General features: G+C 29.4%; 1 protein-coding gene across 1 annotated transcript; it reads right to left on the minus strand.

Moving 5' to 3' along the window:
- Nucleotides 1-41,076: 41,076 nt before the first annotated feature.
- LOC124361498 (serine protease snake-like) lies at nt 41,077-59,446 on the minus strand. Its single transcript, XM_046815554.1, has 8 exons — nt 59,294-59,446; nt 55,482-55,664; nt 53,716-53,804; nt 52,384-52,542; nt 46,509-46,618; nt 45,720-45,985; nt 43,466-43,623; nt 41,077-42,552 (listed from the first exon to the last, which is right to left on the minus strand). The coding sequence occupies exons 1-8, from the start codon at nt 59,385-59,387 to the stop codon at nt 42,376-42,378; spliced, it is 1,236 nt and encodes a 411-aa protein (XP_046671510.1). The 5' UTR covers nt 59,388-59,446; the 3' UTR covers nt 41,077-42,375.
- Between the last annotated feature and the right edge of the window lie 12,643 nt (nt 59,447-72,089).

Below are 72,089 nucleotides of genomic sequence, written 5' to 3' on the forward strand. Positions count from 1 at the left end.
TGATTACACAGAAGAGCTGAAAATTCAAGATTTCTATTCACTTTTGACAGACGAGAGCATATCTGAGAAAGATTATCAACACTACTTGAGGTTTGGAACAAATTAAAAGAGAAAAATCTTGGAAATTACTGTGATTTGTACAATATCCAAGATGTTTTATTGCTCGCTGATATATTCGAAAACTTCAGAAACATTTGTCTAAATTGTTACAAACTTGATCCAGCACATTATCTAACAGCTCCAAGTCTCGCATGGGACGCTATGTTAAAATTAACGAAAATAGAATTACAATTGATTGGTGATTATAATATGTATTTAATGATTGAAAAAGGTATTCGTGGAGGTATTTCTCAATGTAATAAACGATATGTTAAAGCAAATAACAAATATTTGAAAGATTTCGATAAGACAAAGTCCGAAAACTATTTACTTTATGTCGATGCAAACAACCTTTATGGTTATGGTCTTATGCAAAAACTGCCGTTTAGTGATATCAAGTGGATGAATCCTAAAACATATACAAAAGAAGAGTGGCAAGAAACAATTTTAGAACTCACTGGCGACGAAGATTATGGCTATATTCTCGAAGTTGATCTAGGATATCCAACAAATTTACATGAACATCACAAGGATTTACCTCTTGCTCCCGAACATTATAAAAACAAACATTGCACAACTTTACTGGATAAAACTGAATACGTTGTTCATTCAAGAAATTTGAAATTTTACCCCGAACAAGGTATGATTTTGAAACATGTGAATAGAGTTATTGCATTTGATCAGAAGCCTTTTATGAAAAAGTACATTGATTTTAACACAAACATGAGAACCAAAGCTACAAGTGACTTTGAGAAAGATTTTTACAAGCTGATGAATAACTCAGTTTTTGGAAAATCTATGGAAAATGTGCGAAATAGATGTGATATCAAACTAGGAAATGAAGAATTTTCAATGAAACAAGCTAAGAAAACAAATTTCAAATGCTTTAATATCTTTGACGATAACTGTATAGCGAGTCACATGTTCAAACAAATGGTTAAATTTAACAAACCGATCTACATAGGATTTTCAGTTCTTGACCTATCAAAATTGTTAATGTACGAGTTTTATTACGATAAATTAAAGAAGTTTGACCCAGATTTGAATCTGTGTTACATGGATACAGACAGTTATTTCCTAGAATTGAAACGAGATCCTTTTAAAATTATTAAAGAAAATATAGATGACTTTGATACAAGTGATTATCCAAAAGATCACGAATGTTTCACTACTAAAAATAAGAAGGTAATAGGGAAATTCAAAGATGAGTTAAATAGCGAAGTTTTAGAAGAATTTTGTGGATTGAGATCGAAAATGTACTCGTACAAATATTTAGACAAAAATCCAGTAAGATGTAAAGGAATTAAGAGAAGCGTTGTAAATAAAACAATATATATCGAAAACTTGAAGAAATGTTTGTTCGAAGATAAAGAAGAATTTAGGGAGATGACTTGCATTAGAAGTTATAAACATGAGTTGTACACAGTTACCATAAACAAGTTAGCACTGAACGCTAAAGATGATAAGAGAATTGTCCTAGAAAATAAGATCGATACAGTACCGTATGGATATAAAGGCGAAATTAAAACAGATATTTTAGAAGAGTTAAACAAAGTTGGTAACTTTGATATATAAATGGAAGACGATTTAATTCACTGTCACAAGTGTAAAAAGAAAACGAAAAATATAGATTGTAAGATTGTTCAAACTCAAAACGGATTGTATAGAATTGCAGCAAAATGTTCAAAATGTAAGACAAATAAGAGTAAATTTATAAAGAATCCTTATGAAAAACAAGTAAAGAAAGAATCTAAGAATAAGGAAGAAATCGAGATTGAAGCTAGAGAAATTCATGCACCAGTACGAAAAAAGTTTAAAAAGAGAAAAATTATAACCTTAGGAATTGACGATTTATGGGCAGCAGATTTAGTTATAATGTCTAACTATTCAGATCAAAATGATGGATTTAAGTATATGTTAAATGTTATTGATACTTTCTCAAAATATGCTTGGTCAAGAGCTATCAAAAGAAAAAACGGCAAGGATGTTTCAAAAGCTTTCGAAGATATAGTAAAAGATACCATAAGGATCAATCACAAACCTCCTAACCTACTTCATACAGATAAGGGTTTAGAGTTTAAAAATAAAGAATGTAACGATGTTTTGAGAAAATACAACATTAAGATTTATCATACTGAAAACGAAGAGAAATCAAGTATTGTAGAGAGATATAACAGAACTCAAAATGAGAGAATGAAAGTAATTTTTGAGATTAATAAAAACTTTAAATGGATCGATATTCTTCAAAAAATCGTAAACAATTATAACGATACAGTTCACAGCACAATAAAAATGAAACCGAAAGACGTAGATAAAGATGCAGAAAAGGAGTTATTAGAGACCGTTTTCAAGTATATTCCACCAGAAATTCACACAAAAACTAAATTTAAAGTCAATGATCATATAAGAATTGTTAGTAAAAAACTAACATTTTCAAACAAATATAAGAACAATTGGTCAAGAGAAATCTTTGTGATTTATCAAATTAATAACACAGATCCTGTAACTTATAGTATAAAAGATTTAAATGATGAAGAAATAACCGGAAAGTTTTATGAATATGAATTGAGAAAGTCAAAGCTGTAATTTTTTCTATATAAATGGAGGCTCAAAAAAGAAAGTGTACAATTTGTCAAGAATATAAATATTTTGAAGAATGTAATAAAAATAAGACTAAAAAAGGAGGAATAGGGTCTATGTGTAAAGATTGTCGTAGTAAATATGAGAGAGAACTATACGATAAATTAGAAAAATTAACGTTAGAAGAGAAAAAATGTTGCGTTTGTAAAGAAATTAAGGATATTTCCAAATTTTACGATTGGCATTATAGTAAAGATAAAAAACATACACATTGTAAAGATTGTGCTAGAAGAATTATTCAAAAACGTCAAAAGAAACCGACTCTTTGCGAGTGTGGACGAATCATTCAATGGTTACCTTATCTTCAAAAACATTTACAGACAAAATATCATAATTCGAGAGTTTAACATTTTCATCGTGTAATAATTTTTTCAATATAAATGGAGTCTCAAAAGAAATGTACAAAGTGTCAAGAATTTTTTAAGGAAGAGAATAGAAAATACCGTTATTGTAAGGTTCATGATAAAATGAACAAATTAACTTTAGAAGAGAAAAAGTGTTACTTTTGTAAAGAAATTAAAAATATTTCTGAATTTAATAACTGGCAGTATAGTAAAGATAGAAAAGATGCTTTTTGCAAAGATTGTGCTAAAAAAATTTTCAGCGAAAGTTATAAAAACGAAATGCCTTGTGAATATGAAAAAACAATTCTACAATGGTTACCTAGTTATGCTAACATTTACAAATAAAATATAATAAATCGAGAGTTTTTAGTAAAATTTAGAAACATTTTCATCGTGTAATTTTGATATTCTATAAATCAGTCGAGATTCTGCCATATTTGTAGTAAAATGATTTCCGTTGTATAAAATATTCAAAGACTCTTTCATTTGGTTGTAGAGATTTATACTATTTGGATCTCCATGTCTTAATAAAATTTCCATTTCTGGGTAATCAATTTCAAGTTCTTTCAATCTTTTCGGTATTTCTCTCTTTTGAGCTCTGATAACGTAATAAGGATATTCCCACATGTTATTCTTCTTAATTAATAACATGGTGTTTTTTCTTATCAAAATTTTTACAAACAAGGTCTGGTTTCATTAAGTCAATTTTTACACTTTGTTTTGCGATTATTTCAGTTTTTATTTCATCTTTAATTTGCAAGTGTTTAACTTCGTCCTCTAAATATTTAATCTTGTTTTCAAGTTTGTACACACCAAATTTACGAATACTTGGCAAAACTTCTTCTCAAACCCAATCTTGAAACATTTCTGCTATCTTCGTTTTTGATTTCAGTATTAAAGAATATATGCCCGGTTCGTTAATGAAAATAGTGTTTTTTTGAAAGTTTGAAGGTAAGAACGATTCGTTCCCCCCTTCTGAATCTATGTTATCGTAGCTTTTTTATATTTGTCTTTAACGTGATCTCTAATCGCTTTCATCGTATTTTTTAATTCCAATATTTCTGCAATATCTTTTGCTTTAAACCAAAATTCATTATTTTCGTCAACAAATGTTAAAATTTCTTTATTATTGAATTTGAGTAGATTCACAACTGACTCCATTTAGATAGAAAAGAAATTTAACTAGTAATTTTTATTTCGAGAATAAAGGCCAGATTCATTAACGAAAATAGTATGTTTTTGAATATTTTCTCGGTGTCTATGGGATAGACTCCTGTAATTTATACATTCAAAAGTTGTTTTATCGTCATTATCGACATTATTTATGATAGCTTGCCTCGTGTTTTCATATTCTAAAATTTCTGCAACATCTTTTGCTTTGAACCAAATTTCGTTATTTTCGTCAACAATCGTAAAAATTTCTGGATTATTGAATTTGAGTTGATTATTGAGTAGGTCTACAACTGACTCAATTTAACTAGTAATTTTTATTTTGAATATAAAGCCCAGATTCATTAATGAAAACAGTGTTCTTTTTTAAAGTTTGAAGGCGGGGGCGAATCACCCCTACCTTCAGAATGTATGTTTTCGAAGCTTTTTTATATTTTGGGGTCCATTTTATTCCTTTTTCAATCTTAAATATATTGTTGTTTTACTCTCATTATTTAATAAATTTCCCTCAGAGTCTTGTATAGTTAGAGAGATTTTTTGAATTCTGTTATTATTTTTTCTAATTGGAATATAATAGATTTCATTCGGTTTTTCACTGATTTTTGATCCATAAGCAACATTTGGGAAAAAGTGTACAAAATTTCAGATTCTTTGTGTAAATGTTCGGTATGATTTTCAAAACTAGGTTCAACGAGATTGCAGTGCACTTCAATTACATCGAACGGTCTAAATTTTGGCGTTTTATTTCCTAAATATACCTGATTTGGCTCAATAGTTTCTTGAACAAACCCTAATAAATCTACAATAATTGCTGAAAACATTATTCTTACTAGTGATTTTATTTGAATTTTATTAGAGAGATAATTTTTTTGCATTTCAAACTTGTTTTCGTCAAATTTTAAAGATTTATCTGATTGTTTGAATGTTTTCAGATAATTTTTAAGGGAATTTTTTATTTGATCGAAGGTATAATATCCTTTGTTTAAACCATAATATTTTGTTATGTTCTTCTCACTAAATCCTATACAATAAGGAGAACTTTCACTAATATTTATTACAAAATTGTCAGAATAAAAACCGCTTAAACCGATAAAATAATTTGATTCTTCCTCTAAATGAATAGGATGTTCCAAGTTTAAAACTAATTTAGAGCTTTCTGAAGTCAACTTGAACAGCTTCATTTTCGCTATTTAAATGGAGGAATTTTTAAAGCAAAAAGATCAGATAAAACTTCAAACGTTTGATGAAAATAAGAAAGATCAACCAATCAGATTGTTAATTGTTGGTTCAAGTGGATGTGGAAAAACAACTTTATTATTGAATTTTATCTACAATAGGTTGATTCCTTATTCCAATTTGTATGTTTTTTTAGTAAATCTTTAGAACAAGACGCCTATAAAAAATTACAAGAAAGATTAGAAAATATTGAGAAAAACTTAAACAAAAAAATATCACATTTTTATAATGCTTCCGAGGACATAGTTCACTTAAGCGAATGTAAACCAAATTCTTTAATCGTTTTCGATGATTGTATTTTAGAAAATCAAGACGTTATTAAAGAATATTTCGTAATGTCTCGTCACAAAAACATATCTTGTATCTATCTTTCTCAATGCTTTTCAAAGGTTGATAAACAAGTTATAAGAAATAATTTGAATATGTTGTGTGTTTTTAAACAAGATGATCATTATTCCAGAAAGATTTATAACAATTATGTGGGATCTGATATAAGTTTTAACCACTTTATTGAGTTGTGTGATAAAATTTGGAAAGAAGACTACGGTTTTTTAACTATTAATCTAACTTTGAAACCTAAAAATGGAAAATATTTGAATAAATTTTCTAACATAAATGCTGCTCAGTGGTCTGACAAATCTACTTGATAAAATATTTGTTACAACTGTTTTTATATCTTTAATTTTTATTTACATTATGAAAATAACAGAAAAACGGTAAATCTGTTCACGTTCCACGTTCACGTTCATGTTTTACGTTCGTGTTTACGTTTCACGTTCATGTTTCACGTTCGTGTTTACGTTTCACGTTCGTGTTTCACGTTCATGTTTTACGTTTCGTGTTCACGTTTTTACGTTCCACGTTCACGTTTTACGTTCCACGTTCACGTTTCAAAATTTTTCTAATTAAATGGTGAACGTAACTTCTGAAGAAGCGAAAAAACTTGATCAAATCGAAAAGAAATTAATCAAAGAATTTAAAGAACAGATTCGAATTGATGAAAAAGAACAAGAATTTATTCAAAAAATCAATCAACCTGTAACTTCTGCAATAAAAAACGTTGAGGGCAAAATTGAAAATGTTTTAAGTGATAATCAAAATTTGATGAATTTGGTTCCAGTTGTACGACAATTTGCCGATATTTCAATTCCAGAATCTGAAGTGGAAGATTTTGAATTGCCAAAATTACCATCTTCAACACCATTTAGACCTCGAATCATTGAAGACTCTACCATAGTTGAACCAATAAGTCCTGGAACAACGGATATAATAATTGGTGAAATTGGTAAAAAATTTCTTCCTGGAGCAAAGGATGATAAATTTGGTTTGTATTAGGACAGAAAAAAGAGAAGTTTTATGATTGGAAATTTACCCGTTAATTTTGAACATAATGATATCATTATAATTGAAAAAACATATGAAGGAACTCAAGGCTTATGGAGATTATTAACAGACTATGACGCTCCAAAAGATAATTTATATTCTGAAGAAGATTTGAAAAAGTATACAGAAATTTTATGGGAATCTGACTCAATTTACTAAAATAATGATCCATCTACTAAGAAGCCTAAGTCAAGTAGAGGTAAAAAATATATGAAATTAATTAAACCAATTTGGGAAAAACGAATCGAAGGATCAGGTGTAAGAAAATACAGTGATAATAAGATTGAATACAGATATATCGACGATTTGACAAAACTCGATGGAATTATTAATTATATTTATGCTCAAGAAAAGGCTGGAAATAACAATTTTTTGAACGAAAAGAAAGCGATTAAAGATTTTATTTCAAACAAACTTGATGAAATGATTGAAAAACCTGATGGAATTAAATATTTAAAACGAATTATGCCGGCAATAAGTTCATCTATGATTGAGGGTAGCGGACTTTTGAATGATTTTATCAACAATTTACCTTTTGAATTACACGTACCAACTTATCAGTATCTGGGGCCTAGCACAAAACTCGAAAAAAGACTAAAAAGAGGAGATCCTGGTATAAATAAATTAGATCAAGCTGCTATGGAACACGATATTTTTTATGCAAAACATAGAAACACAAATTCCAGACATATAGCAGATAAAGTTTTGCAAGGTAAGGCAATGGATTGATTTTTATCAAAAGATGCTAGTTTAGGTGAAAGATTTGTTGCGCTTCCAACAGCGGGAGCAATGTTTTTGAAGAGAAAACTAGGAATGGGAATCGAAGAGAACTTGAAATTTTAACTATATAAATGGAGGTGAACGTAAACTTCAGCAAAAATCAGAAAGAAAAAATAAAATCCGCTTTTAAGAAAAAAATACCCGTTAGTATTCAATTTAAAATAGATCAACTAAAAAATAGCGAAGATAAGATATAAACTCGAAAAACATAAGAAAAACAATAAAGGAACCAGAATAGAATTTTCTTATAATCAGTTGAAAGAACTTAAAAATGGTGGACTTTTGAAAGATTTATTAGATTTTGGAGAAAATATTCCAGTTGTTAAAAATGTTGTTCCTTATGTTCGTAAAGCTGCTCTAATCGTTAAAAAAGACGTGATTCCTATTGTTCGAAACATTTTAAATTGGTTAGATAAAGAGTTGGAAGATGTTACAGGATCTGGATTAGATGAAAAAACTTTGAATTACGTGAAATCAAACATTAAAAAAATTTGAAATCAAACTTTTAACATTCGGGGATTTGAAAGAAATCTGCAAAAATATTAAACATTTTAGAGGAATCTTCATGAGAGATACATTACCTGAAAAAATTAAGAAATTTGAGTGGAATTGTGAATTTAGACTCGATTATGGGAAGTGGAACGCATTGGGTTTGTTATTATAAAAATGATAAGAATGCATGTTATTTTGATTCGTATGGAAGAATTGAGGACAAACCACCTATAGAATTGATTAAATATTTGAAAAAATCAAGCGTCTACTACAATGATTCTCAGATTCAAGATTACAAAGATCCCCCAATTTGTGGTCATTTATGTGTTTTTGTTTTGAATGAGTTGACTGATGGTAAAGATTTTAAAGAAGTTGTTAACAAATTATTACTTAATAAATATGAATTCACAAAATATTTTTGATGTATTTGGAACACAAATTATTCAAAATGTAGATAATAGTTTCAATTTTGATAGTTTGAGAAATGAGTTTGATAACAAGTTAGAAAATTTATTACAAAACCTTCCAGATTCAGATATGTTTGCTGTCGAGATTGAAGATTTTAAAGCAGAATATGATAACAAACTTGCAAATTTCATAATTTCAAGTGAAGTTGCTGATAAAATAAAAACATTGGAAAAAGAAGTTGATGATGGTGTAAAAAAATTATTTACCAATTTAATGTCTCATATCGAAAAAGCTGATAAAATTACTGAAGCGATCAAAGTTGAAAAGAATTATGTTAGTTTGGCTAATAAAAAAAGAATTGTCGGTGTTCGACCTGGTATTGACAAACATGATGTTGTTGTTAAAGAACAAATTTTAAAACCTCTAAAATTATCAGAAAACGTCGATATTGTTGATTTACATGATCCGAATGTTAAAAATGCCTTAGATTTTAAAGGAAAAAGAATTAGCGGTGTTAGTAAAGGAATTAATCCATTTGATGTTGTTGTAATGATTCAATTAGAAGATCCTATTAAAATGTTTAATGAACTAAAACAAAATTATGAGAATCATAAACAGCATGTTAAAGACTTTACAAGAGAAGTCTATGAAAAACTTGATGAAAGAAGTAAAAGATCAGTAGACGATGTTGGTGAAATTAATGAAAAACTTACTAAATTTAAAGAGTCTTTTGATAAGTTTAGTTTAGATGCTACGAAAACTTTTGAGAATATTGGTCATAAATTTGTTGAATACAATGATTCTTATGCTGCAAAATTTCAAAAATTAGAAGAAAAAATTAATAACTTCGAGGAAGATCTTACTGAAATAGGTATTCGCGTAGGGTTTTATACCTGATAAAATTTCCTTATATAAATGGCGCTCATATACTGCGTGAGATGTAAAGAAAAAACTGCAACAAATGATATAACATACTATGCAAACATCAATGGAGTTAAAAGAATTTCTGGAAAATGTGCTGAATGTAACGCTAAAAAGAGCCAATTTATAAAAACTTGAAATTTTTTCTTAATAAATAGAGATGGCGGGACATTAAAGTGCTTTCGATCTTTTTATAATGCAACACGAAAGAGATTTGAAAAAAGAACATTGGGATGATATTTCTCAAAAATATGAATTATCCGAAGATATGATGAGATTATAAGTAAACAAATTGAATTGGTATAACATTGCTAAATATCAAACTTTATCATCAGAGTTCATTCAAGAAAATATACATTATCAATTAAAAGATCATATGTCTGTTCTTTGTCTCTATCAACACTTGAGTATAAAGTTTTTGGATGAAAATAAAGATACAGTTGATTGGAACAATATTATAGATAGCGGTTACTATCCTGTGCAAATTTTATTGAAATATGTGACCGAGATCGCAAAATTTAAGGAAGAGAATCCTGAATATGACGAAGTAGATCATTAAAAATGACTCTAATCTTTTTAATTATTTTACTAAAATTTATATCTTTTCTTATAAAAACGTACATTAGATCAATGAAAAAATGATATCTTTCTTATACATGATGTTTAAAATTTCTAAATTTTCTCTTATTAAATGGCGGACTAAAGAAAATATTGAAAGGGCGGAGTTTAAAAATGTCTATCCAATTAGTAAACAACACTTTATATTTCTTCCAGTTTTATATTTCTGTAACTTTAACAAAACAAGATGGTCAAGCATATCTTGGAACTGATAATGTTAGATTAATCGATAATTTTATACCGTTTTTATTTTCTAAGATTGAAGTAAGAAAACACAATAAATTGATAGAAGAAGTCGAAAACTGTGGCCAATTAAGCACAATTAAAGGAACTATTTCGTATTCAAAAAGTGATGTTATTTCTCAAACTTCTAATGGCTTTGAATCAGATTTTAAATTTGGTGTTTTTGAAGCAGCTGGAAATTTATCTCATTTTGGATTAGGATTTTTGGAAAATGTTACTATTCCGATCTATAAAGGAGGATTTTATCTAAGTTTTATAAGAGCAGAAGACGATGATGTGATTCTGAAGACTGCAACTGGAAATGTTATGCCTGTTGATGGAAAGATAACAATTACAGATTTTTTTATTAGAGTTCCAATGATTGATTATAAAACCACGAGTAAAATTAGGTTGATTGATGAAATTACAAAAAGTCAAATCATTATGTTTAATTTTCTAGATTGGCAATGTATTGAACAAAAAGGTATTTCCGGAACAACTTATTCGTTCGATATCACAAATATTTATAGAAATATCTTCAATCCCAAGTTCGTTATCATTGGTTTTGAAACAGGTAGACAGAATAATCAAGAAAAAAAATCCTTCAAAGTTTGATAGTTTGGATGTAAAAAATATCAGAGTAAAATTGAACGGTTCTTATTATCCAGATGAATTACAAAATTTAAACATTTCAGGAGGTCTTTTCAGAATCATGTATCAGATGTATCAAGATTTTAAGAAAGTTTACTGTAATAATAAGGAAATGTATTACAATCCTAAAGAATTTTTAGCGAATAGACCTATTTATGTCATTGATACAACAAAGAGTTTGACAAATATTTCTGGTTCAAAGAACGATATAATTATCAATATGGATTTTCAAAATGCTATTACTAACTCGACATGTTATGTGGTTGTGGTTTCTGAGAAATTTTTAGCCTATGATGTGATTAAGAACGATATTAGAGAAATTCAGTAAAATTTTTGAAAAAATCGTCTTATTGTCTATATTATTCATTGGATAATTCTACAACTTTACAGAATTGTTAAAGACATTGATATAAGTATTCATTTTTAATTTCAAAAGAATATCTTAAAAAATGGGGATGATATTAACAAAAAACTATTCCAAGGTCATCTTAAGGGTTGGACCGGAAGTTATGATTTTAAAAAATACTTTAATATTTACTGATCCTATATACCAAATTTCAGCAAAAAAGCTCCAATAGTTCTCGAGATATAAGAGTTTTAAGAGAAGGGATGATTGGGGTAGATTTTGAAAATTTTGTTATTTTCATGAAATTTTATGTTGAACTCGCTTGTTTTTGAAGTTTCAGATTTTTCTGATTATTTTTTTATGAATATTAAGAAATAGGGGATGATTTCACCCTTATGGATAAGTTAAGTCGAAAGAGTTAAGTATTTACTATATGTGTACCAAATTTCATTAAAATCGGTTGAGTGGTTTTTGAAATATAAAATTATTAATAAATTTGTAAACTAGCACTCCTAATTGAACAACTTATATAGCAGAGATATAGCTTATAACTTTCGAGACTCTCCGTAGCTCAGTTGGTAAGACGCTTGCCTTCAAAGCCTGAGGTTCTGGGTTCAAATCCCAGAGCTTCAGGCGCGCTTTTTATTGAGGAAGACATGGTTGTCGTTCAGTGGTTGGGGACAAGTCTTTACACGAGTGGCCATAGTGTAATGACTATAGAACAAGCCGAGTAATGACAACTGTGGTTGGCGCGCCATTTGCTTCCTCACCTTTCCACTTCATTCCTTAATTCCTTCTCTTCCTTAATTCGTTCATTACATTCATCATTCACATCGTTCATTAATACAACATTACACTTACAAAACACCCGACACAAATTCCCTAATTGTATCTCTCCATCAACTTCTACACAGTAGTTACCAAAGAAAATTGAGACTTGGGAACAAAAAAATTCCAGAGTCTAAGACCCGAATTACAGCTCCTAGCCATTAACTTGGTTGGACAGTAGCAGTGCAGGGCCAAGTCTCTAAACAATAGACACCGTAGAAGTTGAATGTGATGTGATTCCCCATAGCGCAAACACGCACACTAACAACACTACACCAAAGACACAATCATTCATTTTGTCTTTTACAATAATTGATGATGTTCATATTATTCTCTTTCATTCCTTCTAAAACTTCAAAAATATACTCTTTCGCTGATGAAAAATCTCGATTTCTTCCGGAATAATCTTTGTAATCATAGACAAAATATCCTAAATAGTTGTACAATAGAATGAAATTATTTCTATTTATCTCTGTTGTAGAAATGTAAACACAAACATTTGCGCTGAAAAATTTATATCTCGGCAGAGTTAGTTCCATAATCTCCATTTATAACAAAACATCTTTTTTGTTTAATGGAAGAGTATAATGCCAACTGTTACAAGTGTTATAATAGAGGAGAAATTATTGATAAAAGATATTTAGTTTGTAGAGATTGTAATTTAATTTTGTACGAAAGACCTAAACCTAAGAAATTTCTAAATAAACTAACACATTTGAATAACCTGCTTAAAAAATTGCAATATGGAGGTAAAAAACAAACAAAGTTTGTTACAGAATTTAGAAAACAGAATAAAAATTTTTACTTATCTCTCATAACCCTTGAAAAAATTATTTTCCTTTTCAAAGAATACATTAGGTTTGTAGGTATCGATACACACGTTTATTATGAGAAGATTTTACCTATAATCTTTCACTATTTGGATATTGAATTTGATTATGATTTTAAGCCAGAAATCCTCGATGATTTTATAGTACACTTGGAAAAGTTAAATAATGAATCTCGTGAAAAGAATGTGGTTTTACTCACATTCTCCCCGACTTCTCGAGTGATTGTTAGCAAATTCCATCATTTCCATTTATAAGTTTTAATTTATAGTTTATTCGTAGCAGATTTGACAACATTTCCAATAGATTGATTCTAAGGAGATTTTACATTAAAACTGCTCAAGAAAGTAGAAGCAAACAGCTATAGATTCGGTAATTTTTCATTCGTGAGTTACTGTTTGATTTTACAGATTCGTTTATTGTCCTTTAAACAGTATTTTCCCTTGATTTACTGTTGGCTCCGAAAGTGAGCTAGAACCGCCATGTTCATATCTACTTATATATATATATATATATATATATATATATATATATATATATATACGTTAAATTGTATAAATGGCAATAGCCTTATTTAATTTCAATAAACATTGAATCACAAAAAGTACTTGCTCCGCCGGGAGCATATATATAAGAATTTTGGTAATGGTATTTCCTTTATGGCTGGCTGTAAAATGTGACTCTAAAAATTAATACACCTAATCTTATGTCTCAAAGGTTTGATGCAGTGTGGATGAACATACACACTTTAGAAGTCAGATGAAGATAAAAGACTCAAGTGCAAGGTTCTCATCAAATACAAAGTTGTATTAAATATTCCATCACCGGTAGGAAAAGCTTTTTAAGTGGAAACTGATACACTGAACTCTAGTCCATATTGTAGGATTTTATTTTATATGGATTACTACTTTATATATTGACACACAAATGTGATATGAGATTTTTTTTTACAATGTGTTATGCTAAAACGTTGTTTTTGTTAACTGTTGTAGATGGCAATACGAAGGAATATTGGATGGTATTCATTTTACTTATTTATTTATATTTTATAATGTGGGGAAAATGTTAAAACATTTGGAAATTCTTCCGTTGGTATTATTACAAATTTCCATTTGCCAATATTGGAATAAAACTATATTTCATTCTATTCCGAATTAGTTTCTTATATTTACATATTTTTTTGTGATTTTTTAAAAATACCCATCATCATAATATGCACTAATTGGTATGCACAATTGTGGGGTAACCGAAAATATAGAGAAAACTTATATTAAATCCGTTATATGTCTAAATTTCTTTACTCATTATTACTTAAGCTATATACATCTATAGCTAATTTAATCTTCATTCTTATCAATTTTTAAACAGAGAAGCACATATATACATACTATCAGTAACTATTGAGGAACGAGATCCTAATGGCAGTAAATCATTTACTGATTGATCACAGAATTGTTCTGGTTAGGCCTAAACCTGATAAATTACTGACCGCTTGATATCGCACGAGTCTTATGCTGTGGTGTCTTAAGTTTTGGTTATAAATTGTTTTTAAAACGGTCTTATATTTTTAAATATACCTATTTTTTAATGCTTCTGTTTGATTTAAACAAATTTGAATTATATTTTTAATTACCCACAACCAGATTCGATGGGTGACATGCACCATCATAGAAATCATTGACGTTTACATATAAATATTTCTTTATTCAAATCAATTTAGAAAAATTGTAAATATGTATATATTTCGAAACATTTCCTAACTGTCAAATATAACTTTAAAGAAAACTATTTAAAAGTAACCAACGCTAAGTGTTGGATTAAATTATAACTAATTTGTGCCTATAAATATGTAACACTTCTTGTAAAATTTCAATACAGCAATGTAATAAATTTTTCCAGCCCCTCATAGGATTTGCTAGCTTTCAGCCAATTATAACTACAACAATAGTATGCCTAGTGTAGTAAAATAAATTGAAAGTAATAGGTATGCGTCACTATCATCTTCTTCAATTATGTTAAAGGAAAGCAGCAATTTACCTGTAAAAAAATAATTTTCAATCTGGTATATTTGCTAAATTTTAAATCGAATAACATTATCAAAAGAACTGCTTGAGCAGAGGAGTATCAGGACTATCGATATGAGTTTTCAGCTAGAACCTGAAAACCTTAGAGTTTTCAGCTAGAAACTTTAAGGTTGTATTTACTATATAATATGATGCCTCGTACATCAATACTCTAGTTTTGTCGTTTTACAATCTGCCTAATTTTTCGATAAGTTTCCTATCATTTGAAATTCAAATTGAATTCAAACGATAGGTATGAATCTTAAATTGCTGGCCAATCAGGCATGCACATTTTTTTATCTACTATGTCATTATCAGGTGGGTGAATAAATTTGGATGCCATAATATATAAAAAAATGTTCTTGTATTGAAGATTGATAAAGCTCAATGCTTAATCTTGTGAATAATTTGAACCAAATTGTATTCTTTTTTAAATGGTAATTTTATGATTTCTTTAATTGGTGCTTAGTTTTGGATATTATGTACCTCGTTTAAGGTTAAAATATAAGCATAGCCTTACATACTATATTAGATGCACATACTATGTATTTTTATTTTTATGTTTTAGTAAAGTAATAAACAAGTTACAAATTAATAACCTAACTGTTCAATGATAAACTCTAAAAAGTTAACCCTCATGGATGATATTGGCTTTAAATTTATCCTTAAAGATGCTTTTGAAAGAACCCTGATGTCAAGGGAGGTGGGTTAAGAGAGAAGGGCCATTTACTTCACGTGACTGATTTCATTTTCTGAAACTTTACCTCTCAATAAACTTTTTAGAGGACGTTTTATGAGAGCTCTTGCGTTAATTACAACAAGCCTGCTTACGATTACCTGATTTATAAGACCTTATGTACAAATGGATTTAATGTAAACTTGTTTTGATAAAAAACTAATTAAAAATGCTACTAAATACGTAGTATGATGAAATTAAAAAAAGAATCTTTTTAACCCAACTAAGCCATACTTCTATTGAAACATTAAGTACTCATTTACCATCAGAACTTGGATAACTGTATTAAAATAAATGTTTGTGCTTGTTATTTGTTGTTTGATTCGGATGTAAATAATTAGATTAAAAATTATTTGTAGCAGCGACAGAGGTTCTACATCATGAAACGGCTTAAGTTCGTATAGATGCTCTTATATTAATACCAATAACGTTTTACACATCTAAACCCTGACTTAGAGGAAAACGGTTAATAGTTCTGTATCGAAATCAAAATTAATATTAAAATAGTAAATTACGCACATCTCACTATAAGATATATTGTACGTAATAAATATACTAAGTTAATCTTAATACTAATAATAATAAAACTATGAGTTTTGAAGTTTATAAAACTCAAGCAAATATCTTTATGGTAATTTTGGACTATACTGGTGTATGCCAAAACTTAACAGTATGCTATAATATAAAATGAAATTATATACTAAGTTATATTTTTTATTACAAAAAAATCTTAATAAAGAATATTTGAAGTTTAAATATGTAATAATAGTTAGGACTCAGATACGTAGTGTTTTAACCAGATATTTGGTAAGTTTTAATGGGGTTTAGAGTAAAATTACAAATCTTTGTAACTTTTAATTGTATAATGCTTGAAAAAATAGTTAGTGGTTTTATGATTGAAACTTAATGTGCCAAATGTTAACCGGTCAAAGATTTACAACATATTATGGGCAAAAACTTGATCTTACGTGAATCTTACATTTCTTCTTAAATGTTAACGAAAATTCTTAGTAAACTGTCGAATGGATTGATCAAAAAATTAACGGTATCAAACTATGTATTGACCAGGTTTAGTGAAGTTGTGGACAAAACATTATTGTTAAAACATTTTTAATATGTTTAATATTTTGTACTATATAGACAATTTTTATGATCTCCAATTGCGCTAATATTATATTAGCTATGTAATATTTCGTTCGCACAAATAATTGAAACTTAATTTTCTAAAAAAATATGTGGACGTACTATGAAGAGGAATAATCAAAAGAATAAACTGTGCCGAAACATGTCACGTCATCAAAATCTAAAAAAATTAAATGAATGCCAGGATGCTATGTTATTTGACGAGTTAAACGTTTATTAAAACATTATTAACCTTTAAAATGAGGTATATAAAATTATAAAATGCCTTATATATAAGTATATTATACGTACATGCCTTCACATAATAGTTTATATTTATAGTATAATATATTTTTACGATGAAACTAGACACGTTAAGTTATTGGGGTACTACAAAGTTGCTAATAAAACATATTAAACCTATTGGAGTTATGCTATAATTGATTACTATAATATAATATAAGTGCGGAAAATATAAAGACTATTGGTATCTTATAAATAGTGATACCGCAACATAATACCCAGAAAGTAGAAGATCACATTATGAGTAAATTAACTCAAGTATAATGTAAAATATTATAATACATTGCAAGCTTAATTTAAACAAATGTATATCATATACAAAACAACTGAGTGTGTAACACATGGCTTTGATCAAATAACTGTAGTATGATAAGAGTCACCTACCCCAGCTACTCTGCCTTACTGTAAAGTACATATTTCTACTTCTGCACATCACGAAACATTCTGTTAATATCAGATCTTTAAAATAATATTAACTGTACCATTTAATGCTTTAAATGACTAATAACCGTCTCAATTGACTTTTTATTATGCATGCTTAATGTATTATTTCACAAATATTGAGTAGTAAATTTATGAGTATTAAACCAAACACTCACATAATAATATTTTGTATACATAGTACTTATTTAGTACTGCAGGTTTTACCTAATATCCAAGTAAATAAGTAACTAAAACATAAAATATAGGAAATATTTGTCAAAAAATTTATTTATCTTATCGATATATCCATAATATAAGAATACTATACTATACTATACATTTCTAAATATACCCATTGTGTCCCCTAGGCTTCCTTAATCTTTACAATAGATGTCTTCATAGATTAGTTTCTTCGATTTTTGTTTTATTATTTATTAAAATGAAAGTAGTATAGTTTAGTTATTAATAACGGTAACCCTAAGTTCTTAATATAATAACAATATTTAAAAAAAATTAAGTAATTTTTTAGAAACTATGTTTTTTACGTTATTTGTTTAGTTATAAAATTATATATTATAATGATAAAAAGCACAGTTTAAATATATCACCTGCTATTTTACGAATAAAATGAGATGCATAACTATTGTGTATATGTAATAATAGCGTTCGAAACAGGGCGGTAGTGTAGGAATGTTCAACGATCCAGTCATCTTGGCAGCTGATGCAGCCGCTGCACTGTGTAATTCTCAGAATAAGCCGTATAGACTGTCGGGCTAATAATAACCGATCATGTCTGACATGCTTGACATATTATGAGTTATGCTACATTGTTGCTACAATTGCTACATATTGTTATAAAGCTGTTAACTTAATTTGGTTTTATTAAAACTAGTGAATATTTAAACAAGTGTTTTGTATGTACCTGCAAGATTATAACTAAGAAAGGATAGTTCCTAATTATTTAGTAACTAAAACATTTTAATTTACTTGAAACAATCGTTTAAATTTGATAATATAGACGACAATGTATCTATTCTAAATGGCTGTAACAGTTTCCAGGAAAGGGGTGGATGTACTTGTTCTTGATGTACCTTGTACTTTGTTGCAAGCACAACTATTTAAAAATTACGCTTGTATAAGGAGGGAGCAACTACCATTATTGTCAGTAAAGAAGCATCAGCTAGTTTGACATTTTGTTAATTCCAGCTCAATAAATCAAAGAAGCGATGGAGATGCTAGGATATACCAACTTCTAGGTCACTTGAAACTGTCTAAACCACGCTTTAATAATATAAATTGTATGTTATGAACATACGCAGTGTACATATCTATAACTATTACCGTACGCTACTTCAATGGTGCACCTTCATTATGTTGATTTATGTTATGTGACGTATAACACTACTTGTTCAGTCACTGGCAGCATATGAGAATAAATTGTAAGCTATTATACAAATTTATGTAAATTATGAACTACTTTTGATTTATAATTGCCATGTGTTATTTAGTTGAACATGTTTGACCGAAACCTATAAAATGTATATACTCTATAGTCTACAGGCTAAATGAACTAGTCTGTTTTGGTGTAAGTATCTATTACTTAGGAAAGAGTCATGAAATAATCTTTTTTTACTGATATGGATAGAAAAAATTGTCTATGAAATTCGAATGAAACCAAACCTAATAAATGTAACTCAGTACCATTACTAATTTCTTTTCAAGGAAATATGTTTCTTAAAATATTTGGTAGAACAATGGTAGCATTTTATTACCAATTAGAAGATTAGTTATTTATAATAATCGTTTATGTGGATATGTATTATACGAAATCGTTTTGATATTAGTTCTATGTTATAAATAATGAAAATGTAATCTTTACAATATGGATGAAATATCCAATATACGAGTAAATAAACATTACATTGTTTTACAGATTAGAAAATATGGTTTGATATTTTACCATTACCTTCCAAGAAAAAGTTACCAGAAAAACGTGAATGGCCATTTAAACAAATATAACCAGTAGCTAGAAATATAGAAATGTTATTTGCCGAACGTTTGCGGGACTGCATGTACTTTACGGGCTTCAGCCGCTTCACTTTGACAGTAAACGTGGCCCCAAAAACCTCCGGGATAAAGATTGCAAGAGGACCAGCTCATGAATTCTGTTGCTCTATTAGTATTAAACAAGATATTGCGTAACATTTATATGATTTTATATATATATATATATAAAACATTAACATTATAACATTATATATATATATATATATATATATATATATATACACACACATATATATATATAAACATTATATATATATATATATATATATATATATATATATATATATATATCAGAGCTGGCATTAAAATAATTAATCCGTCCCATAAAATTATATAATTCACTAAAAATAGAACTAACACTAACACTATTGTTTGTGTGTATATAATAATTTACTCCACTCTATAAGGTTTTTTATTACTCACTATATTAGTCTTTTAATTAACTAAGATTATATTCTTCAACACATAAAAACATATATTCAAAGAAATTAAAATTCACCAGCGAAGATTTTGATTCGATAATTTTTATTTAGTGAATTTAAATATAAGTAATATAGATATTGCGTAAGTTATTACTTTATATATGAGACAATAATGTTTTTTTAAAATGAATATTATATTTTTGGATTACTATATTGTTTGAAAAAACGGTGAATTAAACTAAGTAGTATAAATTTGATAATTCCGTATTGTATCCCACATTACTTAACAAGTGGACAGCATTTACTCCAAAGAGATTTAATTAGGCCTCTCATCTGCGGACAATATGGACTTCAGTTAGCAAAGACTGTGATAAAAACCTGAAAGACCAGATGTATTATCTGGAAGCTCTGTCTGTTGTTTAACGTGCAGAGTCTTTCATCTGGCTTTGTCAATACACACAAATACAAATATAATTTAAGAGGTTGCTGTCTTGTCCACATAGTTCCGATACTTCCTAATTCTGTTATTCAAAGCAATAAAGGTTAAACAGTGACCCTCAGTTTCAATAGTTGAGGTTTAATTACAAAATCATTTTTTAATTAACGTCTTGTATAAATATGTGATATAGAACCGTTACCAATACTTCCATGAAACTTGTTTAAAAGCTTAAATTCCCGCTAAAGTGTTACATTAAACGTATTTCTGTGATCGTTAAAAGATATAAAATACAATTATTTAACACTAATTTAGTCTTGTTGTCTTAGAAATTGTCACTAAAGAAAATCTTTACAGTCTCAATTGATCCAATACCGTATTCTTTCCTACAAATGTGATCTGTGCTTGCTGTTAAATGTTTACTAGGGATTCAATTTGTATAGGATTAAAATAAACCAATCAGGTCAACCGATTTTTTGCAAAATAAAGTCGTCTTTCCCATTGGCACTTAAAAAAGTCTACTGTAACACAACGTTCTTCAGTTTAGGTAACAAAAATTAAAAGACGTAAGATTTAACCTACGGTAATCATCACCATGAGACGCAATATCCAAATGCACTGCAAGCTAAAAATAAAAACAATTTTAAAATAAAAAACTATTGTCCATCATTATCACAGCCCCTGAGCCTATACCAATTATATTATACGAGTAATTTACAATTGTGGAAACATATATTTAATTTTTTAAATTTTTTTCACTTAATATTGGTTGTAACTAATACGATTTAACGGCAACGGTGATTACAGTTTCTTACTTAAATAACTATCTAAACCATGCAACAACTTTTGATAAAAGGTCTCTTATCCATAATTAAACTAAGACGTTTGAGATAGGAAATAGAAGGCAGTATGCCCCTAGTGAAGTTACCTATAGCATATGTAATTACTTGGAATCTATAACGAGAGTATTATTGTGGATAACAAACAGTTGTTCTTTCACTAAACCTAATGTCGTTTAGTGCTCAATTTTCCATTAATTTCAAAACGAACAGAACAATATTAGTTTTGAAGAGGCCATGTATCAGTGGTCTACATGGTATCTCTTCGTGAGTTATTAGGAGAAGAAACTTTACATTTTTTATATTATCTATGTTCCACCCAAGAGCATAATTTACCTTCACTTTCGAATTAGTGGTATGTTTTTTCAAGATCCGTAACAAATAACATTAATAGTCTATACTTTACAATGCTGTATACGAGTCACTTGTTTTCTTGATCTACATTATACTGTGTAACATTTTACGTTTATTGTGTAGGAGCTGTTAAACATACAGTAGAAACAACATGGTATGGTCTGTTTAAAATATACTGTTACTGAGATTTATATGAATTTTTAGCTCAATGGCATGATAGTTTCATATTTTTCTTTTGTGTTTTAAAAACGTTTAAAAATATAAGTTATCATTTAAAAGTAGTTATAAAATCTAATTACCTTTTTACGGAACTGTTTCATTTTAACAAAAACATTCCGCTGGCGCGTTCGTTGGCAAACCTGATACCATTGGATATTCTTGGAAAAAATTTTATACACGGAGATAAAAACGCAGTGCTGAAAGTGTAGGATATGTGTGAAGCAGGTAAGTGGTCTTACTGAAAGTATTTTGTACATTAAAAGCTAGTTAGAAACTTATTCTTTATGTTTATATTTATATTACTGAAAAATTCAGGTATGTAATATATATTTTTAGTTGTGACAAACTAAGAAGTGTTAAAAATTCCCAAAAACAATTTCAGAGCACAGTGAATGAATAAAGGAACATTTAAATACTTCACCTCATTGATTACCACGTTTAATCTTTCCTGCATATCTTATAGTTTCCCTTTAATTTAAATAACATTTGAATCCCACTGTTTAACTCAGCTAGTGACAACGATAACCACAAAAAAAAAAAAACAAAACATATTCAAGATGTACATCTAATAATTATTTGAGCTAATTTTGTTGGCTACCTTGGTATGCCATTTCGGTCCATAAGAACAGTAAATTAATCTGTTATATATGAAGCGACATAAAACATAAAACGTACTGTATTGTTTCTTACACATTTTGTCAAAAATTTTTAGATTTTTCAAACGTGTAAATTTCCTAACAATAGATTATTAAAATTTAAGTTGTAACAAAAGCTATATATTTCTTCCAACAAAGCAGGAAGGACTATTGTTTGAGATTAAAACAATGTGCGTATGAGCTACACTCAACTGCTCTTAAATCGATTCCGTCATCTGAACAGGAAGAGTTGGGGATGTGTTCCTTTCAACCCAAGAGGGGTTGGGCGACCGGGCTATAGAACGGCTATTGTAGTAGAAGTGCATTACATTGAAGTCTAGGACAATACATTGCAGGGTGCACAGGGACAATACACAGAGTTCAGGGACGACAACATTGACAAAAGTCTCGTGTACCACGTCACGAGTCGTTAGTGCATTCAACGCCATAAATATTCCAGGCTGGCCCAGAAATTTCATTAACAATAATATGTTAGTATTTTTTCTTTGTTTTAGCTTGCCTTGGTTGCATAAAGTTATTATTATATACTTATTTTATAAGATTTCTTCGGATTAGCATCTTACATTTAACATATATGTATTTATAGCCATTTTAGTTATATTAATAAAATGTGGTAAAAGCTATAAATCTACTGAAGTGCAGCTTACAGTGTTGTATAAAGTACATTGTCACCTTTTATACAAAATATATGAAACATATATATTTTCTAATTTCAGACTCTGTATGCTTGTGTAATACTGCTTTGGTCACAAATATGCATCATTATAACCTGAGAAGTAATCAACGGAAATCTTTTTTAAAAACGTTGATCAGTAATAACTAAAAAAAATTTGTATATACAGGATATTATGCTATTATAATAATAGTATTATTTAAGTGATAAAAATTATTATGGATAAACAAATTTACATTGCTAGGAAAAGTATATTTACGTAAATTACAAATTATTTTCATACCGTGTTGCAAAAAATACAAAAAGCGTTTACTTTATTGGTACTTTAACTAAACGGTTAGACGGTTGTGTTTTTTGATAATTAATATTGCGAAATTAAATTACGATAAATGACATCACGCAGCCTTTGAAACGTATCAATAAGCAAGGGATGAACGGAGGTAATGAAAGAAAAGCCTGATTGAACCATTCTCAAAAGTTGATGAATGGTACGTGGCATTACAAAGAATCTGCAAAGTAAAAGTTGAGCTCTTTCTTAAGTCATGTGTTATAATGTCGCAGTATGGCATCTTTTTCATTAGAGGGTCGAGATTTATATTAACTTTATACATGAGTTAATAAGTTTCAATAATATACAATAAATTCATGATATGGAAGAAAACTATGAAGCAAAATATAATTTTATGAAACTTGGTTTGAACATCTACTAAATCTCATTTGTTTAATGGTTAACTGGGAAAGACTTTTTATATACGTTGTAGTATTACCAAAGTCTCATATTTCTTTCTACTTGTAACTAAGAGTGAATCTTCCATTTAGGTATTATTTCATGTAAGCTTATTTACAAGCATATTAAGTTAAAGACATCAAAAACCTATATAAAACAATTTTTATTGTCTCATATAACTCACATACTTTTATATTTTTTGCAATTAAAACAGGAAATTTTTTGCTATGTTTTGGACAAATGTCATATTTATATAATGTGTGAATTCCATTAAATGTATAGTTATGTTTGTTTTATAGTATATCTGTACACTCGTTACAATTGGTTCAGATATGTTACAAATGTATATTGTAAACTTTCAATGAATTTATCTGCTGTATTTTTCATATTTTCTTCTTAAAAATGGTGAAATAATGAGGAATACTTAATTTTACCCAAATAAATTACACAATTGTTTTACTTTAAGAAAGAGCAATCCTTTACATATAAAGGACTATAAATATGTTTTCTGTAATCGTATATATTGGGGGTTTTCAATTTTACTATTGAGTTATGCTGATCTAAATGTTTTTGTGTATATTTGTATATTAACGTAAATTTCTACAAAATATTATTTTTCTTAGCCACTTGAACTGTTTTACTAATTATACCTTTCCATCCAAAAGTAAATTAACCAGAAATTAAAAACCGCCGGCATGGAACTAAATAAAAGTAATGGGCTCATATAAATATATGCATTTCTCCTTTCTTTATGATATACGGCCTCAGGTTTATATAAATATTAACATTTGGTTTTAATGGTAGCCTCTCAGGAGAGATTAAACTTTGTAGACTGAGTAACTACCAAGTCTAAAGGTACTTTTGTTCTTTGTCAACTTGTGAACTTGTTAGCGTTGACAATAGCCTTGTTCAGTTTCTTTCACTGCAGCTAGTTTCGTTTCAAATATGCTCTAATATATGACGTATTTTGGTTATTGTTTTCCTATAAAAGAAACACCAGAAAATATTAGGAGATTCTATTCAAAACAGGATTTATGAAAAGGTAAAATAAATGTAAAATCCTGAAAGGTGAAATGAAAATAAATGGAGGTTGTTAAAAAAGATATTCTAGTAACACTTTCATATTTTTTATTATGTTATCCATATTTTAGATAACAGGTAAATATGTACCGGATATGTATGCTTTATAATCGCATTTCAGCTCTCACTACTAACATTGTACTTTCTCACCTAATTTTGATCGATTTAATTTTTTTTACAATAGTTCGGTTTATTTAGATTTATTCTATTGGTTGAAAGAAGATACTAAGTAAGTTTGGACTTCACAGTTAGTCTTGCTACAAATCCCATATAAACAACAGTATTAATAAAATTTTACGATATTATAATATTAAACGGCATAATTTTTCATTGCGTATGCCTTATAAAGTGAAGAACACAAAGTATCTTGCTACGCTATCTGAAAAGTCTAATCTTCCTGTTTAGGTTGTCTTGTCTCAGTGACGTAGACCAACTTATTTCAATTGCCACATAAATTTCCATCTGTCTATAAAATATTGTTGATTAATTGAGAATGAAGCCTATTCCCATTCCTAATTTTCTACCACAACCTACTTCGAACCCGTAGTTAGAGCTGAGACTCTCTATAACATAGACCACTTCATCTAAATCACCATCGGGTAAAAAGAATTTATTAGGTTTTCTTACATAGATATTCCGACCTGGTGAGATTGATAGTCCTTATTCAGAGCGTGGTAACATATCTACAATGTAGTTTGTAGGTATATCAGCATTTTAAGAGAAATTAAGGTTGGGTATTGGAAACTAAAAAAGTATGACGGATCAAAGTGTTAAATGATAAAATAAATTTAAAATAATATTGATGAATTTCCTTATTCATTTATTTTTAAAAATAAAATTCAATCTCGATGAATAAAAGCAATATTTCACAATTACAATAATATTCCTATATAGATATGTGACTAATAATATTTACTGAGGTGTAAAACAGGTAATTGAAGTTTTTACTGAAGAAATTTCACTCTAACAGTGATAGAATACAAGCGACTTGGCGATATCTCTTGTACCTAACTTCAACTATGAATATAAAGCCAGATATAAAAGGTATTTATAAAGATATTATATTTTCAATATGCTTCATAATCATAGATTTTTAAATCCTGGCCGGTTACATGTCAGTAACACGATTGTAAATGATCATCAACGAGATTAGTGGGCATAATAGTATAATACAACTTATTGTATAAAGCGTTCCGTGTCCAATTAAGGTAAATGTACACGGAAATGAGTACTTTGTATGTTTGATTTTTAATTAATGAACAAGTACTAGTGTATAAATTTAACAGTATTTTTAAACACGGACCTATAAAAAATTTAAAATATTTCTCATTGAACTAAGGTTACTTCGATATTTCATGAAACATTAAAGTTAAAATCGTGTACGATGATTAATTTTTAACTTCGTTTAAAATCAGTTACAATTCTCAACTTTTTATCCTATAACTTTTTCTTCCATATTCGGGACATTTTTTTAAAAGGAGAGGCGGATCTCCTTGTAAGCCTTAATATTAATATGCTCATCCTTATGGGCCACTGGCCTGTGCAGCAATATTATTAAGGGAAATAACGCGGAAAAATATAGTAAAAAATTTATGCAAAAAAAATCAAACGAAAATAAAAAAAATATATTTGCTACGATTACAAACAAGGTTTGAATCCGCGCTACCTCTACTCCTGTCCAAAGTACGACGTCTTTGACCTCTCGGCAATCAGTGCTCTCACTATGTTAGCTTTACTAAATTTAAATATTTTTCTCTCGCTTTACTTTAATAACAATCATAACTAATTCTGATGTTGTTTTTGTAGTAAAGACTAACACGCAAAAACAGAGAAACAGGGGTGAGATCTAGAGAGAGAAGGAAAGACCTAACCGTGTAGAGCATAAAGTGCTAAGTTTGTAGAGCATTGATTACAATTAAGTAACAACTTAATTGATGAAAACCAAAATTATGAATGAGTAAAGAGCCTATGTCCATCATAGGTTCTTATTATATGCAAAGGATTTATTATTAATGTGTTACCTTTAACTTACTATGTTAATTCTTTAATAAGGCATGCATGATAAATTTGTGTATCAGATATTATTTCAAGTAGGCTTCTTCCGGAGTGCATAAAATGTATTTACAGCTAAATATAATCAACGAGATGGGGGTAAATTTGTATTACACAATTTATTTATTTTAATTGATGTAGATATATCCCTCAAGAATAAAATAAATTCTCACTTACGCTAGTTTTGTTTAAGGAAGGAAATGAAGGTACCAGAATTGATAAAAGTATAAAATATTTGGACTTTATATAATCTTAAATTAGGTCATATTGCTCTTACTAAGACATACTTAAATCCTACACTTAACAATACACTTTATTTAGTGCTCTGATTGTGTTTTACCCTTTCGCGATCCTACCGTTAGGAGCTCCACCAAAGTCGATGTGGCTGTCAATCGATCGCTTTCTCAGCAAAATATCTCTATCGGCCTCAAGGAAAACCAGTGTGCCCACACAATCCAAATATTATTCTAGACTAATGTGAAAGTTCTAATAAATTCTTTACTTTGAATTTAGTCCCATACAGGGGATGTTAGACTATAGTTCGGATCTATAGTTTCGTTGACTAGTTATTATGTAACTACATCTAAAAATATTTAACATTAAACCTTTTAAAAATGACCAAATTAAACTCATGTTTTGATTTTAAAGTGGAAAAAGCAGATTGGAGCAATTTGTAATATTACTGAGTATTTCATATTTACTTTCCTACACTAGTAATATGTATCCAAACTCAGAGATTAGATCACTTACAATTTTAAGTTGTCAATATATATATTTTTCTATAGATTCTTAGATATCAGAAATTTGTATTGAAATATACAGACCAGTAGGGCAAATCCTTGAACCGGAACTGCACACTAGTTTACCTCCAAGTGCAATTAGATACGATGTTGGAAAGCAAATTTTTTTTTATAGTTAAATATAATATATCAGTAACGTGAATTTATATTAAAAGTAGAAGGCTTTGACGTGAATTCCAGTAGAGTTAAGCTCTACTGTCTACGGCATATGTTTCTCAGTATCCACCTGTTAATTAGTGGAATGTGTGTTCTGAATTTAAAATACAAATGTATCAATATTGCATGATATTTTAAATACAGCTTAATATACCAGTTGAGTGGAGCTGTGAAGTCAGATAGTTAAGTATTATACACCCAAGAGCCGTTAAATATTACAAATTCCCAATATATATAAATTAATATTTTCAATTCTTTGTATGCGATTTTTAGATTTATCACCACTTTTGCATACAAAAAAAACAATTACATTTGTCAATACAAAATAAAAAAGAGTAAGGTTTGATTAATTAGTTTTTTCCGATGTCATATAATCTAAATTTTTGAAAATTCATGAAATAAGCGGTGCAGAGTATTCACTTTTTACAAATGATTATAAAGTATTTTTTGAACTAGGTTATTAAAAACTATATTAGTTTCTTTCTATAGTTAATGCGTAAATATAATTAACTTGAATACTAAAAGCCTTTGCCAGAACCTCTACTTCATAAATTGCGTAGAAAGAAAAAATCTTTCTGAGAAAGATTACTTTACCTCAGTAAGGTTATTAACGTTGGAAGTGTAGAGTAATTACTATGATTTTCGAAATGGCCTAATTTTCAGTGATTAAATCTTTACTTTCACATTAATCAGCTGTTTGAGAGTACTGCCTAAATGCAAAGTGATTAATTTTGATATAACATATAATGAAAGAATGTTTCTGATTTTAAATTATTATATACATTTGTAGTTTTAAATAGTTTTTTAGCATAACTTACTAGACATTTTAAGTATTTACGTCCTATATGTTTCTTACTACCTTGAATTAGGTAAATATAGATCTACAGAGTGTTCACAAGAGGGTGCCACGAACTTCTAGGGCAAAAATACATAACTCTTAGATTTAAAAAAAATTTATATAAGCCTAGATAAAGAAACATCTTGTTTTACTGCTAGCCGCAATTTTTCATTTTTTACAAATCTCTAATTCTGACCAAGCTAAGGAAACCAAATATGGCACATAGGTTTGAATAGACAAGGGAGAAATAAATAAATTGTTTTTTGTGTCAATATTTTCGGCTATAGGAAAATTAAAGAAGATATATAGAAGGACACCTTCTTAACATGTAGCTTTTTCGATTTAAATATAATTAATTATTTAAAGAAAGTTAGAAAAAATTTATTAATAAATGTTTCTAGGATCGTTTCTCTTGGATATAATTTATAATACACCTTGGCCTATTAAGTTTTTGCTTCAAGTAACAGTTATGATTTTAAAGTTACATAAAAGTATATTTTTTGGAAAGGGGAATATAAGACCAATCCGACATATCGTACATATAAAATATAAATGCAACAAATAAATTACATTAAATCTAAGCACGCACAATAAATAATCTTGGATTTAATGACAATTTATAGATGAGTTATAGGTTATAGGATCCTAGCTCATTGTTAACATAATATTTTAGTAAAACAACGTAAATATTTATTTCAGCTGAACCTGTTTTATTGTACGAGTACTATACAATTAGTTAACGTTCAATTGAGCAGAAGTTCTCAGTTCTATTATTAGCTTGAATTGATCCACTTAACTAGGTCTGTGCGGTGGTTCTCCGTATTATACATAAGAATATATTAAAATCAGCAGAATTTACGATATTAAATCCTTTGTAACCACTAATTGTATCAGCAGTAATATAAGCTTATTTGCTTGTTATTATAATTATAATCTGACTAATGATGTTGACGTTTAGGAACCAAGCTTAAGCTTGACTTCAGGCCTATCAGTTAATATAATACACAGATCTTTTTAGATGTCCTGTAATCAGTTTCCTAATGTGCAGATAATAACGGCTACGAGTATTATTATTATCTTTTAGGGATTAAGGAAAATTAGGTATTGTTTCATTTTTACCTAGAATAAATATCATTATATTAACTATGGCTTTTTACAAATAAAAATTGTAAAAAAATCGAACTTTTTCAATGAAATTATTATTTGATTACAAATATTACAGGACAAGCACGATTTTTTATTTTGGTTTCTTAGTAACTTTAAATAAAAACACAGCAGAAATAAATAACACATTTAGTTTTCAAGAGATACTACATCTCAAAATTGATACATAGCGTAAGAGTAAAATCGGGTTTTCATATTATGTCTAATAATTCAACCCAAATTTTTATCAGTTTTTTTAACTGTAGGAAAAATAAAATAATTATTTCCTTAAAAGTTTTATTTTACTAACAGTTTGTAATATAGTTAATTTTTTTGGTTGAGCAAATAAGTCCGATTTTATAGTCAGTTATGATAGCATCCGGCTAATGCGAATTTTTTCATCAGATGATACTGCATTTTTAACATGATTTGGCGCTAAAGAATTAAGCCCAAGGGCCATCCTGCAGAGATGATATGAATGCCTAAACAACAGCTTACGTCATTTCTAGAAGTTTAGCGGAATTTCCTGCTGGAATAAGGTTTACCATAAAAATCTTTAGCCAATAAATATGACTTCCTAATATACACTGATAAATATCAGTAAATATGAGTTGGATCAAAAGGAAGATGCTTGCAATATAATTATGAAATAATGTCTTTATCAATCTATAATAAAATAGCAGGACTAAATTCCTGTACAAATTTTAGTGTTTTTTATATCACATACTTATAGTTTCACAATATTTAAACCAATTGATATTGTTAAAATAAACAGAAACAAACAGTTCATCACGTGATAAAAATAATATTGATATAATATCAAAAACGTTGTTGGATATCTTGCTGTTAATATAATTCACACGTGTATAATATTGTAATCAGTGAGTGTCTATCATATTTTGTGTTGAAAACAGTTGGAATAATGTTAGCATTTGTAACGAATGCAGAGGTTGGGTTGTGGCCAAACAGTAAAACACCGGGATCCTTTCATCTCCAACTGCAAACAAATGTTTGTAACTGTACATGTTTATCTCTGGCAACATTTTATGAAAGTGTGAATTGTTTCATTGCTGTTGCGGTAAATTGTGAGAGGAATATGTAAAATGAAAAACGAACTGATGCCAATCAGATATAAATTTTGATAAATCATCTAATATATTCAATATGATTTTTAAGAATAAATAAAAAACTAATAAATTAGCCATAATACATTTTTTCTACAAGAAAATAGCTACAGTTCGTGTCAGTGTTCAATCAAATTTAAGTGGTTGTAGCTTTTAAATTAAAATCAAAACAAAATTATTTTTTAATAACAACAACAATATTTTGTTGTTCAATAGTAAAAATAACTAATGTTTTACTTCCATATTAGAAAATCTGTCAATATTGTGTGAATTTATATGACTAGGAAATATCACTACATCGGTTTGAAAATCATAATAGATCTCTTTGGCTTTGTATGCAATGTAACGCCTCGTATAACAAATACGAATAGCGATTGAACGGACTCTTTATTTTTTTCTTTCGCCTTTTTCTGAATTTAAACTAAGCCTAGTACTCGTGGGTTTGAGCCATTTATTTCTGACTGTATGTCTGTAACTTAATATGATTTTGTGATACTCGATATACCATTCATTTTGTGATAAAGATCCTGTTTTGTAAATCAACCTATATTTCTTTCTAATTAAATCACTTAGCCCCTTACCACACAGTCTTTAATTTATCAAATACACAAAAATGCTTCTATAATATATATACTTTGTGTCAGATAATACACAAAATAGAATTCCATATCTTTTAATAACCTGTCCCTATATCGGTAACACACTAAAATGATTTTTTGCTCCACAAAAACATTTTATGTAAAATAATTTTTTCAAAATATATGAAATGTAAACAAAGTTAGTTCAATCATATCACATTTTGATCAGTGACATAATACAAATAGCGTAAATATTTGTAAGATATCTCGAGAATCATTTGAAATGCAGATTATAAGTTTTAAGCGCAGTTTCTTTCCTACATAGGTAATATTAGGTTCCATGGTGTAGCATGTTCATACAAGGGATTCGTTTGAGTTTCATTGAAGGCTATTATTCAGTAGGGTGGTGCATTTTCCCTTTTTCTTGCTAGCCGATATTAATTTTTTTATAATCGTAATTGCTTGTTTCCCCACAGGGTCTCAACTAATGCAATGACACACATATTTACACCCAATCTCAGGGAAGCAACATTTTTTACAATTCATTCTGACACTGTTAATTAAGGAGAACTATAAAAAATTGGGCTACATGCTAAAACATACTACATAAAAAAGACTTATTAACGATCTTATAAAAAGACTTGGAATGTAATTTATAAACAGAAATTTCAGTTAATTTTATACAGTATTAAAAAAGATATGGAATTTTTTATAAATTATTCATTGGCTAAAAACGCTTTGTTCTTATATTTTACTGTTTTTTTACATTTACAGGTAGAGTTTATATAGTGTTTATATTAAGTTTTAAGTTAAGAGCTATGTCCAAAACTTTCCAAAAATTGTTCATTTAATATTAACTCCTAAAAATTCAGTTATAAACACCATCTAAATCTGATTTGGGTACAAAAATATCTTTGGTGCTAACAGTGAAATAATGTTTTAAAGCACACTCTTGAATCATGTATAAAAATACATAAATATATTACGCTTTTAGACAGATATTAATAAAAATGTTCTATTTCAGGTAAACGATGTTCAAACAAATAAATAACTGTAAACAGGGATATTATAGTTGGTAAATCTCATAGTATGTGATATGCAAATAAGCATACTTGTATGCTACTAATGACTTAAAAAGTTATTAAGACAATGTTTTGAATGCACGTCACATAAAACACACACACACACACACACACACATTTTCAAATAATTCAGCTAATGTGTGGTTTAGATGGCTGAAAATTTCACACAGGTTGTTATATTATGGAGGGAATTTTCCTAAATTTTCATGTATTATATATTTCTACTAAATGGACGTGAATTAAACTGTTTTAAAGCATAATTTTTCAAAATGCAACTATTTTGTTTCGACAGTTACTAGAGAGCTTAAATTTTTACAGAATATATTAAAAACCTATTTAAGGAATTGTGTAGTTTAATGATATAGACTTAGGGCAGTAAGAACCTATTATTAAAAAATTTTTATCTGAAAAATCATGTTTGTAGTGATTTCTTTCCATTTTTAAAAGTTTTGTAATTATGTAAAAAAACACCATTTCTCTCCAATTTTTACTTTGTAAATAATTTTTTTATTGGTGCTTTCTGAAAGTTCATAAAACTTCAATTACAAAAAGACCATAATAAGCAATTCTCATAACTTTATGTAATACTTATTACCAATAAAATTAAGAAAATTGAAAAAAAAAACTTTTTAACTAATATTCTGAGCGAATTTAAGTGACATTCAATCGTGAAATTTCACAAACACTTCTCAAATTAATAAGCTACTATTCGACATAAAAAAGTAATTATTTCTGTTTCAAATTCAAATCACCAACATAATTGATTTTATAAAGCATATAAGTAATACAAAATTTCCAAATATTTGTGTAAGGGTAGAAAGTACACTGCTGTAAAAGAAGTTTTGAATGGATCGCGCTTCCTTAATATTTAAGGTTACATGTATTTTTTATTTATATTTAACTTGTTACAATCTAGAATTTGGTATTACCTTCTTGTCTCAAAAAGAACCCGCTGTCACCCCATAATATCTGTGCCATGAAATCTTGGCTTGTGGTGACGTGAATGAAAATATCGTCACTTTGAAAGCCAAGCAGAAAACGAATAAGTTCAGTATAGGCTCTCTCACTATCTTTTTGTGGTGAATAACTTCCCAATTTTTTGTAATATTTAATTTGAATATTTCTCTCAGCTTCAGCGAAGACCAGATACATTTCTCTTGTTTTATTGAGATCAATTAAATTACAAAAAAAATTAAATAGGCTTTGTGCCTTAGTTCTTTTTCTGGTATCTAATTGATATCGTGTTATTACTTTCGATTAATTTAATGAAATCACTTTATCAAGGTTTTGTATAAATACCCTTTCATAACCCCAAGATAAGTAAAGTTAATAATTTTCTTTATGATACGGTATTTCCATATGAAAAACATTACGCTTTCAGATAACAATGTTATCTATTTATAACACTATGTCTAGTTTTAAAAAACGTGCTTGTGTTGTTACTCAGAAGATCGCGGATAAATGCAAGATAATACTTATTTTGTACGCAACACTTAGTTAATTCTAACAAACTTATCAAATTTGATTTATTTTCGAAACCAAAGGTTTCACCATGTAGTGTTCCAAAAATGTAATAATATTGGATTAGTCTTTTAAAACCTAATCCAATATTAGGTTTTCTATAAGTAATAATCGCTACGATAGTCTTCATTATATAGAAGTATATAAATCATTAAAATTACTTCAGTTTCATGTCTATCTACTTTGCGACAACATTGAGGCTGGAAAACATATTGTTTTTCAACATATCTTTTGGAGAACGACCTGACCTATAACCATGACATTTTATATGATGCTTTTTTCTATCGCATATCCAGTTTGAAGAGGTTTGATATGTTACACCACTGGATTCATTATATTTTTTACTTTATCTTATGTGTCACCATTATGGTAGCTAGAATATGTGTGAAAAAGAAACTTTGCATAAAAGAGTTGATGAGTTTTTTATCGAGTAATTTTTTAAATTTTCTGAGCGATTACGAAGCCTATTACTTGAGGGCTGGAACATTTTTGTCTGTGTTTCTGCCTGTCCGATTATCTGTTTGCTTCTTCTGAAAGTTAAAGATACATAGTGACGGGAAATTTCACATAAAATCTAATTTAGCATTTAGGGGAAAAATAGAGCGTTTGTTCGCCTATGGGTTTTGGTTGAGCGGCATTGAAGTCTATAACTAAGTATGTTGGAAAAATTCATCTTTTTTATTCCGAGGGTTGTAAAAATTAATTAAATTTATTATTGTCTGTTTAAGTGTCTTTAAACACAATATTAAAAACTCTGACCTATTTCAAAAAATTATAATGGTTTGCAATTGGATTCAAAAATGGGGCAATTGTCTTAATATCTCCGACTTCTTTGAGAGAGCTAGAAATGAAAACTTGTCTAGTTTTACACTTTATAATATTCTGAACCTGAATTTAACAATTTGCGGGCTAGCTAATTTGTACATGAGAGTAATATCGAGATTAGCTATTTTTACATAAAATGCCATATGTGAAGACTTTTCTTCAGTTATGGTGTGTATTATTATGATTTGACTGTTATGTGAGCTGGCTAAATAAATACAATGATTTTATGAGCTGCAGAATATAAATATAATTAATCTAAAATCCCACCAAATAAATGCAAATATAGTGTGTGGTAGAAACCACTGAATTAGGATCAGTGAACAAATCTCTGTGTTCCATTTGCATACAGACAGCTGAATATACTTCTTTGTAAACACTGTTCGTATCCTTTTATATGGGGTTTGTACCAGGATGGCGTTTAATTCAAAAAAAGAGATAGTTCGTCTTATTCACAAAACATAATTTATACTATGTATAATGAAACTTGGATTAGCTCTGCACTATGAAAGTTATTACTACATACTCTACACACAAATTATTACTATAGTAATTATACTTAACTGTATTTTAAAGAGGTGTTTACATGTAAAATTCCTAACGGCTGAAGAAAAGTTACAATTTCAGGACTTACAATAATCAATGGAATTTTGAAATTAACATTAGTGGTGTTGTAGAATACAAGATATTATTTGAGACAAGGTGTATATTTACGAAACTTTAATCAAACAGATACATAAAAGATTAGTAACTGAACCATAAATAAATAGGGAAGATAAAACTAATACAATGAATACAATTAAAAATCCTACTTAAACATAAAGTAAAACAAATTCCTTACTTATTCCTCAATCTCGGTTGCAAACTTGCTACGCTTTATTTTAAAAAGCAAAAGCATAAGATTTCATAATTTTATTGAAATTTTAGTTCCAATTAATAGATTTTATTTAATTACTTACATATCTATAATTTAATCAGTATTTTTATTTATTTTGTAATTTGCATTTCATCCCTTTAAATCCCAAAAGACTTCATTCATTCTGGATGTACTATGGAGAAATAATTATGAAGTCGTTTTTTTAAAGAAAGCAATATGATAATTTGGTTTAGAAATTTAAAAAAGTATATTTGAATATTTGGAAGATTTGATGTACCTTATATGGTCAAAATATCTACGTTATAGAATATAGATAATTAAGCAAATTTGAGAGGCTATGTTAGAATTTTCAATACTTTTTTGTCCATCTATTTAAGTTTTTGTGTTGTATTATATATTACCTTCAGTTTCAAACTTGACTTTCAAACTCAAAGTCCTAATCCTGTTTATTAAAAGCATTTTTCAAGTAACATGATTGAGTAACGTAAAATGTTTCAAACGTATGTAGACATATATTAGGTGCATATTATTGCAGGGTGCTTGGAAACCTGACTCTTATGTAATGTTTTGCACGTGTAGAAACAAATATGAATCAAGGTAATTATTGATGCCATAAATGAATTTGTTTTGCTGTCCTATCCATAAAAGGGCAAATACAAAAAACTTCACTCCAGCCCTTATCACATACGGACGGTCTGAGATATTACCGGTTCAATAGATGGTTTTGTCTTCTAAATAAATAAATAATAATTCCTTAAAATAAATAAAGAAACTCTGCACTATTTAAAGTATAAAAATTTAAACAAGAAAACCAGCTTCCTTGTGAATATGAATTATAGAAATTTTATATATACAGAACTATTAATACATACTTAACACAATAATAGTTCCACAGGTATAGTAGAAGATCCATTAAAAGAGGACAATACATTTGGTACTTATTTTATCACCAAGAATATTGAATTAAGTTCCAATAAGTTTAAAATGTTAATAAAAAAACTAGATTTAGTTCTAACTGTGGTTAGTAGGGTGGGCTGAAAAAAAAAATTATTTTATTTTTCAAGTGCTATACCGCGGAAAACTTGCATATATACTTCATAAATAAAATGCAACTGGGAAAAAAATTATTTTTTCAATATCACGGTAGCGCAATGCAATTAAAATAGTTCGTTTTTTGAAAAAAACTTGGATTTTTATAATTTTTTCTCCGGTGTAAAAACTTTAAATAATCAATCGCTATAGTGAAAAAACTGTATAATTTGACTTAGAAAACAGAAATACACAATGAACCAGTTAAAAAAACAATGTTTACGGTAGCGCAAACCGCTTTAAATAACGGATAATTACGCTAAAAGGCGCAGTTTACAACACTGCCGTCCTGCGACAGTTTACTCACAATGCCTTTTAATAAAAAGTTTTGTTTTAATTTATTTGTTGTTTAAAGTGTGGGGACTGCAAATTAATAATTCAAATTCCTTTTAACATAGTTTATTAGCATCAACTTAATCATAGCATTACACATTTTTCATGAAAATTGTTATTGAAAATTCAAAAAGGAATTTTGATTTGTAGGATATATTTCATCACAAGTCCATAATCATTCTTGTTTAGGGAGTTTGAAGGCTGATTTGCTTTCAAAGCATGGCATAGCTGCTCTTGACTGTAGTGTAGTTCGGATGAGCCCATCTCTTGCTTCAAAACCAACTACTTTTTGTGAAGCGATGGTTACAAGTTTGATGCATCGTTCAACCGCTTGCGTATGACAAGGAAATTTGTCGAATCTCCATTCAGCTGCGGTGTCCCCAGTCAAGATTTTTGCACGAATTTCTTCGTTGCTGATTCTTCTTAGTAATGGTGGTGGTGACAATGTGGTGGCAGTCCAGTCAATCAGTTCACTGTACTCTGTGGCTTGAAAATTTAATTTGGGTGGATGGAAAGCTCTAATTGACTTTCTTTTGGGTGCTGATGTCCTGGCCTTTATGATTCGTCTCAAACCCAATTCTCTTATGTGAGTTCTTTTATCTACTATCATACTCAACATCAAGTTTTCTGGGTGGGCAAAGTAAGCGTTCCTTTCAATAACGGGGTCAATTACTTGAAGCAGATTTTCAGGCAGGAATCTTGAGGATTTTACAGTTTGAAATATGTGTTCTGGTCCATCAGTTAAGTACTTGCTTTTTTTGATATTGAACCAAACAGGCATGTATGACTTCAGAATAAAATGAACTACGATTTTATGTTCGTCTGATGGATATTCAACACTCACATACAATCTTAGAATCCTGTTAGCCATTGTTAGCCATCTTGCGTGAGAGAGTGGGCCAGGTTCACGGTGAGATAAATCTATAGGACAGATTCCTGATTGTACAGCAGAACTTATGTCCAGTAAATACTGTTGGTCCTTGCTCAATATGCTTCGGTCAATATCTGGAATTTCACACTCCACACTAGCAAATTTCACCAAGGGGAGTTTTTCGCAGTTATTGAGCTCTGTTCCGATAGGTCCTTTAAATGTTGTAGGCCCTGTAGTGTCTCCATCCAAAAACTGGAACAAGTGTCGGAGTGGTAATTCGTTGAAGTGCAAGAGACAAACTGCCCACTGCATTGGCCTTTTCACTTTTTCTTCAATTGTTCGAATTACGCCCCCTTTCCACCCTGTATTTGTAACGGTGCCGTCACATCCAATGACGTCTAAATCATCAAGGGAAAGTCCAGTTTTTTTTAAATAAGAAATTATACTGTCGGCAATGTTTTGAGCAGATCCAGAACAAGGTGTCACATGACCAACATATACAGATCCAGGTTCTTGAATGATAGAATAATGTTCTTCCTTAATCACTCTCCGAAAATGCTTTGAATTTACCTTTTCAATCACAATAGTGTCATCTTTCCTTCCATCAAAATACAATCCTTGAAATGTGTTGAGCTCAGCCTGATTCTGCACCTGCAGTTCTGTGCGGATAACCTTTTTCCCCCTTCGGATTTTATTTTTATCAATAACATTAGAATGTTCAGTTTCAGTTATAATACCAAAATCTTGCAAAAGGCTAGAAGCAATAGCAGCTGTTGCTCTATCAGAAACTCCAAAACGATCACTTGTTAGCGCAGTATTAGTCAATTTAACTCGCATCTGCCATGGTGTCTTTACAACAGGTTGAAACTCTTCATCGCTACTATCCTCATTTCTATTTATTTCAGTTGAGTCAAAGTCTTCTATTTGTGTAGGTTCCATAGTTTTTGAGCACGATGGCTGTGACAATGAGTCAACGTTCGACTGACATCTGCTGTACTCAGTGTTTTTTCTTTTTTGTCTTTGAATAATTTTTTTTGACTCCTTCACATCTACGTTACCAATTTTGCCTAAACTATGTTTTCTTTGAAGGTACAAAAACTTAAGTTCAATGACTGGTACTTTTTTTGACTTCTCACATGTACAAACAATCGATACCGGACACTCACACAAGTCAACGGCCTTTCGGCAATTGCAATCTAATGTTATTGTGCATTTGCATGCGGAGATATCAAACAGTCGCAAAGACTTTTGCTTGAATTCTTCAACTTTTTTTTTGAACGAGTCTTTTTCCTTATCTCGTTTGTAGGACTTCATAAGACCTCTGTAACTGTTATTGTAGGCATTGATCATTTGAACAATTCTGTAAAGGGAGACTGTTGGTATTGAGGATTTATCAAATAATTGCTTAACTTTCGGTGCAACAATATTAGAAATTTGTGAAAAACTGTTGTTGTTCAACAATTTGTTGTTGGTTTCCACAGCTAAATTGTAATGTTCAAGAAAGAAGCACTTTAAAACGTCTTCATAGGAAGGCAGTTTACTTACAGGTAGTTCCTTTGGGTAACCGAATATCGGACAATAAAACTCACTACGCGTAATTTTCTTGGACAAAGCCATGACACTCAACACACACTCAACTAAGTAACACAAAAGAAGCTTTGACACTGACAAAAGCTGCCGAGTCACTGACGCGAGCTCACAAAATGGCGAAGCAAGCGTACACAACGCAAGGAATTGTGGGTTGGGTACGAGTGGTGGGGGACACGGTACAGTCACATACAAAACGAATCATTCCGCGCGGGACGGCAGTGTTGTAAACTGCGCCTTTTAGCGTAATTATCCGTTATTTAAAGCTGTTTGCGCTACCGTAAACATTGTTTTTTTAACTGGTTCATTGTGTATTTCTGTTTTCTAAGTCAAATTATACAGTTTTTTCACTATAGCGATTGATTATTTAAAGTTTTTACACCGGAGAAAAAATTATAAAAATCCAAGTTTTTTTCAAAAAACGAACTATTTTAATTGCATTGCGCTACCGTGATATTGAAAAAATAATTTTTTTCCCAGTTGCATTTTATTTATGAAGTATATATGCAAGTTTTCCGCGGTATAGCACTTGAAAAAAAAAATAATTTTTTTTTTCAGCCCACCCTAGTGGTTAGTGCTTACTACTTTTCAACAAGTAAATGTAATAATTTAGGAATTCAATATGATTATATAGTACAGATATACCAAGAAGTAGGTATTTAAGTACAATAATTAGATATACGATTATTGTTTTTATTGGAGATATTGAAAAATGAGTAATAAAATATATTATTTTAGATTGTTTAAACATTTTACTCAGACTGTACACTTTTGACTATGATGTTAAATATCTGAAATGAAGATTTAGAACAAATATTATTAGTTGCCGTATTCTGATTATTCACTTCTACTTAATTAACTAAGTACTTAATTAACTCGTTTAACCTATATATAATACAGTCTCTGTATCAAATTAGTCCTCAATGTAGCGTGTTCACTCTTATTCCTGCAAATTTTTTTTATATTATTGAATAAGTTTATGGCTGATATATTGAAATATTACGAGATTTAATAATCAAATAAAAATAACATTATTGGAAATGAATTCGTGTTTAAAAATTTGAAGTGCTAAAATATTAAAATATGACGAAAAGGTAAAAAAATAAAATCAGTTTATAAATACGTATTTTTTTATTAATTAATAACAAATGGTTAAGACTAGATAACAAACCCGTAAAAGTGATTTTCTACTACTGTCTGTACCAATTTTATATGCATCTATAGCGAATTATGGCAGTTGACGCGTTTACAACACCTCGTTATATTGGACTAGCCAATCTATGCTTAAATATTTATTTTTAAATAAATAAGTACTTATTTGAATTATTTTATTTTTAATCGTTATTGTATAAAATAAACATAATTTCCAGCATATTCTGTCTTAAATGTTATTTAAACAGACAGATCGCCATGAAATGTACTTAGAATAGACGATGAAACATACAAATATGCACTTCGAATTGAAAAGTGTATTTTTTTAAGTGGTGGAAAACAATGTTTTGTATAACTATAATCTTATTTACATTGAACTATTTCTATACATATTTTAAAATGTTGAGGCATTTACATTAAGAGCTGTTCTTAGCAACATTTATTATGTAAAACTTATATTTAACACTGTTTATGACTTCCAATCGAATAATTACAGATAACAGACACTTACTTACTTTTGATCCTTATTTTAAAGTATTTAAATGCTATTTTGTTATTGCTTATTTTGCAATATATTGTATATTGATTTGAAAAATATGTGACTGAGAATGTTTACTTTTATACTAAACTCTGTTACAAAATATACCATAAGGGATAATATTTCTTTCTGTATTTTGTAATTAAATCTCCCTTGTACATAATCATAAATAAAAAGTTATTGCAAATCTCACGGATATATAATTTTGAGTTGTAGTAAAAAACATAATATGTTTGAAGAGAATGGGATTCTAAAAATAATTTAAGATAAACGAAATTTGTAATAATTTGTCTCTTTTGTTCTTGTAATTTGTAGGTTTTTTGTGCCTTTCATTAATGGTCTGACACCGCATCATCCAATAGCTTTCTTTATGAAAACTATATATAGCTGATTGAGAGAGAGGTCAAAGATAACAAAGAACGAAACTGTATTATATGATGTATATAAAAACTATATTTACAGTTATTTCCCTAATCAGGCACTCACCATATCCTTCAATATTGTTGAAAATAAACGTATCGGTTAGTTAACGGAATTATTTCTGTTAGTGTGCTCACGTGTTTGACATAAAAATACATCAAATTTATCTTGATGGTTTCCTTGTAATTATTAATGTAATTTAGGAAACCAAACTTATTAGTGCAATCTTAAAAAAAATTTATAATTAATTAAAAATTTTAAGTAAACACATAAAAGTCGTAAAACTAATAAATCATGACTATAGTCTCTATCTAGTCGAAGGCCAGACGATGGACTCTATCCAAGGCAAGAAGTACGCCACTCTGACGTAAGTTCCGGGAGTATCAGTTTCTCCACATCTATAGGGTCCAAATGACGTAATGCCGACTTGCTGGGCGAGGCAGCTGTCCTTCTCAGCTTTCACCAACGGACCACCTGAGTCCGCCTGGAAATCATACATCGTTAAACTGGCTTTTCCTAGGCTCTTAAACAATTTAAAAAATAAATATTTCTAAATTTGGATATCACTTATCAATGACACGTGTAACCTGTTTCTAGCTGACATAAGAACTTGAGTGAGGATTGATATTTTAATTATGATTAACATGAATATAATTGTGTATACCACTTACACAGGGGATAATTTATGCATATGAACTTGGTGGGGTAATGGCCTTAGTATTATATCTAAGGTTAGTTCTGTAGTCCGACTCAAGGGCAACATTACATAATATTTATTTTTACAATTGAAATATTTACTACCTCTTACTCTACAGTTGGCAGGACAAGCGCGTATTTTTACCGTGCATAAGTTATATATTGTGAAACTTATCCCATAAAATATGGTGGTTACTATGAGTAAGCTATACAATTTCTCTTTATCTTGGAGATCAAACATATTTATGTTGCTTAAGTATGAATGAATGTTAAGTCTTCGCCTGTTATCAACAAGCACGCACATACTGTGTGAGTTCCATAGCTCTTATTTAGTTCATGTTTATATTTATTTTATGACAGTGAAATTTTATTGGTATCAAAGTTCCTGGGTAGGAAACATTTAGTCACTACCCGATGTCCTGGAAGTTGTAAACGTCTAAAGACCAAGAAAAGTCAGATGTAGTGCAGTCAACGAACTGGTAGAGGCCAAGAGCCTTACAGGATGAGAACAGTCGGGGTTGATATTAAAGTTCCCTAATTTTAGGGAGCTGACGGTGCACAAAGCTCCGTGATACCTAAAAGGCCTTGAGACTAAAGACTGACATGTTTCTAAAGAGTTATACTTTCCAAGTCCGATTTCCAAACTTCTTCAGTATTCCATCTATATACTTTATACCAAACAATATTTTATGCATAAATACCTTGCAGGTATCCTTTTGATATTCCCAGGCGCAGAACTGTGAAGGTAGATGAATACCGTCCGGAAACATCCTCTTGTCCACTCCGATCTTTTCCTTGCAAGTTTCTGGTGGTAGGAAGGATAGAGTTGCCTTTTGTAGAACTGGCATCGTAGGGCCAGCTATAAGTAAAAATAACAAACATAGAATATAACCGATATATATATATATATATATATATATATATATATATATATATATATATATCGGTTTTATATATATATATATCGGTTTTATATATATATATATATATATATATATATATATATATATATATATATATATATTATATATATATATATATATATACTATAAACTCTTGAAATTGATATGACAGTCCAAAATAAAGTTTTTAAATTAATTTTATTGTTAACTATGGGAAGATTTTTTGAAAACTTTAATAAATTAATTTTATATTACTTATAAAAATTTAATTATTATAAAAATATAACTGTTTTTGTTATTTATCATTTCTCACAAAATTAAAATTAAATGTACTTGTCAGACTTTGAAACATTGCTAATAGAAATCGAAACTTAAGATATATAAATTCATACAAATGATCTAAATTCAATATAAATATATACAAATGTACGAATTTATATATCTTAAGTTTAGATTTCTATTAGCAATGTTTCAAAGTCTGACAAGTACATTTAATTTTAATTTTGTGAGAAATGATAAATAACAAAAACAATTATATTTTTATAATAATTAAAATTTTATAAGTAATATAAAGTTAATTCATTAAAGTTTTCAAAAAATCTTCCCATAGTTAACAATAAAATTAATTTAAAAACTTTATTTTGGACTGTCATATCAATTTCAAGAGTTTATAGTTCATTATTACCCTGACCCTGGATATAAAGCTGATTATTTAGCAAATATATTAAATTTCTTCCCGTTATGTGTTAAAATAATGCCAAATTTGTAAGCCCCTATTCTAACTTATCAGACCGTATTACCTAAAACTGTTATCTTAACTGTCCTATTAGTATCAATATGGGGTACTAAATGTTCTACATAATGAATTGCATTATAAAATTACTTGATAAGTAGATGGTTCATACACAAGAATAAACTACTAAATATTTATCTAAATTTCTATTGTTTTACTTTTCACAAATTATTTTCCTCCCGTTATTAGTCAAAGTTATAAAATCTCAAAATTAAAATAACATTACATGTCTAAATCAATGTGATAAAACCTTTATATAAATATATATTTTGGATAATGCATAACAGTATTTCATTATCCTTATTGATATCCTAAAACTAAAACACAAGTTTATCTAAGTTTACAATGTATTACTTTTCTCACGTCTTAATGGACTCCCTATTATTATGTATTATGAGAATACAAACAAGTAAGTCATTATTTGAACTATATCAAATGTATATGTATACTAAGTATCAACAATCTAGCATAAACGATTGGCTATTTTGTTATTAATTAAATCTGATTATTTCAAATACAATTTTAGATTTTATGCTGTAAACGAAGTTAATAGTTTTACTTCATGTATAAAACACACAAAAAATAATAAAAGAAAACAATATAAAAAAATAAAAAATAGCTAAAAAATAATAGTACTTACAGCTTTAACCTTGTATTTAAATGTATAAGTTATAATTAACGTTTATAAAGTAGTATACTAAACTATATTTTATAATATATGAATCCATGTACACTATGTAACTACATAAATACGGTATTTTCATCCGAAAGGAATATATTATATAAACTCGGTGGTGGCTTTATGACTATTTAACCTTTACATCATTACATAAATTAAACAAATTGTCAGCAACTTTTAAACAGCTGTAATATATCACGCTGCAACATATTATATAAACGAATCTACATACTTGAGTGGTATAAATATTCTCTGTTTTAATCATTGCACTTTTATTTAATCACTTAAAAATTCATTAAATATTGATTAATTGAGCTATGAATGGTTATAAAACGATATACAAGTTATTTCCGGTGCTGTAGCTTCTTAGCATGGACTCGAAATATATGATCTACATTATAATTTTCAACTCAAATCCCATTTTACCATAAAGTTTCTTATCAAGTGTATTGGAAATTGATTGGTATTGGAAAGAGAGAGAGAGAGAGAGAGAGAGAGAGAGAGAGAGAGAGAGAGAGAGAGAGAGAGAGAGAGAGAGAGATGAATCCTATTATCAGGGTAGTTATATATAAGATGCTTACTCGACTCGTTGCGACCCCACCCGGTGACAATTGCCTTTCCTTCGGGCTCAGTTAGTTCCTGATAGAGACACGCAGGCGCCACGAACCACGTGAACTGAACGTCCCTGTCCAGTCGGAACAGTACGATGTCGTTGTAGACTAGAGGACTGTGGTAATCTTTGTGCACGTAATGTTCTACTATCTGGAACTGCTGGCGCATAGCAGAGTCTGGGCCGTCCTTGTCTCTGATGTCTATAGCTCCCAGCAATACCCACCGAGCCTTCCCTCTGCAAAACGTCAAGTTACTATCAGTGAAATGGTTACATCTCAGAACTATCAGAAGCCGTTTAAGTGACTAGTCAAGAAACATATATTCCGTTTTTGAATTGATATTTTTATTTCGAAATATTCAAATTTGTAAAATTTCATTGTTAAAAACAAGTAAGTTATAAAAATTATTACTATATTAGATATAGAGTAGTCTAGTGTTAGGAAGTAGTAAATACTATTGGTACACAAGGTAGCTGTAAGCCAATACACATGTAGACCAAACGCACTAGAATGCAGGAATTTGAGTTATTTCAAATTTTATCCTTAAGTGTTTAGTACATGTATATTGTAAAACAATAAAAATTATACGAAGCAACGTATAATACACTGCAATTGTGCACAGAGTATTGATTGCTCACGGGTTTAAGATGTTACGGAATAACAACGGACCGAAAACGGCAGGTCACGGGCTAGCACTAATCAATTTACCAAGACCAATAACAATAATAAATACATAATGTTAAAAGTACACATACTTACAGCCCTTTCGGTTTAGAACAGTGAGCTGCACTGAGCACGAATCTCTCGCTGATAAGAGAGCCACCACACAGCCATGATATTCTGATTTCCGGACCAAACCCAACCAATGCCTGTAATGATATCGACTCATGTCATACAATATGTACAGAGGTAACTTACAGCCCTTCCGACTGAGAACAGTGAGCTTTATTCAGCACGAATTTTTCGCTGATAAGAGAGCCACCACACATCTATGGTAATCTGATTTCCGGACTAACCCCAACCAATGCCTGTAATGAATCAACTCATGCCATACAATATGTACAGAGGTAACTTACAGCCCTTACGACTTGGAACAGTGAGCTTTATTCAGCACTAATTTTTCGCTGATAGGAGAGCCACAACACAGGCATGATATTCTGGTCAAAATCCAAGCAATGGCTTTAATTATATCCACTCATGTCACATGATAAAAATAACGTTTTACCAAGTTTTCAAAGATTAGCTTAGACATTAATTAAATACTTCCTCACATATAATTAAAACCAGATTTTTCATAGGCTATAATAGGGTTCCCACAAGGGTAAATTTTTGGTCCGTTGCTGTTCAACATGAATTTGGATATCTCGGTATTTTTTCAGTACGCTATTGCTACATACGCTGTCTTGCATTTATGATATTAGAAATCTATTTCAGAGATTGAACTAAGTGTCCTACTTCAACTTCATTCACAATCTTTATGAATAGTTAGCATTTAAATGTGAATAAATCGCATATTTTACCTATTTAAAAAGGTCTTCGAGGTAATTAACTACAATTGGGTTTGTCCTGTATTGAAGTTACTACTTCTTTACTGGGCTGTGGATGCATGTTTGTACGTAGGACAGTTATCGTTTCCCACCAGGGAACGTCACGCAACTCGAATGTTCACTCTGTAGGAGCTAGAGGCGTGGCTATAACATCCATTTTGAAATAATTGCGTTTCTCTGTTCAGTAGCTATACCGGGGTGTTATTTGTATTCACAGGTAGTAAATATTTATTCAGTTCTTTTTCAGCTAATAATATTTTTCTAGAATCACATATAATTCTTAACAGAAAATCTTCTTGATTTCTTTTGGAAAAATTTATATTAACTGAGGTAGAAGGATTCTAAAAAAATAAGATGAATCGATTTAGTTTAAATACCCAACATTCATTTTTGAAATAAAAGTGCATTTATTCTTACTTCATAACGTTTCTCTGTTCAGTAGCTATACCGGGGTGTTATTTGTATTCACAGGTAGTAAATATTTATTCAGTTCTTTTTCAGCTAATAATATTTTTCTAGAATCACATATAATTCTTAACAGAAAATCTTCTTGATTTCTTTTGGAAAAATTTATATTAACTGAGGTAGAAGGATTCTAAAAAAATAAGATGAATCGATTTAGTTTAAATACCCAACATTCATTTTTGAAATAAAAGTGCATTTATTCTTACTTCATAATGGAAATACAGCTGATATTAAGGTGCTTTGCATATAGGGTTTTACAAAATAATTTATATTATTAAAGTAATAATATAAATTTTAATTAATAACATACTGAATTTGATATACGGTAACATATGTTTATAATGTATTCAGTCAAAGGACAACAGTGTTTTAGACAAAACACACTTTTTTTGAACACAAATGGATTTTTTGTGTTTTGGAAACATTTTATATTTACGTTATATTAATTGTATTGTACGTATATGTATGAACAGAGTTGTGGAATACTATATTCTTCTGAGAACCTCAACTATCCTAAATCAAGTAATAATAAAAAGGTTATTTTTATACGTATGAGTAACTTTAGTTAATAGATAAATATATGTCATTAAACATGGTATATTTAATTTAAAACAATATTACAAAGTATGTATACAATTAATATAAAATATGAAACATTTTATTTTGAGGAACGTAGTGTGTCATATTATTGAAATGTAGCCATTTAATATTAAACTAGCAAACTTACTTTTTCAAGGAAAATATCATAGCCTGTTATAAAACGTAATCACTTCTATCGTTCAGTCCCGAGACTGCTTTACATTCTTTTTAGATAATGTTTCGTATGATTTGTTTTTACCTGAGATACCATTCTCCATTCGATTATTTTTGTAATAGGCTTGGTAGGGCATCATACAGTCCAATATTCTAAAATATTATATTTTAAAATTAAAAATTGTAGACACATATATCATAGTATCAGCTATGATGTCACTTTATGACGGCCTATGATTCCTTCTTAAAATGGTTTTAGAGCTTTAGAGAAATGCGCTTGGAATATGACCTAAATATAAAATGTTTTAGAGGACTTTTGAAAGGTATTTTGTTTGACATTTCTAAAATAACGTCTTATTTCGGAACCTTTTTCCCATAAATACAAGCATCAAAGTTGAATAAATTTTAAATAATGATTAAAGCTGTTACTTAAATCTTTACTATGATTATGATAAAAGACATTTATAAACGAAACTGAATCGCTTGAATCCATATTTGTATCATGTTTCACTATTGGTTGATATTAAAATATCAGAATTTTGAACTGGTGTTCATAATTTTAATGGTAATTTTATTCGCTGAATTTTTGTATTATTAAGAAAAGAATTAATAATATTTTTATTTTTAGAAAAACTATTATTTAATTATTATTAATATATTCGAACATCTGTAATAAATTAATGATCTATCTATATAAACTACTCCACTATATTCCATTCCGTTCAGAAAACTAAATGTTTGTTATTAAGGCCAAGAGTTTTGATTGAGAGACGTGATTAACGTCATAAACAAAATTATCGCTACTCGCTTACGAATCTCCTGATTGATAAGCGAAGGGCATCTGTCTTGCTCTCTTTACATTAGGCTTAATACACAACATTCAATATAATTAGTCAAATACTGCCATATATATTTGTTCTTTGATACAAAACCATGCGCACACTTTATTGTAATTACAGTTTAAAATGATTTAACATATTTAAAAGTTTAACATATTTAAAATAAAAGCCTACTGTCTGAACTGTTAATTGTAGTAATGTAGAAGCCATTACAGAGATATAGTCCGGTGGCGGTCAATCGTGGGCAAAGTAGTGCCGTCTTGGGTTTCGATGTCCTCTATCTCATAACCGTCAGTGCCGGTCTCATAGCTCCCGTGTATCATTACCCCTTTATTCTTACGATGGTCTCTGTTTAAACTTGTTCTTACCCCGATGTCAGTGACGAATCTCAGTGAAAATAAGTGACCCGTTCCTCTGTGGATGCCACTGCATCTCTGAAAGCCCAGGACGAGGTAAGAGCCCCCCTTGGATGAAGCGAGGCAAGAACCAAGTTTAACATCGGTGAGTTGGCATGTATCCTCAAATTTACCCTTTCTACCTCATGTCTCACCCGTCCCTCCGTCTCCTAAAGTAATTGTTTTCGATCTTAATCTTATGGCACCTTTTTTGTGAACATTTTAATCCTCCGAATCTTTTTATCTCTATTTTTGAAGAAGTATAATCTATTGCTTGGATTCAAAATTTTAAAGCTGGCCCGTTTACATAAGAGGACCTAAGTAATCGAAATCTTAAATCGTAATAATACAAACAAGAAAACGGATCAATTTAAGAAATTGGTATATTTACTAAATACATAATTATAAAAGTTGATGTAATAATCTTAACCCGGCAGTGGTCGCTGTGGGTCATAGTGACCCGCACGTGTCTTTTGTCATCTATCCTGACTATACAAAAATATTAATTTTTCCGGCCTTTCGCATACCTTCCTGCCTCCCCACCCACTATAACTCAGGACAGTTTTGTTCAGTTTTATGCGAGACTGGTGTCCGGGATAGACACGTGTGGGTCACCGTGACCCGCAGCGACCGTTTTCATTGTCAAAGTGTCTTACATCAAATTATTTTTTGAACAGTGTTTTTTAGCGTTTATGGTGTTTTTATTAACATTTATAGCATATAATTTTTTATTCTGTGTTATTGTTCAAAAACTAAGTGAAATGGCTGAAGGTTCAAGTACAAGTGCTCCCTTTAGAGCGGCAGAGCGTGTAGTGTTGGATGAAAACAGAATTCTCCAGGCCCTGCAAGAAGATGTTGAATCCGATGTTGAAACTGGAGCTGAAACTGATGTTGGAATTGACGTAGATGAAATAGAAGAAAGAGAGGACGATGCCTGCAGAAATTCAGATACAGAGCAGAGTGACGAAGATTCGGAAAATGATGGACCTGTGTCGGATGATGAAATTCCTCTTGTGTATAGAGGACATTAACTAGGATTACCTCATATTGTTTACTCATGTAATATAATTTATTATAATAACAAGTTAAAGAGAAAATCTTTAAACTTTAAGTTTTATGAAAAATGTAATTTATTTTCAGGTCTCAAAGAAGAGTGCGTCCCCGACTTGTTTTACTTCAACAATTTTTCTCAAGATAATATTTTAAGAATAGTGATAAGTTTTGATTATTTTAAGATGTAGTTATTATAAAATTAATTATATGCAATATTAGGTAAGGTTTAAATACTTCATAGTTGTTTTAATATTTTACTTAATAATTTTCTACTTAGGTTTTAGTTTTTATTTTATTAAATTTGACAGGAGAATTTACTAAAAATATTTCGAAATAATGTATGTGTTTTAAATTTTATTTAGGTATTTTGTATCTTATACCAATAAATACAATCATAAAAATTTAAATATTTTGTAACTAGATTTTTATACAGACATTAGAAAATTAGTCAACACAAACTGCTAAGATTTGTGACATACATTTCATAATTTTAAAACAACATGTAAATAAATAAAAAAATTTTCCGAAACATGTTAAATTCTATTGCCTAGCTCCAAAATTAACATATATGTAATATTAATGAAATAAGTAATAGAGCTTTCAGATATAACAAGGTTTTAATTTGCGGGTCACCTAGACCCACAGCGACCGGATTCAGGTGCGACATAGGCGCGACCACTCCCGGGTTTTATTGCTAGTTACCCCCAAAACACCTGACGAAAAATAAGAATTAGGAGAGACATAAACTTTTAAAGAACCGTAATTCCTACATAAAACCGTTACTGCTCCATGTTTCGTTTATTCCATTTAATAAATTTACTTCCAAACTTTATAAAAGCATTCCTTCTCTGTACTAGGAACATGCAGTGGTTTTAAAAATATTGGAAATGATTAACATTTTATAACCCATTAAAGTTTAAATCTAAAGAATTTTGTACAATGCTATATTGCTATCTTCACTACTTTTTATATCTTTATATTTCAAATACCATCTTACGCCTTTATTGTGTGACGGTCAATACATGTCATGGACATTTTAAAAGTAAGCATTTATAAGCACCTCAGTAAGTAAGTAGTTTTAAATTTCTTATTTACTACAGGCAAATGGCGAAAACTGTGTTATAACGGATTGGTCTAATAAAAATATCAACGTGTGGTAAAGGAAAACTGAAAAATTATTTACTAGTCAAAGAAAACAATCACTTAAACTTGCATATTTAACAAGTTTGATACACGCAAGAGATACGCAATACTTTTAAATCATACAAGCACTAAAAGGTCTTTTGGAAACATTTGAAAGTATATGTACGGGTTCCAGGAGACAATCGCTTTTTGGTTTTATCCTAGAAGAGTTACTTTATTATTCACACACGGACGATCCTGTTAGGAATAAGGTGGAATATGACATACTTTCAAATTATATCTATAAGTACTGGAAAGTAGGAATCTATTGACTTTCAAATATGTTTACATAGCTGTCTTAAGTTGATCATAAGTAAATCGTAACATTTTTATAACCTAAGGTATTGCATTAAATAATTAAATACTTTTTTTATATTTTAGACATGCAATAACGACTAACCATGTGTGGATGTTCTCCTGCCCAGGCCGCTTCACCGCCGTACACCGACACTGTGGGTGGTGTCACTGTGGTATCCTGGTCCCGAGCCTCACCCGCTTCCGACAACCAATCCGCTTCCTCCTCTGTGTTGGTAGTGACAGGCGTCATACTTTTTAGCAGCTGAGAACATATTACATGCATTTGTAGCTAGGATTTAAAATGTCTTCAATAAAAAACTATATAATAGCTATAATACCAAATACTCCTATATATAATAAGTTGCTTTATTCAAAGTTATTTTATAAAGGTTCTCTGAAGTATTAAATAATTTGTTCTTTATAGTAGGAATGTATTTATTTATTTATTTATTTATTTATACACGGCATACACCATTTTTATAAGAAATGTTAAATCCGATACAACAAGAGATAAATTATCCTATAATACAGTACAACAAGCAACAATACATCCAAAGATAACCAGCAACAAATAAATAACACCAACTATATGAACCAATAAAAAAGTAATAATGTATCTTATAATATATAATAACAAACAATAAATACATTTATAACATTTAACAAGCAATAAAAAACAAGACAACAAGCAGTAATTATAAAACTTCTCATTACAACACTGATATGTGACCCTCCAAAGGCGCCACCAATCACTCATCACCAACTCCATCGTTCGCAGTAAGAAGGCGCACAGCTTGGCTACGAAATCGAGCCACACCAGGAGAGAAAAAGTCCACAGATCCACCTATCTCATTCCCGAGTTGTAAAAGGCGTGGGAGCGTACTGCGTTGCTTGCGTTATATATATATAATATATATATATATATATTATATATATATATATATATATATACATCTTTTTCTTAAGAAAGATTATTTTTACGCAACGTAAATTAAAAGCTCATGAAAATTGTCTACCGTCCTAGGAAAATAATTGTGTTATACATAAAAGGTATAGTATTATGTACATCAGCTTCTTTATTGAATGTTGACTTTTCTTTAAAACAAAATTTCTATAGGGAAAGGGGTTATATACATTTTATTATTTATAACTTAGGACCTCTCTTTCTTTGGGCCCAACCCTCCTCCATCATCATCTAATGAGAGAAAGAGAGGCTGGTTTTTTCCTTGGAGCTGCAACTTTTTCTGCTCATAGTATTCTTCTTGTAACAGGCGTACTTTTGCTTAAAGTTCTGGGCTTACTGTAGTTATTTGTATAGTGTTCTGACTCGTATAACATCAATTGTATGATTCAGGTCAATAATGTTTCTTATACAAAGGGGATCTGTATATAAAATGTAATTTATAACATACACAAAATATTGTTGACAAGTTACCTTATAAGGAGGACGGCCGAAGAGTCGCTGATTGGGCTTGATGCTGTTTAAGGTCTTGTAACACAGACGCTCCTCGTACTCTTGGCACTCTATCAACATAATGTACACATATGGAAATTACTAGTAATATTGAAGTTAAAATATCAATTACAAACAATATATACGATTAGACGCTATCAGTATTGTGTTTTGAAAAATACAGTGAATACAGAGCTATCAGCAAATGTATTATGCATAATAGGTCATTACTTTCAGAGTATTTCTTACAAAGATCTTTTTAACATTATATTGTAAATAATATTCACTCTGAGTAAAGTTAAATTTCTGAAAATAGTATTTATAGCATGGATCTTTACTAATCTTGAAAAAAAAGTTTTTGGAAAATTTCTGCGTTGTTAGTAATCAAACTGCAATTTATTTAAAATAACACAAATATGAATGACTCTTTATATTGCATGTATACCACAAATCCGTCGGGAAAAAGGAATTTTAGCCAATATTGGAAATTGCAACCGAGTTTTACAATGTTACTTATGCTATCGTAATAGGCTAGAAGAATAAATTACAGTCCCTCATTAAAGTTTGTTACACAATTAATGTTTTATGAGATCCAACTGTTACCTTCCTGAGCAAATCCTTTATATAAAGAAACATCTATTTAATTTAGTAATGTAAAAGTACACACACACACACACACACACACACACACACACACACACACACACACACACACACACACACACACACACACAAACACACACACACACATATATATATACATATTAAATGAGTGGCAAGATCAATAAATACAATTAAAGCTAAGAGTTAATTTGTCAATCGTGGATATCTCCGGGTGTTGATACTTTATCAACGGTTATATATTGCTGCCGCAAATCTCAATATTTGTAATGTTAGGTGTCTTAAGTGTCCCCCTTGTTTATGTTATTATTCTTCTTTTTAAGATACCTTTAAAACGTGGCATTACTTACCCTTGAATTCTTTATTTACCTTCCCACATACCTCCATTTTTTACATACAAATCTCCTCGAATGCTCATATAAACATGCCCAAACATGCACTTTATCACTGTGAATAAGATAGTTAATATGGGAGTAGGAGATTGGACTTTTAAGATAACCAGTATACCAATAAATAAAAACAAAAATTTTAAATTTAAAATTTAAATAATTAAACTAAAATTAATATAATTAATAAGACAAATTTACGTAAGTGTTCAATTTGTTTTTGGTTCTGTGACAACGATTATCACATTTACATACCTCATAAACAAAACACAAGTGATATGCCATTTAGATTAAATAGTAATAATAACTAACATAAAATTTAAGACAAATTTTAACGTAACATTTTAATATTTAAATCCAAAAGTGACATACAACTTTTAATCTGGTCGTCAAATTGAACTAGAAGATCCATTTTTAAGATAATTAGAAACAATTATTTGTAATTCGATCAAAATCTGCAAGTGTTATTTACACAGATTAAGTTATAAACAGTTAATAAAGGGCATGAACTAATAAATGTTTTATATCTTTTTAATAAAGCTGAATGTACATTCGTATTGGGTAAGTACAAACAAACTTATTGGTAGTTTTTGAGTTAACATGAATCTAAAGAAAAATGTTTTTATAAATAGTAATCTGTACTCTCAAGATTTTGTGGTTAATATGCATTTATAATAAAGGATCATACAAATGTCAGCTAAATTAATAAGAGGTCTTAAGAAATTGTTGGGAACTACTAACTCTGTTGACTGATGCTCTGGGCGATACGGTTGGAGGCAGGAGGGCAACAGACTAGTGGGTTGCGGTGGTTGGCCAGCGAGCACGTAGTCAGCTCTCCACTCATGATGAGCTCCGAAAGGGCGTCACACTCGTGTGCTTTGCGACAGCGCCACACTTGGTCTATGTCATACCGGCACATATCGTCTGGAAAAGATATATGTTTCCGGTTAATTAACCTTCTGTATAAAATTTAATATTGCTGAAACGTCATTCAGACCTCTCTCGTGCAAATTCAGTTCTCCATACATATTCCTCCATTCAATATTGCTTTTCGAAGGAAAACTCCAAAACTTATCAAATTATACTTATACTAATTCATTGCTAACCATGAACTAACCAAGTAGCTTTTAGGAGGTAAAACGAAAAAACAGTAATGTAACCCTAACAATCACTAGTATATTTGATGTTATTGTTTGTTGTAGAATTGTTTTTGTAGGATATACTTTTTTGCTAAGAGAATGATTACACCATGTTATGGTGTACTTATATCTAAAAAAGTAGATATTTATGTTTATAAGCCATAAACATAGTACTAATGAGATGCAGTTTCTTAACAGTGTCAACACTCTTTGATTCAGATTCAGCTTTGCAATTCTTACATATGTTAGGTGAGTATTTTATTCTATACCTGAAAAGCTAAGTACTACTGCGATTGACAGGGTCACTTACAGTTCATTAAAACCATCTATTTAGCTGAATGCCCATTTTATAACTGAATCGGTATGTCAAGCATACATCCTCTATATTACCACGAAATATATAAAATTAGTTCTTTACAATATTAAAGATTCATACCAACGGGAATGCCTTGTTCCATGGTGCCACTTAATGCCATCATTTTTAGTTTTTTACTGAGTTCTATTTGGAGGAGGTTAAACACTACATCTCGAATCCAACAACAAAATCCCGCAAAATCACCCAAAATTTCCCAGTAACCCTGGAACTCTTGAATATATTTCATACCTGTACAGTCACTCCGTTGTCCAAAACAGTAATGTAAGTGTTGGATTAACATTTGTTACACCACAGTTTTTTCACCAAAGCATTCAGTTTACTAAAACATTTAAATTGGTCTGTTTTAACGTAGAGAGTGCAGAAGTACTTATTAAGTAAAAATAATTTTTAATTCTTCTTCAAAACATTGTTCAAATACACACGCTCTGTTATAGATAAACTTCCTATGTACTTTTGGATATATACTTCAATTAAAGCACTAAATCACACCACAATACAAGTTATGTGTTGTTTTATACAAGCAAAATTATAAATTTACTTTTAAAATAACTGTTTCTAGGGTGTGCTGCACGAAAGTATTACAGAGTTGAATTATAACCAAGTGCTAACCTTATGCTGACTGCGTTTTATACAGTAAAAGGTTTTTCCTACAGAAAACGGAAATTGTAAAAACAGAAAAGTCAGAAATGTAATGAAACTTTAATGAACTACAGGTAGGCTGCAGGACGTTTATGCATATATAAAATTCTGATAAAGTGTATTGTGTTATAAATAATGCGGTTGCTTTAGCTCGTAAGAAATAACTGAATATTAAAAAATTAAAATTTTAATGTCATTTTGGGCGTGTTCCGTTGTCACAAATCTAAAAAGTGCCGTGTGAAAATTAAAACTAAAGCTAAATCAACCAGCATATTAATTTATACAGTTTTAATAAAATTTGGCAGAGTATATTTTTACTTGAGGTTTGCGGTTTACTTCTTCCTTCCCGCAATATATGCAGATAACAAACTGAAACAGTACTTTAGAATTCGGTATCAATGAGATGTATTACCTCCGTAACAACATCCATTATTGTTTTCGGCCACACTCGTAATATTACATAAATCCTATTATAATGTTGAATCCTAGATTATATTTGACAGGTGATAGCTATTAAGCAGGGAGTTACTTGGACTGGGGCTTTTTAATGGTATGTAGATTGCTCTCTGACAGGATTAGTTGTTGGTCTTGCAATCCGCTTATTAAATACGAACTTAGTATTTTAACTATTTACAGTGGCAGCTTCTTGATAAACCTAGGAGTTCTATATATATATATATATATATATATATATAGAACTATATATATATATATATATATAATAGCGGAAATATAAATCTGACTGAGAAGAGTTTTAACTAATAAGGAAACGTTCAGTAGCTTTTGATAAATTATGTCAATATAAATACATTTGCAAGCCTCTTTACTGGCAAGATGAGGAACAACAGAATACCTGTAGGGCTGAAATCTCCAAATGTATATGAAGCCTTCGTAGCTAGATAAGTTACAATAACGTAAACCAAACGAAATGTAATAGGCTTCATTAAGACCGCATTGAAATTTTCAAAAATATAAAATAAATATTACACTTAAATGTTACTGCATATGTTAACTAAACCAAAAAAGTTCTAAATATACTCATGTTTACACAATATGGTTACCCATTAGGTCAATGTAAAAATGTTCACTAAGTCCAAAGTCGAAGAAGTGACTTGTCCCGAGTACATAATTGAAGGCTCATGTAACATTTATAGTCTATATGACAGTTCTATCAGGCTAAGTTTGTGTATGAAATTAATACAAATATCACCAGTTTCTTTTCTAATAATTTTAACTGGGTTAATTTGTTAAAATTTTTTAAGAATTCAAAAGTAAATTATTTTTTTATATGTTTTTAATCGGAATGAACTTTTAATCATTGTATTGAAAAACTATATGTGTGTAAAAGAACACTAATGTGGCTTCTACTACAGGCTGTATTGTTATTAGAGCACACGGTCAGTCACTGTGCTAGTATACTCTGACCTGTACATTCCACTCCAACTTTCTCTCTCCCAGCTGATCCCATCTGCCCAAAGGATTTAAATCTAGCATTAAATTAACATCCAGAAGCTAAATTATATACCACAGGGCGTACATATAAAAAGGTTAATTTATTTTTAATAACCAATTAAATTGTAAGGGTATTTTTGGTCACGAGTAACCCATTATTGTAAAATAATATTGTTTATTAATTCAGTAATCATTTAGTCTAATTATCATTAAAATAATCGATGATACTATTTTACACTTTATTCTAATATTTTCTAAATTCTTATCAGTGCACACGTTTGTTTTGCTAAAACAAACTAGCATAAAAAGGAACATAAATGCAATTCTTTAATGTATATAACGGATTGGCATATATGAGGATGCAGTTTATTTTACATATAACTTAAAGTCGTATTTTCTATTTTTGTGTTGAAAGATCTGTTTAATAATATTCTAAAAACATATACCGGGTATTATTGTATTTTTGTCCTTTAGTCTTAGCCACAGCATTACTTTTCTTATTATATATTCTCCTTTTGGACTAAATGTAATAAAACCGATATAAGTGAAAATCTAGGTTAACTGCCACCTAATGTTTTTTAACCCTGTATAAATTATTATGGTAACTTGATATTGAATGAAATATTACTACGCAATATATTACTAAGTAATATAGACTTAAAATTCATATTTTTGTTTCAAAATAAATTGCAAGGTATTCTGTTATATTTTGTTTTTTAAACAACCTTACTGTATTGTAGCAATAAAAGCAATGATTTAATAAAATGGTGCAACTAATTTTGTAAAAAATATTGTAATTTTCTTATATAAACTCAGAAATTGAAAATATACTTAATTAGAATGTAACTTTAATTCGGAGTAATTACAAATCGAGTTATCAAATTGGAAAAAATGAACGTAATAATATCCTACTTTTTATAAACAACATTTTTTAAATAATTACTCACTCTCGTCAAGGTAGTCATCGGTGGGAAAGATCCAGGCGTACGTGTAGCAAACCGCCCAAAGTGTGGTCCAGACTGCTACTGCCGTAGACCGCATGTTGACACTGAATGTGGCGGAGGTCAGTGCGGCGAAGGCAGCTACTGTGTTTGTGGCTAAGTGCTGGTGGACAGTGGTATTTTTACCAATAACTTAATTTATATATAACCTTTGAAACAGGTTCTGACCTTATCTATCACACATCCTTCCTGGAAAGTCTGTCCTTTCCTCTGAAAAACCACTACAGACATCCCAAAATATTGTACGTAATCAATAACCCTATATTCTACCATATACCTTATAGTAGATATACCGTAAACCTTTATTATAATAATCTATATCATCAATGATATCATCAAATTTAATATGGAGTACGATTTAAACATTACCATTTTATTTCATATAAGGATTTATCAGACTAAATCTTAATCATATTTTTTATGTGAAAGTACCTTTGTTTGCTCGTTTTCGGTGCGCACATTCAACAAATTTTACTGAAATTTCACATGAAATTACTGTTGGTAATCGAGATGAATGTAAGCCTTATCGTATTTCTAAAATCCCTTCAGGCTACGTTCAAGTAGTGTTCAAAATAGTTAAAAATCCCATATTAGTCTCTGAAGTTGTGACATAATAAATTAAGTATGTGATGTAAAGCCATTAATATGTAATGAAACATATATAAACATTGTTTTATGAAAGAAGTTCCATATTTTAAATGAATTAAACGACTGTGTTAAATTTGTTTATATTTATAGTTTGTAAATTATATAAGGTGTAACAATAAGTATTCATGCCCATTTTAGTTGATAGCCATGAGGTAAGTAAGTACCCCAACCATACCCCAAACCTTAGTAATCAACCATAAAATAAATACCTACATGGAAATAACCTTAACACAGTGAGTGCCAGATGGAAAAATGTTAACAACTAGCTTAACCGCTAGAGAATTTTAAATTGCAGACTGTGTTAAATACTAAAATTTAAATTTGTTAAGTTTTAGACTCTGTTTGTGTAGAATTTTGAATTGAGCCCAAAAACAGGTATATTACTTCAAAATAAGTTAAATTTTCTAAGGTTTAACTTAGTCAAATGGTGCAATTTTTTATTACAAGAAAAGTTTGAATTAATAACTGATCTATGCTCTGAAATTTGGTCCAGCCTTATTCCCGCGTTAAGGGCAGCATATACAATTTTATTGTTATCTACTTCTCTCCATTCTAAACAAACTTTATTCCTCATCATAAACTACTTAGAGAGCTTTTTATCATTTTCTGTAGAAAGAATTAGCTAATACACCTGAGCCTCAATAAAGAACACCGTACCTTCTTTATCAAACAACTTTTCATAAAATATCGACACATATTGTGAGGCACTTAAAATACTCATCAAATTTATTGATGAGCTACGTGTGAACTCTATTTTCAATTCTTTCTTTAGTCAATCTTTGTTCTGTTTTTCTACCAGAGATTCAAATTAAAATATAATACGAATTTCAACAAACAAAGGGCCTAACATGATTCTACTTCATAAGTAAATGCAATAAAAAAAAACTCAAAAAAACAATAACTGAACTTGCTTATTTACTATAAACATGACAAAATATATAACCCTAAGTAATTAACAACAAAGACTTATGTTAAAGATTATTGTTAATTTTGTATTATTGTGGATACTTTAGTACTAAATGAAATTTTATTTATCTAGAACTGTTATATTAGAAAAACTATAGCTTAAAAATATAATTCTAATTTTTTTTAAAGTGGCTACTTCTTCTAGAACCAAATGATCTAAATTAATAAAGCGTTTTAAGATCAATAAAGTACTTAGAGTTTTCAGAGACTGCAAATACATACCAATGTTCTAGAAAAACCTAGTTCGTGGTAGAAAATACCGCAGATTTCCTTGATGTATTAGATAACACTGATAGAGGACGTAGTATAGTAAAATTATTTAAGAACTTACGTAGTAATACTATTTTTAAATTAAAATAAACCGAATTCTAAAAATTGCACCATGGAGTTAAAATTATTTTTATTAGAGACAATACAAATTACTAAAAGCTATTACTATCTAATTTTTGAAAAACATAGTACAAACATTTTAAGAGACAAATGTTTTAACAAATTTACTCCAACTTATCTGTTTATTTCCTATTACCGTCCTTCTAAATTTTAAAGTGTAATGTTTTATAAGCATCGAAAGTAAACATACAGCTTTAGAGCTCTACATCGTAGTAAGATTATGAGCTTAACTTTACATCACAGGATATGAAATTTTCTTTTTACATTTCCCAGTCTATGTACTACATCCTTTCTCGCTACCCTTGACTGGATTCAAGTTTCCGTCAAACTCACACAATGGATTACATAAACTGGAACTCCTAACCACCCACCTATCTCCAGCTCAAATATTATCACTCGGAACGGTAACATAGATATATAAATATTCCTTGGTATCCCTAAGGTAAATTATGATAATAATTAAAAAATATACATTGCAGCCAATTATTCCGTATTGTTGTTCCATTACATGTTTTAAGAATTTCTAGAGGAGCGTCAGTTCAAATCCTGATGCAGTATTTCCAAGGTAGTAAATGGTAATTTGAATAATACAATTAGTTATCTTAACCTTATTCCACAGTTTTTGCAATTAAAAAACATATACATGTAACATTTCTTTGTCATAAATTACTACTAATTAGTACTAATTAAATATTATTTAGCATTGCTCCTCTTTATGCATGTAAGATCATTAGAACTAAAATGTTTGTAATTTCATTTTAATTAAAGATTTTAAGATAATTTTTTTTTAATTGAATTACTATAAATAACAACAACTTTAAAATATTAGTCTATACAAAAATTTAATTTATATTTTATTTTGGCTTGTATGTACAATGTATACATTCTGTTATTTGTATTTGTGCAAAAATGCGTGTGTGATTATATATTTAGCTATAACAATATTACATAAAAAAATTTGGATCATATTTTTACTGTGGAAATGTATAACTGATGAATAACAAATTGTAAATATGTCCAAAAAAAAAAAAAAAAAACAAATGTCCAGTAGAACTTTGAGGTTATGGAAATCATAACGCAAAGCAGTAGCAAAAATTAAAAAGAGTTATAAAATAGTTTCAACATAAAATTAAGAAATTATGGTTTGAATAAAACAATGATGTATATACAGTACTATCATGTATCAAATGTTAATTTTACTAAACTTTATCGGGTTTAAAAGCGATAGATACACTTTTGAATATTTAATTTTTTTTTATCAATTAATTTTACTCTAGCTACTGACGTTAAATATATTTCTTTTACGGTAAACAATTTTGATATGCTCTTCTTTTAATTTCATAAAGGGGTGTAAATATATTTAATCAGATTCTTATATTTTGACACCGCAGTGAACTATGTTATTCCTAACATAAATCTAAAAATATAGTGGTATTTATGTTGTCGTAATTCATTGTGTACGTGCCGTTTCGTTTGTTGTGCTTCCTCAAAGATAAATATTTAAAAATAATATCGTTGCCGTATTATTTCCGCTATATTAACGTGTATTTCCCTCATTGCTCGGAAAAAACCAGTGGGCAAATAAATCTCCCCTTACAAACCTGGAACAGACACAAATACAACACCAATTCAATTGAGGTTGGATAATCTAACCACAATGTGGCCCATTGTGGTAGCGTCAAGCTCCTTATATCATGCATTTGAAGCTGATTATAGTTTAGTGAAAACGAAAAACAATAATTTACACTAAAATTTACTATTTATTTTAAAATTAGTTTTGTAATATTATTATTTCTACTCTAGGTTTATGAACAAAAATTATGTTTTTTGATGCTGATCTAATTAAAAAGTGATAGATATATATAAAACAATAGCTTTAAGTTATCGTTCAGATAAAAAAATCTCAATGAGAACAAGATCAGAAATAAATTCTCATATAAATCTATTCCGTATTTAGTTCAATAATAAAATTCGTTAAAATATATTTGCTCAAGCTTGCATTTTAGTAAATCTCATACATAATTTTAATATTTAAGTTCTTAAGTGAAAGACTATTTGAGATGAACCAAAGCTAAAAATAAAGTCTATATGGTACGTGTGCAACTATGGAATTACGCTCAGAGCCATTGAAGGCTATCACCAGTAGGTCGATAAAATTTCTCTTTTGTCTGCCGAGACGATGTAACAACGTAATATTTAATATTATATGCTTGTCTATTTGTCTTGAGAACATCTTTTTACATGCGGAACGTCTTGAGAGTATATTATGCTATAAACTTTAACTTTTAAAAGCAACTTTTAGCGAAGCAAGTCATACGAGAAATGTAATGTGGAGTACTCATACTTTGTATTAACAGGCAGCTAAATAAAAAATACGTTTACATTTCGAACATAATCTCTATAGGGTGTTCGAAAAAGGGTGTCACAAACTTCTGTTGCTGATAGTACTCACGATTCCAAAATATGTGCTATAATCATAGTTTGAGAAATGTGTATTTTAGCCGCTAGCTACTGTTTTAAATTTAAAAACTTTTATCTCTAAAACTAGTAAAACTACATATTCGAAATGACAAAGAAACAAGTATTAATTTAAATCATTTAAGAGATACCAAATATTTTTATATTTCTATACAAATAAAAGGTACCTTTTTTAATTAAATATGTCACTGATTAAGCGAGCACAATCACTTTTTATGTTTGTTTGCGCAAGCCAGGAACAATAACGATTTAGTAACTTGAATGTATAAGCTGCTTTTCATCTGTAATAAATACTTTACAAATTGCTAAATATTTAGCTATATTTATAAAAATGCCAACGGTAGTTTTATTAACAAAATCTGTCAACGTATAAGGAGTTCGGCCATTATAAAAGTATGTTTAAATAAGCCGTGATAAGAAAAGTGTCACTAAAAAGCTATTTGCTATAAATGATTAAATGGATATATTAGGATTTTATCTTAAAGTAATGTGAAAACTTCTTAGGAAAATCTCAAGGTTAAAATGATTTTACAAAATACTCGCATGATTTTGAGGAGTTCAGGTTATTTCTATTTTAACATAAGTATAAATCCTGGTGAAGATTGTAAATTTTCCTCTAAAGTAACCAACAGGAAGGAAGTTATGTACCTAATAATGTACCTTTAGACTAACTGATCTTGTCATAAAGATTAATTTTTATCTATATCTTAAAAGTTGTTTGTCATTTTAGTATTAATTTGACAATTAATTAATTAATTATGGTAGTCTTATTAAGTATAATACTATTTAAGTTAATAGTTTCTTTATGTGCGTTGTGTTTTTTTCTGTGCGGAATCCTCTGTTCACTGAATATAGGTACTCTGCTGTCATCAATATTTGTTTAAAAGGTATAACATACACATTCTAGCCTTTATTGATTTTTTAATACAGCAAATATGTCAGGACCTGAGAGCCTAGATTCTTGCAAAAGGCTTTGAAATAAATATACTGCCAAAAGATGAGTATCTTATAGGCAGCTAATCAATACATCAAAATGCGTAATAATGTATCGGCCCACAACCCATATTATGACGGTTATTTAAATATAAGACATGGTTTCTGAAATGAGATTTATTTTTCATAGAGATATATTTGTTTTACTTAATAAAAGCTATGTAATGCATGGTGTTATCGGCATTTAGATTACTATGTTCTTTGCTGAAATAATATGGGAGAAATACATTCCAAAATAAATTCATATGTGTTTAACGTTTTATTCTCTTATAAATATGAAAATAAATAAAAATTAAAGTAATATATCTTACTATTCTCTCCATAAATAGGTGTATGTTTGTAACAACACCAGAGAGGTCAGGTTTTGATGTTTCGTTCAGCAAAATCATGAATCTCGGCTATAACAAATTTTAGTCACAAACTTATATATATATATATATATATATATATATATATATATATATACACTGTGTTATAATGTACACACTGTATTATATACAGTTTTCACAATTGCTTTGTACTACACTACCAGCGGTTTTATATTTTAATGTAGTTAGGCTTGTATTTTGTTGTATTGCTAAGTATATATTATTGTTATTAGTCAATTATATCCAATCTCTGTTGAAAACATACCAAGCTAGGAACTGCTAGTAAACTTGGTTTACTAGTTATTTTATATTCTAAATTTTTTTTATTTCGAAAACAATATAAAAATGTGTGGTGTATTGGAATCATGCCCACAAGTGAGAGATGCGAGTTCGTGCCAGGGAATGAATATTATGAATATTTATAAATTTATGTTGGAATATAAATACAGAATTCATACAGATATACGAGAATTGAAATACGGTAATAGTGTTTAAGTACGTGTTGAATTGAATATTGCAACGTGAATCGTATGCGCGTACCATAGTTTCAATGGAATATTTAAAATAACATTTATGCTTAAAACATTACGTTTTACGTTGTTATAAAAGTTTTTACAATTTCCTTTTCCAACACACCTAATTTCAAGTATAAGTGTGTAACTCAGCAGCTCGTGGTTCTTCTGTCAGGAATGAAGAGACACACTTTATAAAGTACACAACTGGGATCAGCAGAACAGTGATTAACTTGTAAGTGGATTTAACAACATTGGCTTTGTCGAACTGGTCCGATTCATTTTAAAAGGAAGGACGTTAGTATTTACAAGTATTTTTGTAACAGCTTCTTGATATCAATAAACAATAAAATCAATAGGCCATGAAAGTAATGACTTGTATATATATATATATATATATATATATATATATATATATATATATAAATGAATGTATGTGTGTTTGACCTTTATGGAATCGTAAACTATTTAACCAACCATTATGAAAATTTTTATGTATATATATTTTTCCACAGAGAAGGTTTATATACTATGCCCATTGATGTAATTCGCCACCAGGCAGTGCTGCAAAAGATACAAGTTTTCAAAGCGCCTGCACACTAAAAACTGCAATTACGAGACAGTTATGTATATTAAATAATCAAACACTCTATTGAAGTTATGAAGTATATTTGACTTGAGGATAAAATTATGATTGAACTTAAAGTTTCAGTGTTAGACCACTTTATAATAAATTACATGTAAGTGTATGATGGCTATAAAAATACACAGATTTTCTTGATCGTGGCAAGAAGGCAAACTCGACATCGGCACTGGAAATATTATTCACTTGAACCAGCAGTGCACATACACGGGCAAAGCTTACGAAAAGCGTGCGAAGCCGTGGGATACAGCTAGTATTTAATAAATATAAATACTAAGCAAAGTAAAACTAATAATATAAGTAGTAAGTCAAGATCCAGAACATTCAAGTAAACGAGGTATATTTATTTACTATAAAAACATTTGACATAACTCAGGTAGTAACTCAAATGTTTAAAAACAAGGATCAATGCAACTCAAACTTATTTATATTCTAACCATATACGACAATGTCCATTTCCATAATGACATATTTGTATTATTGATACTTCTCTTAATTATGTATCACCATGTTATAGGTGAGATTTTATAAAGAAAAATACCATATTCAAACAGAAACTTATATTTTATATCTTTGTTAAATGAATTTTTATTAAAGTGTCTAACTCATGTAACTTGTGTAAGCAATGGTGCTTACTAGCAATAAACGTTTATTCTAACAGCCTGTGGAGGGCAGCATTTCCGACTAGATGGGTAAATGACCGGAACACCAAAACAGTTTTTTGTGTGTGTTTGTTTGTGTTTTTGGAGATAATCAAGCGGGACCAAGCACCGTACTTGCGGAATATTATAATACAATTACTTCATATGCCATGACCAAGAATAAAAACATAATAGCCATGATTTGAAGAGCAAATCGTATAAATGTAGTAGGAATAGTTCATAATGAATAATCTAAGTCCCAAAAATTTTAATTTTATACACAACTATTAAATTCGTTATTATTACTAGATTCTTTTTTTAATTAATTATTTACACGCAGACATTTGCCTGAAATTGTTTACAGAAAAAATAGATCTGAGATCCAAAACGGATGCTAAGACAAAGCAGTAACCGTCATCCAATTGCAGTTATTGTTAAACAGTGTTCTTCTGTTGAAGAGTAATCCGTATCCTTAGCGAAATTCCGTAACAGGCAATCAAACTTACACTGCCTATAACATGTTCTTACTTATTATCTAACCAGTGTTTGAACTCAAATCCTGATTAGTAGATAAATCTTATTTGCGTTAATGACTTTAGGATATATAATTGACATCAATTAGGTAAATAAAAATTATTGTAGCTGAAATTGGAAACCAATACTGAAGGTAGAGAATATGTTTACGATTTTGCCACTAAAGTTCATTACAAAACGCAGTTTGAAACAAATTACAAAGTACAACAAAAATACAATTATATAGATGTGAATAGATTCAATCTAAGGAGTAGACGTTAGCCGAATGTAGAGTGATGTGTAGAGGTAGGAAGATTCTAGCGAGCTGGATGTAATTGCAAGAAATGCAGGGTAGCTGGAGGAGGGTGAGACTTATCATACAACAGCTGTTTGCTCAGAGACACAATACTCAACTCTCCAAAAAATCAGTCTGAGCTATGTGTTTCTTCATGTGTATAAACAATGCTTGTATATATTCAACGTGTTTCAATATTTCTAATTTCGACTTACACTTGACAATGAAAACATAAAAATCATCAGATTTATATGGAAAATATTTTCTATTACAACAACTTTCACAGATGAAGAACAGTCTATATTTTTATAAACGCTAAAAATAAAACATGATATTGTATTTAAATTTATCATGCTGTTTGTATATAAACAGTTTTATTTACGTGAAGCAATCAAAGTTTACAGTGATGTCAGTTTATTGATAACTCATCAATAGAAAGGGTTGAAGTTTCTCTAATAATTAAATTATGTCCATGGCCATTAATTAGGACTAAAATCATTTGGACTTTTAAATCAGTACTTATACTTTTACATAATAAATGTAAAAACTAACTTAAAAATCTCAAAAATGTCTTCAATTCTCTGCAAATTGTATTTAATTATCTCGATAAGCTATATTGTGGTTTAATATACCTAAACAATGTCCACCACTCTTTTATATGGTCACTTATTTATTTAAAACATTTAAAATCCGATGCCGGTTTAATATTTCATTATTGAAAGGAAAAAGATTTTCCCCCTAAAACATCTTAGAGATAATGATATTTTATGCTTCAATAACAGGTATGTGCTTAATTTAACTATACTATATATTTAATAACATTTACACTTTAATTTAGATAAGTAGTTTTATGTTAAATTCACATTCAGTTAAGTAGCTTAGCAGCTCTCATAAAACGCTATCGAAAATGTTATAGAGTCTAAAAATCAGTGACATTAAATTAAATAGCGCTTTTCTATTTTCTTACGTATTTATATCATCACAAATTTACTCGACATACTTTTAAAATTTTACAAGGGCAGTATTTTCCGTTATCACTTAGAATCTAATCCAATGTTTTACGAACATGTTACATTCCTCGATAAAATAAATTTATCATGTGATGTTTGCCGTGGGTGACATGCTGCGAGTGGAATCCGTGAATAATTGTGAATATAATACTGGAAATACTAAAGTGGTTGTGGATATATGTTATAGCTATTTTAACTAACTATAACTACCGTACGGTGTACCTAAAATCAGTGTTTTATTTGTATCTTGGTAATTTGCTTTTTTAATTTTTTAGAGCTTGTACGTTATAAACTTGGCTCAAAAAGAAAGGTGGCAGTTCCTAGGTCACGACACGTAGAGCGCTCAAGTCGACAGCGGCACTGCAGACGACATGACACCGGCATTTCAGTCAGTCGATGATAAACTAAAAACAATTGCAAATAATACACACTAATACTCAGGGAAATAAAGAGGGTTAATTGGAGCTTGGGGTGTCAATGGATTTATGTCACACTGTTATTGATAATTTTAATAATATTATTAAAGCTCAAAATAACGAGTTTGATAAGTGTAGTGGTTAAATGCAGCGTGTAAACAATTGAAGCGTTGAACTACGAAGAAAAGATAATAACATTTTTGTATAATAAAATAAACTGTATAGAGCCGTACTCTCACAGACGTGAATTAGTTATCTACGTTGTTTCCGAAGAAAAGAATGAATATATTCGTGACGTTGTGAGAAGGGTAGCGCTGCGATTCAATTCCAGAAATGGACAACCAACTTGATTAATGCAGTTGACAGCATGGGAAGCAAAACAACGCTTACTTGAGACCTATTATATTAATATTTATCAGCCGTCTAGACAGAGACGAGTTCTTGTGATGGAAGAATGTGAGATACCATCTCAAGGCCACTGATCTAGTCTTGTAAAATTGTAAGTAGGCTACCTGTAGGTATGACATTAATTCTGTATTATTTATATATTTTTTGCCGAAGTATATATTTCATATATATATATATATATATATATATATATATATATATATATATATATATAATCTTACACCCTTAATAGTTTATTTTGTTGCAAATAATTATTGTTGATAAAGATTATTTCAGTTCATTTTTTGTACATGTATTTTTATTAGCTCGTTATTATTAGTGATGTTTTTTTTTATTTATTTAACATTTATTACCATCAACATATTTTACAGATGAGTAATTTTAAAGAAGTACATATTATATCAGAACGTAGGAGTCCTCAGAGCTAAAAAACTATTTATGATTCACATTTACGCTTGTAGCTAGGATGTATAAAACTTAACTGAAACCAATTTACAGTCTGATATACATATTGATGAAATGTTCCCCGATATTTACAATGTCTTTTGAACAGATTGATGTTTGGGTGTTACTGGAATATCAAGCGGAGGGGGATTTTAATATAAGTAAAAAGTAATTATGTATGTTAAAGCATTTATATCCTAGAAGGTTATTTACCAGACTGTACAAATATATGGGTGAAGATGTAAATTATTGTAGGAAATCTATATATGTATGTGCAGGTTCTATAAGGACCAGACCTTCCGTAGTAACATATCAAGATTTTTATGATAGTTTATAGAATAACAATGTTGTTAATCATGTGTTCGCAAAAATATGAGGAGATTTTAACTTATCGATATTTGGAAGACATTATAACTTGAGTTAAGAAAGGGAGATAGAATATGTAGAGTGCTATTAATTTTTTTAACATTCAAAATCTACACTTTGAATATATCATTTAAAATTTTCGAATAAAAACGTTCATTCATTGTCGATTTTTTATTTAAAGACGTATGGATTATTGAGGTAGGTCGAATTTCGGACGGTGAGGGAAGATCCTTATAATACTAATAGAATGTGTTATCGCAATGCAACAAACGTGTGGGTCAAGGTCGACTGACAAGCCAGGCTATCGTTATCGTCGAGTAGGCTTCCTTGAGTTGTATCGTGGTTTAGCGATAACCGACTGGTTTCCGCTTTATCTTTTGCATGATGTTAATGTATAGCAATTTTTGTTACAAACAATTGTACAATGTTATTAATAACATTTGTCCTCATAAAGAATCCAAACTGTCAAGTTTTCCAGCCTGCTTTACTAAATACATTGTTTTATATATTAAAGTAGAAGAAAAGTTTAGAGAAAAGTATAAATGCTCTAGTAGGCATGATATTTATTTTTAAATTTAAATTTTAAATTTCAAGGTCAAAAATAAAATTAATAAGATGATATTAAAGTTACATAAGAAACTTTTTCTGGGGAGACCGAAAATAACATTTTCAGACCGCAATCAATTTTAGACATTTTTCAAAAAAGATAATTAAGTAAATGTTTGCTGGAAATGGAGTAGAATGGTTTACAACTTGATAATGGCAATTTTATATCTTATGGATTAAAATATTACTTTAGCTCTGTTTATATTAATTATAAAGTAGAGCGTACAGTATAGTTTGCAATGGAAGGGGCGATCATGGTGGAAGCGGGTCATTTAGCTCTGTACTGGTTACACAACAAGGTGTCACTTTTCCTATTAAAAAGTTGAAATCTAAGACCACGAGGGTCCTATATTTTTTAAAATAATAATTTCAATATTTAAATGGTGTGCAGAGGTTTTTACTCAACCATTAATTTATTTATACAATTTACCTTTTAAATAAAGTTTCTAATCAATGGAAGTTGAGAACACTTTCTCCAAATTTAATAGCAGGAAGAAAATATTGCCGGTCACATTCGAAAAATTGTGTTGATAGGTTCCTCAATAGATTGCTTTTTTCTAAGTGGGCTTGTGTTTATTTATTTATTACTACTATATTATATTTATTATGTTATACTCATTACATTATTATAATAAAATTGTATATATATATTATATTTATTATGTTATACTCATTACATTATTATAATAAAATTGTATATTATATTTATATGTTTTATATATAAACATTTACTCTTCTTGAAAAGATTTAAAGATTGTATTTCTTATTTTTTGGTCTTCCAGAAGTGAATATAGTGTGTTGTGGATTTTATAACTAAAGCCACTGATGTATGTTAAGGATTTTCTCTTTTATTGCTGTAATTTTATGCGTGTAAGTCCAGCTTTGTACCATATAAATAAAATAAAAGGATTGTTAAGGAAATGCATCTTAGGTACTTTATACGAATTGAGTTTCGGTTCTTGACTTCAGATCAACTTTGTAGTTCTAGGTTCTTGCATCGTGGGCTAGATAACTTTACGTACACCTTGGATTTTGTTTTAATGTC

This window comes from Homalodisca vitripennis, chromosome 4 (genome assembly GCF_021130785.1).
Source record: "Homalodisca vitripennis isolate AUS2020 chromosome 4, UT_GWSS_2.1, whole genome shotgun sequence".
NCBI lineage: Eukaryota > Metazoa > Arthropoda > Insecta > Hemiptera > Cicadellidae > Homalodisca > Homalodisca vitripennis.

Coding starts and splice junctions, on each gene's coding strand:
- LOC124361498 (XM_046815554.1), bottom strand. CDS start 59,387: ATGCGGTCTACGGCAGTAGCAGTCTGGACCACACTTTGGGCGGTTTGC. Junction 55,665..59,293: donor CGATGACTACCTTGACGAGA/GTGAGTAATTAT, acceptor TATCTTTTCCAG/ACGATATGTGCCGGTATGAC. Junction 43,624..45,719: donor GTGGGGTCGCAACGAGTCGA/GTAAGCATCTTA, acceptor TTTTACTTATAG/CTGGCCCTACGATGCCAGTT.